The sequence below is a fragment of the Sinohyriopsis cumingii genome, chromosome 15, assembly GCF_028554795.1.
Source record: "Sinohyriopsis cumingii isolate HCF-2022 chromosome 15, ASM2855479v2, whole genome shotgun sequence".
In the NCBI taxonomy this organism is placed as follows: domain Eukaryota; kingdom Metazoa; phylum Mollusca; class Bivalvia; order Unionida; family Unionidae; genus Sinohyriopsis; species Sinohyriopsis cumingii.
The window spans coordinates 135,994,215-136,064,767 of record NC_142975.1 but is presented as its reverse complement, the minus strand read 5'-3'; the positions used below and the strand labels follow the sequence as shown (position 1 = coordinate 136,064,767).

Here is a 70,553-nt window from a genome sequence, read left to right as displayed (position 1 = left end):
TATGCTATCCACACTCGGGAGGAAAAAGAAAAAACAACCAAATATACGATCTACACAACGTACGCGAACAAACACACACACACACATAAACACACACACACACAGAGGGAACAGGAAAAAACAAATCCCAAATATACTATCAACACAGAAGGGAGATAATACAAACCCCAAATAAACTATCCACGCAAACGTACGCGAACGCATACAAACATCAAATATACTATCAACACAGAAGGGAGATAATACAAACCCCAAATAAACTATCCACACAAACGTACGCGAACGCATACAAACCCCAAATATACTATCAACACAGAAGGGAGATAATACAAACCCCAAATAAACTATCCACACAAACGTATGCGAACGCATACAAACCCCAAATATACTATCAACACAGAAGGGAGATAATACAAACCCCAAATAAACTATCCACACAAACGTACGCGAACGCATACAAACCACAAATATACTATCAACACAGAAGGGAGATAATACAACCCCCAAATAAACTATCCACACAAACGTACGCGAACGCATACAAACCCCAAATATGCTATCCACACTCGGGAGGAAGAGGAAAAAAACAACCAAATATACGATCTACACAACGTACGCGAACACACACACACACACACACACACACACACACACACACACACACACACACACACACAGAGGGAAGAGGAATAAACAAACCCCAAATATACTATCAACACAGAAGGGAGATAATACAAACCCCAAATAAACTATCAACACAAACGTACGCGAACGCATACAAACCCCAAATATACTATTCACACAACGTCGCTAACGCATACAAACCCCAAATATGCTATCCACACTCGGGAGGAAAAAGAAAAAACAACCAAATATACGATCTACACAACGTACGCGAACAAACACACACACATACACACACAGAGGGAAGAGTCAAAAACAAACCCCAAATATACTATCAACACAGAAGGGAGATAATACAAACCCCAAATAAACTATCCACACAAACGTACGCGAACGCATACAAACCCCAAATATGTTATCCACACTCGGGAGGAAGAAGAAAAAAACAACCAAATATACGATCTACACAACGTACGCGAACACACACACACACACACACACACACACACACATACACACAGAGGGAAGAGGAATAAACAAACCCCAAATATACTATCAACACAGAAGGGAGATAATACAAACCCCAAATAAACTATCAACACAAACGTACGCGAACGCATACAAACCCCAAATATACTATTCACACAACGTCGCTAACGCATACAAACCCCAAATATGCTATCCACACTCGGGAGGAAGAAGAAAAAATCAACCAAATATACGATCTACACAACGTACGCGAACAAACACACACACACACACGTACACACACACAGAGGGAAGAGTCAAAAACAAACCAAAATATATTATTCAACACAGAAGGGAGATAATACAAACCCCAAATAAACTATCCACACAAACGTACGCGAACGCATACAAACCCCAAATATGCTATCAACACAGAGTGAAGAAGAAAAAGTTTTTTGAAAGCACCTAAGCCCTCACCTGCAATGACCAACTCTGCCAAACACCTACACCCCACTCCCCACTCCCAACACTACAAAACCCATTTAACCCGTTATTTTATGGCATCAGTGTGTGATTTAGGAAACATCAAGACACAAAATGATGGATGAATAGACTGACTATTGTTTACCGACTTGCATGCCTAAAGAGCGTGCGTGAAGGAAAACATCCTTCCATTTCAATTCTAACTAAAACATGATCCAGAGGGATAGAGAGAGGTGAAAGAGCACAATTTCATAAAGTGTGAGTAAAAACAAAACACGCCATCCTTATTATACAATGTCAAGACCAAGAGACACCTACGTTTTCTTTCTGGTCTATTCTCTTTTAGAAGGTAGTATGAAATTTCACATCAGGGCCAACGCATCGGCTCACATTGTCCATTTTTCCATTTCCATGTCTTTACTGGCACAAGTTCTTCATCTTCTTCAATTTCTTCTTCTTCTGAATCCCTCTTCTCTGTTTCGTCTTGTTTTTGTTTCTTCTCTTTTCTCGTAGGGCACTCTGAATTCCAGTGTCCTTTCTCCTGACAACGATATTAGGTATCTTGACTTTTGTCTCTCTTTCTTAGACGAAGCAGGTATTCTGGAGACAAATACCCATTTATCTTTGCAGATATAGCAAACTTCATTAGCACTTACACACTTTCGTATGACTCTCATCAAATCAACGATCAAAAGAGTAAGTTTTGTTGCCACTTTCGCATGTGAATTATGCTTTCGTATGACTTTTAGCAAATATTTGACCAGCAGGTCGATCTGTGCTGACTCTTCCATCTTCTTGATCGTTTGAGAGCGGAATGAATACTCTGACGCTAAGACACTCTCCTTATATACAGGGACCTGGTGCGTATGAAACCTAGTCAAATGTAATTTTGCAATAAGATGAAACGATTTCATTGAGGAAGTAAAAAGCAATGATGTACATTATCGCCTCACACAAAACCTGAAGTGTTAGTTCAAATCCGTGTCAGCGATTTCGAAGACGACATAACTGAGCTTTAATCAATGCTCGCCAATTATGCCACAAAGCCACGAGTCCTGATTCACGCCAAAAGAAATTTCGTTCGGTCCATAAAAAATAGTATCATATCTGAGAAACGCAAAAAGGAACTTCCAGAAAACTGAGAAAGACGGCTTACACCTACAACGTAAATGTATGAGTTCAAGTAGTGCGTAAAACTTAGTCAAATTAAATTTTTATAGTCAAGACGAAACGATCTCTTTTCAAACAAGAAAGCAGACACCAAGCGACAATGGCGATCCGTGTCACACAACACTTTTCAAAATGTATATTATCAGAGGTTTGTTCTAGCGATCTGCACGGTTAAATTAAATGTTGATGTATTTTGCAATAAGACGGACACAATTTCCATGGGATCGCCCATGGTACGAATGTTCGTGCATTAGTTTAATTTTTAAAAATATTTTTTTATATAAATCGCCTATAGGATAGACCCAGTAAAGCATGGCCATTCTCGTCACTGTCTGAATAGCTACTCAGGTCAATTCGAAGCGAACGCGGTAAGAAAATAAGTATAGCCAATGAAATGGCTTACAACGGGTGATGCATTGTTTTGTTCTAGGACTGTGTGGCATAATAATCCCTATGTTCTTGCGTTGTTACCATTACAGTGCAGACAGACTGAAATGTGAACTTACAAGCCCGCTTTGTGTGTGTTGTACCATTTCCTCTTACCACATCAAAATACTGAGCGTCACAGTATTGGTTCGCGTTTTCAAACTGACCATTTTTTTATATCTCACTTAAACATTTCGACATAAACACTCACACTCACATCGGTAGAGTCAGAACAGACGTGTTACAGTATTGAGGGGCATGTTATCTTTTCGTTTTCAAACTAATACATTTGGGGCTTGTATGAAGTAAAGAACCGAAAGTACAGTGAAACTCAAGGATGATGACCCAATCTGTCTGTCTATTGATGCGTGTATTTACTTAAGAAGAAATATGACCTCTAAAACACAAAGAGATACGGCAAGCATGATTAGATCAAACACAACGATGTTTTCCTTCACGCCCGTGTAATTTAGAGTTTCAATCGTCTTTGAAGACAAACTTGGTCTCCTTTTGTAGGGCTTGAAATAATAAAAGAAACTAAAAAATCTTAAGCACTTTGCTATAGATAATTTCATCAACAGACTAAACAACATAAATACCGTTACAACAATAGAAAGCCTTAAATCTTCTATCAAAAAGAAATGCATGAAAAAAATTAAAGATTAACGATAACTAACCAATGAAACCGAATTTAACAAAGGCAATGACATGTGAAGAAATGCCTCTCACTTTGGAAAGGTAGGCGAATGTACTCTGTCATGCACCATCAACTTGAAAAAAATTATAAACAGCGAGAAACCTGAATTCAAAATTCAGTTGTTTCTTTTTCTTCAAAATTGTTTCGTTTCTTTTTTCTTTTTTTTGGAACAAATCTAAGCACTAATATAGAGTGGAAAAGGGAAAATGCACATACAAGCTTTGATATTTCTGAAAAAATGAGGGGATATTCCTAACGTTCATAACCACCTATATATGCTTGGACTTGTCTGTGACTTATCCACAAAACAAGATGTACATATTTCTGGTCAAGCTGCAAGTGTGTGCGTGTTTTTGAAAATGGTAAAAACTTGGATATACAATTTTCTCGTGACACTTATAAAGTGAAGAGTCTGTGCAAGTGTCAAAAGCCAAAGTCATATAAGTTTCGTATTTTGTACGGCTTGTAAAGATTTCCACTTTAGGAAATGTGAAGTATCACAAGTTATTATCACAAACAGAAGTGGAACATAGGGGCTTGCAAGAAAGAAAATAACCCAGACAGTTGGTGTCATCAAGAGTGCTAGAGACGGTACCCGAACTTGCTTGCTTGCTTACTTGAATTAAAGTGATTTTCGCTCTAATGGAGCATGTATCACTGGTTTAATAACGCACCGCGTGATTTTTAATTACTCCTGGGGAAGGAAAGAGAGCCTCATCCCCCCAGGCTTTTATGTACTCACAGACTACTTTTAAATTTAGCCAATCAGGTGTAGGACTAACTAGTCCTTAACAACCTGACTGAAAGGCTTTAAACATGAGTGGGAATTGTCTCACCACACACTCATTTTTCTGTCCGAGCGTGGTAAAGGAGGAAAAAGGTGCTCAGCAAGACAGCCATGGATGTTAAGTACTCACCAAAACCCTAGCCCGTACTTATTTCAAATCAAGTCGTGTCACCAAAAAAGACGACGTGTACGACATCAAAGGCATTGTCAAACGCAGAATGCCTCAGTGCTAACTGGCTAGGTCTGCATTTCTTGCTCCCGCTGCTGTTGCGTATATTTCTTCCCTCCACACCGAGTTCTGGGCCTAATTCTTTAAATTTCGTTGTACCCGAACTTACATTATCCATATTATCACCAACAAAAAAAAACAAAAAACGCACAGACCTAAAAGAAACACTCACTCACTTTTTACAGAACATTACTATTTTTACTATGGCGATCGCTTCAAGTTCCCCCAAAAAATTTCAGGGCTACCCCATACTCTCGGAAAGAAATAACATTCCATTGCCTATGATATGTTAGTCAGTTAGAAGAAAAAATACAGAAGTGAGTCTATCAGCACATGATTTCTTTATCTTGGTTAGAAAGTGTGACTCTAAGTTGTTCGTTTCCGTCGCTTATCAAAATTTTAAAAATAGTAATGTTCTGTAAAAAGTGAGTGAGTGTTTCTTTTAGGTCTGTGCGTTTTTTGTTTTTTTTGTTGGTGATAATATGGATAATTAGGCCCAGAACTCGGTGTGGAGGGAAGAAATATACGCAACAGCAGCAGGAGCAAGAAATGCAGACCTAGCCAGTTAGCACTGAGGCATTCTGCGTTTGACAATGCCTTTGATGTCGTACACGTCGTCTTTTTTGGTGACACGACTTGATTTGAAATAAGTACGGGCTAGCGTTTTGGTGAGTACTTGCATCCATGGCTGTCTTGCTGAGCACCTTTTTCCTCCTTTACCACGCTCGGACAGAAAAATGAGTGTGTGGTGAGACAATTCCCACTCATGTTTAAAGCCTTTCAGTCAGGTTGTTAAGGACTAGTTAGTCCTACACCTGATTGGCTAAATTTAAAAGTAGTCTGTGAGTACATAAAAGCCTGGGGGGATGAGGTTCTCTTTCCTTCCCCAGGAGTAATTAAAAATCACGCGGTGCGTTATTAAACCAGTGATACATGCTCCATTAGAGCGAAAATCACTTTAATTCAAGTAAGCAAGCAAGCAAGTTCGGGTACCGTCTCTAGCACTCTTGATGACACCAACTGTCTGGGTTATTTTCTTTCTTGCAAGCCCCTATGTTCCACTTCTGTTTGTGATAATAACTTGTGATACTTCACATTTCCTAAAGTGGAAATCTTTACAAGCCGTACAAAATACAAAACTTATATGACTTTGGCTTTTGACACTTGCACAGACTCTTCACTTTATAAGTGTCACGAGAAAATTGTATATCCAAGTTTTTACCATTTTCAAAAACACGCACACACTTGCAGCTTGACCAGAAATATGTACATCTTGTTTTGTGGATAAGTCACAGACAAGTCCAAGCATATATAGGTGGTTATGAACGTTAGGAATATCCCCTCATTTTTTCAGAAATATCAAAGCTTGTATGTGCATTTTCCCTTTTCCACTCTATATTAGTGCTTAGATTTGTTCCAAAAAAAAGAAAAAAGAAACGAAACAATTTTGAAGAAAAAGAAACAACTGAATTTTGAATTCAGGTTTCTCTCTGTTTATAATTTTTTTCAAGTTGATGGTGCATGACAGAGTACATTCGCCTACCTTTCCAAAGTGAGAGGCATTTCTTCACATGTCATTGCCTTTGTTAAATTCGGTTTCATTGGTTAGTTATCGTTAATCTTTAATTTTTTTCATGCATTTCTTTTTGATAGAAGATTTAAGGCTTTCTATTGTTGTAACGGTATTTATGTTGTTTAGTCTGTTGATGAAATTATCTATAGCAAAGTGCTTAAGATTTTTTAGTTTCTTTTATTATTTCAAGCCCTACAAAAGGAGACCAAGTTTGTCTTCAAAGACGATTGAAACTCTAAATTACACGGGCGTGAAGGAAAACATCGTTGTGTTTGATCTAATCATGCTTGCCGTATCTCTTTGTGTTTTAGAGGTCATATTTCTTCTTAAGTAAATACACGCATCAATAGACAGACAGATTGGGTCATCATCCTTGAGTTTCACTGTACTTTCGGTTCTTTACTTCATACAAGCCCCAAATGTATTAGTTTGAAAACGAAAAGATAACATGCCCCTCAATACTGTAACACGTCTGTTCTGACTCTACCGATGTGAGTGTGAGTGTTTATGTCGAAATGTTTAAGTGAGATATAAAAAAATGGTCAGTTTGAAAACGCGAACCAATACTGTGACGCTCAGTATTTTGATGTGGTAAGAGGAAATGGTACAACACACACAAAGCGGGCTTGTAAGTTCACATTTCAGTCTGTCTGCACTGTAATGGTAACAACGCAAGAACATAGGGATTATTATGCCACACAGTCCTAGAACAAAACAATGCATCACCCGTTGTAAGCCATTTCATTGGCTATACTTATTTTCTTACCGCGTTCGCTTCGAATTGACCTGAGTAGCTATTCAGACAGTGACGAGAATGGCCATGCTTTACTGGGTCTATCCTATAGGCGATTTATATAAAAAAATATTTTTAAAAATTAAACTAATGCACGAACATTCGTACCATGGGCGATCCCATGGAAATTGTGTCCGTCTTATTGCAAAATACATCAACATTTAATTTAACCGTGCAGATCGCTAGAACAAACCTCTGATAATATACATTTTGAAAAGTGTTGTGTGACACGGATCGCCATTGTCGCTTGGTGTCTGCTTTCTTGTTTGAAAAGAGATCGTTTCGTCTTGACTATAAAAATTTAATTTGACTAAGTTTTACGCACTACTTGAACTCATACATTTACGTTGCAGGTGTAAGCCGTCTTTCTCAGTTTTCTGGAAGTTCCTTTTTGCGTTTCTCAGATATGATACTATTTTTTATGGACCGAACGAAATTTCTTTTGGCGTGAATCAGGACTCATGGCTTTGTGGCATAATTGGCGAGCATTGATTAAAGCTCAGTTATGTCGTCTTCGAAATCGCTGACACGGATTTGAACTAACACTTCAGGTTTTGTGTGAGGCGATAATGTACATCATTGCTTTTTACTTCCTCAATGAAATCGTTTCATCTTATTGCAAAATTACATTTGACTAGGTTTCATACGCAGCAGGTCCCTGTATATAAGGAGAGTGTCTTAGCGTCAGAGTATTCATTCCGCTCTCAAACGATCAAGAAGATGGAAGAGTCAGCACAGATCGACCTGCTGGTCAAATATTTGCTAAAAGTCATACGAAAGCATAATTCACATGCGAAAGTGGCAACAAAACTTACTCTTTTGATCGTTGATTTGATGAGAGTCATACGAAAGTGTGTAAGTGCTAATGAAGTTTGCTATATCTGCAAAGATAAATGGGTATTTGTCTCCAGAATACCTGCTTCGTCTAAGAAAGAGAGACAAAAGTCAAGATACCTAATATCGTTGTCAGGAGAAAGGACACTGGAATTCAGAGTGCCCTAAGAGAAAAGAGAAGAAACAAAAACAAGACGAAACAGAGAAGAGGGATTCAGAAGAAGAAGAAATTGAAGAAGATGAAGAACTTGTGCCAGTAAAGACATGGAAATGGAAAAATGGACAATGTGAGCCGATGCGTTGGCCCTGATGTGAAATTTCATACTACCTTCTAAAAGAGAATAGACCAGAAAGAAAACGTAGGTGTCTCTTGGTCTTGACATTGTATAATAAGGATGGCGTGTTTTGTTTTTACTCACACTTTATGAAATTGTGCTCTTTCACCTCTCTCTATCCCTCTGGATCATGTTTTAGTTAGAATTGAAATGGAAGGATGTTTTCCTTCACGCACGCTCTTTAGGCATGCAAGTCGGTAAACAATAGTCAGTCTATTCATCCATCATTTTGTGTCTTGATGTTTCCTAAATCACACACTGATGCCATAAAATAACGGGTTAAATGGGTTTTGTAGTGTTGGGAGTGGGGAGTGGGGTGTAGGTGTTTGGCAGAGTTGGTCATTGCAGGTGAGGGCTTAGGTGCTTTCAAAAAACTTTTTCTTCTTCACTCTGTGTTGATAGCATATTTGGGGTTTGTATGCGTTCGCGTACGTTTGTGTGGATAGTTTATTTGGGGTTTGTATTATCTCCCTTCTGTGTTGAATAATATATTTTGGTTTGTTTTTGACTCTTCCCTCTGTGTGTGTGTACGTGTGTGTGTGTGTGTTTGTTCGCGTACGTTGTGTAGATCGTATATTTGGTTGATTTTTTCTTCTTCCTCCCGAGTGTGGATAGCATATTTGGGGTTTGTATGCGTTAGCGACGTTGTGTGAATAGTATATTTGGGGTTTGTATGCGTTCGCGTACGTTTGTGTGGATAGTTTATTTGGGGTTTGTATTATCTCCCTTCTGTGTTGATAGTATATTTGGGGTTTGTTTATTCCTCTTCCCTCTGTGTGTATATGTGTGTGTGTGTGTGTGTGTGTGTGTTCGCGTACGTTGTGTAGATCCTATATTTGGTTGTTTTTTTCTTCTTCCTCCCGAGTGTGGATAACATATTTGGGGTTTGTATGGGTTCGCGTACGTTTGTGTGGATAGTTTATTTGGGGTTTGTATTATCTCCCTTCTGTGTTGATAGTATATTTGGGGTTTGTTTATTCCTCTTCCCTCTGTGTGTATATGTGTGTGTGTGTGTGTGTGCGTGTGTGTGTGTGTGTTCGCGTACGTTGTGTAGATCGTATATTTGGTTGTTTTTTTCTTCTTCCTCCCGAGTGTGGATAACATATTTGGGGTTTGTATGCGTTCGCGTACGTTTGTGTGGATAGTTTATTTGGGGTTTGTATTATCTCCCTTCTGTGTTGATAGTATATTTGGGGTTTGTTTTTGACTCTTCCCTCTGTGTGTGTATGTGTGTGTGTGTGTGTGTGTGTTTGTTCGCGTACGTTGTGTAGATCGTATATTTGGTTGTTTTTTCTTTTTCCTCCCGAGTGTGGATAGCATATTTGGGGTTTGTATGCGTTAGCGACGTTGTGTGAATAGTATATTTGGGGTTTGTATGCGTTCGCGTATGTTTGTGTGGATAGTTTATTTGGGGGTTGTATTATCTCCCTTCTGTGTTGATAGTATATTTGGGGTTTGTTTTTGACTCTTCCCTGTGTGTGTGTGTGTGTGTGTGTGTGTGTGTATGTGTGTGTGTGTGTTTGTTCGCGTACGTTGTGTAGATCGTATATTTGGTTGTTTTTTTCTTCTTCCTCCCGAGTGTGGATAGCATATTTGGGGTTTGTATGTGTTCGCGTACGTTTGTGTGGATAGTTTATTTGGGGGTTGTATTATCTCCCTTCTGTGTTGATAGTATATTTGTGGCTTGTATGCGTTCGCGTACGTTTGTGTGGATAGTTTATTTGGGGTTTGTATTATCTCCCTTCTGTGTTGATAGTATATTTGTGGTTTGTATGCGTTCGCGTACGTTTGTGTGGATAGTTTATTTGGGTTTGTATTATCTCCCTTCTGTGTTGATAGTATATTTTGGGTTTGTATGCGTTCGCATACGTTTGTGTGGATAGTTTATTTGGGGTTTGTATTATCTCCCTTCTGTGTTGATAGTATATTTGGGGTTTGTATGCGTTCGCGTACGTTTGTGTGGATAGTTTATTTGGGGTTTGTATTATCTCCCTTCTGTGTTGATAGTATATTTGGGGTTTGTATGCTTTCGCGTACGTTTGCGTGGATAGTTTATTTGGGGTTTGTATTATCTCCCTTCTGTGTTGATAGTATATTTGGGATTTGTTTTTTCCTCTTCCCTCTGTGTGTGCGTGTGTGTGTGTTCGCGTACGTTGTGTAGATCGTATATTTGTTTTTTTTTTCTTCTTCCTCCCGAGTGTGGATAGTATATTTGGGGTTTGTATGCGTTAGCGACGTTGTGTGAATAGTATATTTGGGGTTTGTATGCGTTCGCGTACGTTTGTGTGGATAGTTTATTTGGGGTTTGTATTATCTCCCTTCTGTGTTGATAGTATATTTGGGGTTTGTTTTTTCCTCTTCCCTCTGTGTGTATATATGTGTGTATGTGTGTGTGTGTGTTCGCGTACGTTGTGTAGATCGTATATTTGGTTGTTTTTTTCTTCTTCCTCCCGAGTGTGGATAGCATATTTGGGGTTTGTATGCGTTCGCGTACGTTTGTGTGGATAGTTTATTTGGGGTTTGTATTATCTCCCTTCTGTGTTGATAGTATATTTGGGGTTTGTATGCGTTCGCGTACGTTTGCGTGGATAGTTTATTTGGGGTTTGTATTATCTCCCTTCTGTGTTGATAGTATATTTGGGATTTGTTTTTTCCTCTTCCCTCTGTGTGTGCGTGTGTGTGTGTGTGTGTGTGTGTGTGTGTGTGTGTTCGCGTACGTTGTGTAGATCGTATATTTGGTTGATTTTTTCTTCTTCCTCCCGAGTGTGGATAGCATATTTGGGGTTTGTATGCGTTAGCGACGTTGTGTGAATAGTATATTTGGGGTTTGTATGCGTTCGCGTACGTTTGTGTGGATAGTTTATTTGGGGTTTGTTTTATCTCCCTTCTGTGTTGATAGTATATTTGGGGTTTGTATGTGTTCGCGTACGTTTGTGTGGATAGTATATTTGGGGTTTGTTTTTTTCCTCTTCCCTCCGTGTGTGCGTGTGTGTGTGTTCGCGTACGTTGTGTAGATCGTATATTTGGTTGTTTTTGTCTTCTTCCTCCCATGTGTGGAAAACATATTTGGGGTTTGTATGCGTTAGCGACGTTGTGTAAATAGTATATTTGGGGTTTGTATGCGTTCGCGTACGTTTGTGTTGATAGTTTATTTGGGGTTTGTGTTATCTCCCTTCTGTATTGATAGTATATTTGGGGTTTGTTTTTTCCTCTTCCCTCTGTGTGTGTGTGTGTGTGAGTGTGTGTGCGTATGTCTGCGCGCGTACGTTGTGTGTGTGTGTGTGTTTGTGTGTGTATTGGTCTCTGTTTGTCCTTATAAAAGCGCACTTTATCCCTATCAGATACACTCTACCTACCTACCTGCAGTAGCGTGTATTCAGGTCAGCCACTTGCAACACTGTTGCCATTCATCCCCTAGTGTTCAGTACAGTGACGTCACTGACGCTGGAAATTTTGAAACTATAAATATCGACTTGGGGATTTCCACATTTTGTAGCTATACATATATACTAGAATTCATAAACAGGAACGTCACTCAAGCTGATGCTATAAAAGGATAGTGGGATTTTCCAAAGGAAAAACCCACAAGTTGGAGCTATAAATAGATAGTGGGATTTCATAGGAATTTCAGCTGATTATAGATACATAGGTATTTATCCACGATCGTCACAGAAGTTGATATTGTAAGTAGTTACTAATTTTATCCATTTTATAGTGTGTGTGTATGTGTGTGTGTGTGTTCGCGTACGTTGTGTAGATCGTATATTTGGTTGTTTTTTTTTCCTCCCGAGTGTGGATAGTATATTTGGGGTTTGTTTTTTCCTCTTCCCTCTGTGTGTGTGTGTGTGTGTGTGTGAGTGTGTCTGCGCGCGTATGTTGTGTGTGTGTGTGCGTGTGTGTGTATTGGTCTCTGTTTGTCCCTATAAAACTCACTTTATCCCTATCAGATACACTCTACCTACCTACCTACAATAGCGCGTATTCAGGTCAGCCACTTGCAACACTGTTGCCATTTATCCCCTAGTGTTCAGTACAGTGACGTCACTGACGCTGGAAATTTTGAGACTATAAATATCGACTTGGGGATTTCCACATTTTGTGGCTATACATATATACTGGAATTCATAAACAGGAACGTCACTCAAGCTGAGGCTATAAAAAGATAGTGGGATTTTCCAAAGGAAAAACCCACAAGTTGGAGCTATAAATAGATAGTGGGATTTCATAGGAATTTCAGCTGATTATAGATACATAGGTATTTATTCACGATCGTCACAGAAGTTGATATTGTAAGTAGTTACTAATTTTATCCATTTTAGTCTAAACCATTGTAACTTAATTTTCGGGGATATGTTTATTTTCCTTTAAATTCTGGGACAATTTCGTCATTTTAGCGTTACTTTTAGTCACATCCATTTTGTCGTTGAGCATTTCCTTGATTATAGCTATTTATAGCATCATTACAATTATGCAAATTTTTGAACACCCCAGCAAGATTTCAGGTCTTGGTAATGCTTTATATATAAATCTCACGCTTGTACTAGTGTATGTATGTTTCTGTCTCTGTTGTGTTTGACCGTCTACCATCATTGTCCCTAGACAATCCCACCATGTTCAATTCCCCTTGACGCTATACAGACCCACTATGTTCAATTTCCATATGTTAAATTCCCCTAGTCCCTAGATAGACCCACACTCTATTCCCATGTTTAATTTCCCTTGACGCTATAAAGTCCCACCCTGTTTAAATTCCTTTGACGCTAAACCGTCCCACGATTTTTCTCCATGTTAATTTCCCTTGACGCTAATCTGACCCACGATTTTTCTCCATGTTAAATTTCCCTTGACGCTAATCTGACCCAGGGGTCTCTGTAATGCTAATTCCCATTGACGCTAATGTACCCCACCTTACTACTAGCCTATTCATGTGTATTTTTAGGTGTTTTTTTGAGACCTAGCTCTTATTTTATCAGTGCTTTACTGCGAACAACTGTTATCACAATTCATTATGTCTATATTTTTAACAATCTTATAAATTTAAATCTAAATGACCACTCCTTCATAAATACTCTACAGTTGGTCATCTTGGCTTCAAAGGTCTTCCATTGTAATCAGTGTAAGATAGTTGTTCAAGATTTTTGATCATTCTTATCAAAGCACTCAATAGTTTCGATCAGAATAAAATCTTGTGTACACAAGTAAACAATAAAAATTATAGATGTGGTCCTACCAATAATTTATATACTGAATCTCTTTAACGAGATGTGTAAATGTTTGACTATAAATAATACCTGCAACCACTTTTTATGAAGTGTGCAATGTTATCTGTACATTTTCTTGATTTACCAAGGGTGAAACCCATATAATTATCTTGGTTCTTGTGTGTGTGTGATGTCTAGCATTGAGGCATGATGCCACAGACATGAAGTATATGTGTGTGTGTGTGAGTGTGATCTGATTTTTAATGTAGCTTTAAAAAAAAAGATCAGTCATATCACTTTGATGTCTGTAGTGTGGCAGTTTATAGTGATGTATACCGGTAGCACTGGGGCATTATGCCGTAGACATGTAGCATGATGCCCCACCCAGTCACATTATCTTGACACCAGGCCGACCAGTCCTAACACTAACCTCTTAATGCTGAGCACCAAGCGAGGCAACTGTAAGTACCATTTTTATAAATCTTTGGTATGACTCAGCCGGGGATGGAACTCAAGACCTCCCGCATTCATGGAGGACACTCTAACCACTAGGCCACCGGAATGGTGTCTTGGTTCTTGAGTATCACACCAACTATGATCTATATCCCATTGCATACAATGAATATCTACATTCTCCTCATCATTAGCTGTGGCATAAACCAGGAGCAAAGTTATTGGTTATATTTCGAACGGCATTTATAAAAATATGAAAAGTATAAGTCCTAAAGCACTGCTGCGTGATATACCAACCATAGGCATCAATATACTAATACAATTCCTTCATTTTTCTATACTGATGAAGAAATCCTATGCATTATTTATAACTTCAGATCCACTGATACAAGCTTATGCTATGCACAAACTTGGACTCAACATACTGCATCAACAAGGCAGTAAAGGTTGTATTTAATGGAAGTAGTTGCATTTGAACAAAATGACTGGAAATTTTAGGGCAAGTGACCCTTATAGAATAATACAAACCATACCTGTTTTCTGTCATTCTATGCAAAATTCAGAAACTGAATTTAATTTTTAAAAATATTATTTTCTGTTTAGGTTTTAATGCAGCTTTCTACTGAAAGCAGCTAACATTTGTCACTGGTAGGCAAATCTACAGAAAACATGTGCACAATTTCTTTGAGGCTATAATACGCAACAACAGCTGATTGACTCAATTAGTGCACTGATCGACCAGTCAGATGTAGTTCCTGGGACTGCTCTGCTTTACATCACTGGGTGACTTGTTTTAAAGTCCATATATGTTTTATTCTATAGTATCAAGCTCTGTAACTTTGATGTTAGCATTGTTCAGAACAATTTATGAAAATATTTGATAAGGACTTAGTAAGGACTTTATAATGAAAAATGTCTTGAATGTAAGCACCAAACATGAACACAACTCAGCAGATTCTGTAACTTCATACTGGAATAGTCCATGGATTCATTTTTGAGGTGTGCTGATTGATATATTGACTTCTGTTTCCTTTTTCAGATGGGTTTTTCATTTATCATTCAATAAACAAAAAAATCTGTTAGTAACTGTGATGATCAAGCTGATATTACCAATGGAAAAAATCAGAACAATAAAACATAAGGACTCTAAAACAAATTTTCTTTTTTTTAATATAAAAAAAGCACTTTTTCTGGGTAAGGACCAGTAAGAATCATGTGGTAGAGTAAATATATATTATACAATGTATCTAAGTTTGTGACTAACATAATGATTTCATTATTATACATATATTTTAGATTTTTTTTTTTTTTACTCACTTATCCAAGAATGTATTGATTACTTGATTTAGAATTAATAAATATTAGTTTTTGTGTTACACATATTCTCATGTTCCACCTCTTTGTCGCAGGCATATTTAAAATCTGTGCTCCTTGGGTCAAATCCAAGGTAAGTAAGAAGAGTCCTGGGGTCAGGTTGATGGGGAGTAAGAAGAGGCCTGGGGTCAGGTTGATGGGGAGTGAAAAGAGACCTAGGGTCATCTCCAAGGGGGAGTAAGAGAGACCGAGGACCAGGTTTAGCTGCATATTTTAATTCATCTAATCATGTTTAGTAAGTGTTTCAATGGTTAACAGGATTTTGGATCAATAGTTTTCTTTATGTCCCAAAGGGTGAGTTCTCAGAGATGTGATGGACCCCTGAGCCAGTATCAGATGCATATATAAATTTGACTTTACATGTTCAGTAAGTGCATAATTATACAGTTGAAAGGTGGAGATCTCAATAATTTCTGTTTTTACCTCCGGGTGTCATCTGAAAATACACCCACACATCCCATCTAACATTTGTTGACTCATGGGTCAGAGATCACACATATCCATTTTAAGACATGGTCTCATAATCAGAGTTATTTTGATTTATGAAAATGTCAACCCCACTCTGACACCACCACAAGGGGATGCATTACAATTTTTAACACTGGTGTACATCTGCAGACCACTCCCATCATATCCCAAGAAGTCGTCTCTATCTTGAGCAAATCAAGAGTTACACGACATTGCAAAAATACATGCTGGAATACACAGGGGGATCCCATTATCTCCTTCTTTTGAAGAAAAGCATGGTGATAAAAAATTACTGTGCCTCTAGCATTTTATAGAATACAGAATCTTTGTTATCTATATACCTCAATGTATAATTTACTTGCTAAATAAAAACTGGTAGCCCTTATTAAAAATACCTACACCCAATCTTGGTCTTGAATCCTCTTTTGTGTCACAGCAAGCTAGGTCCTGAATCCTCTTTTGTGTCACAGAGAGCTAGAGAGATTGAACCACATTAACCGACATATTATTTATAATAATGCAGCCAACTGTACTTGTCAAATTTAAACACAAAGTTGCAAACTTCTGCAGCCCACACTGCCCAGTAAGAATCTGACTTAAACACAAAACTTTACTAAGTCAATAAGTTATGAAACACTGGTCAGTTATCTCAACCAATGAAACATTCAAATAAATACAAATAAGTTCTCAATTTTATATTACCAATTTAATGACACACTAGAATTTCTGTAAACCCATCTTCTATATTTGAGCTAATTTGTTACTCTGGACTGACAAGACTATACAAGTGAAAGTGGTAAAAAAAATATTTTAGAAATGGGTAAGGAAAAGTGTTAAGACATGGCCAGGGAAAAATGTTAGAAATGGGTAATGAAAAGTGTTGACATGGCCAGGAAAAAACATTAGAAATGGGTAAGGAAAAGTGTTAAGACATGGCCAAGGGAAAATGTTAGAAATGGGCAAGAAAAAGTGTTAAGACATGGCCAGGGAAAAATGTTAAAAATGGGTAGGGAAAAGTGTTGACATGGCCAGGGAAAAATGTTAGAAATGGTAAGGAAATGTGTTGACATGGCTAGGCAAAAATGTTAGAAATGGGTAAGGAAAAGTGTTAAGACATGGCCAAGGGAAAATATTAGAAATGGGCAAGAAAAAGTGTTAAGACATGGCCAGGGAAAAATGTAAAAAATGGGTAGGGAAAAGTGTTGACATGGCCAGGGAAAAATGTTAGAAATGGGAAGGAAACGTGTTGACATGGCCAGGGAAAAATGTTAGAAATGGGTAAGGAAAAGTGTTGACACTGCCAGGGAAAAGTGTTAAAAATGGGTAAGGAAAAGTGTTAAAACATGGCCAGGGAAAATGTTAGATAAAGCCAAATCCTCCTGCTGATCATACTTTATGTTTGTAAATCAAGTCTGGTTAGTATATCAGCCAAAAATGTATGTGTAGTCATATTATCTCAATGGTGCTGAACTAACATGAATATAGAATATTTAGTGTTGAAAGTGTGATTTAAATTTTATACGGATGACAAGTATCCAAGCATCAAAAGTAGGTCATACTAACCTGTTGGTATTTTACAGGTTAGCTTGTTATGATGCATGAAATTTTCATGAGTGCAAAACTGACAATTTTAAAGCATCAATTATATTCCACTTCTGTGATGAGGTCAATAAAGCAACACAAATAGGCCACAGTGACCCATGTAATGAAACAGTACCAGGGCAGATGCATCCAAATGTGAGTCTGTAAGAGTTGGCAACAGCATTAGAGATAAAGGCTCAAATATCTTTGTTAGCGACAAAGTTGCTAAAATGTGGAAAGTGCACTGTGACCTATTTCTGCAGTGTTAATTGCTTGCAGATATGGGATGAAATGCCACTGGTATCAGAGCTGATTAAGTATTACAAATAGGTCACTGTGACCTATTTTAGGCATGGCTGAGTTATTCTTTCCAGCATGCTTTAACACAAATTTTAATGAATGTAGATGCATAAGGTGCAGGATAGGCATGGTCCACAGAACCAATATTTGGAAATAAAGAATTCACTCAAGCATGAAGAACAAGCTGCAGTGATTTACTTTGGAATCACTCAGTTACTTTCACTGAGATGCATTTATATACCAATTTTGATGAATGATGGTAAATATGATACTAATCAAGCAAACAATCTGGGAAGAAACATCAAACAGGAAAATATTATCCACTCCAACTGCATTTTCTATGAATCAAGTGGCCACAGATAATGAGCATTTTCTCTCCCTGTGTTTGACTTTATATCCTCCGATGGAGGTAAACTGAGAAAAGGGATCAATGATAGCAATATAAAAATATATTGTTGTTGTGATCTACAATATAAACAAATTAAAAAACCTGTTTTGTGTGTGTGTGTGTGTGAAACTTCTTTCTTCATGTAACGCTCTTGTTTTTATATAAACATAGTGACCAATTCTTTTTATTGTTTTATTGCAATATACAACAAAGGCTTTCTTTTGTATTCCATGCATCATTCAGATGCTTATAAAAAAACAAAAAGTTTGAATCTTCTACTTAAATGCAACTTTTCATCAAAGCTACTCTTCATAAAAGAATAATGTACATCCAATTTGTTCAATATAAGCTACATCATTCACTGCACAATATTTAGAAATGAAAAAGACAATGTATGTCATACAAAAATTGAGGACACATACTGCTTCACATACTGCAAGAAAGTTGTACAGATCATATACAACAAAAATGCCACAAATAGCACATGATGTGCCAATCTCATAACCTTTTCCCCACTAATGACCTTGACCTCTGAGCTTGGGACCTGACTATTGTCTGATAAGGTGTTGGTGTGGGCAAAGTTTCATTAAAAATATCTGTAGAGGTCACAAAGTCACAGTCTGGATAGGGAAACAGACCACAGCTTTACATTATCATTATTGTGACCTTGACCTAAGTGTAGGGGTTATGACCAAATATCTCATCAATATATGCATATCTCACTTATTACAGAACTGAATATTATATTAATATAGCCATTTATTTACTGATCTGTAGAAGTATCTGACTGAAATTCAGTCTCATCCACTCAGATATAAGATTATCTTATAAATATGCAAAGATCTTCCTTATAATTAAATCCATCCAATATCCTGAAGCTGGAAGACTGTTTAACAAGTCTGATCAAACACAGTTGCTACAGTATTGACAAGCAACCAATAAGAAGTAGACAACCTCTGACATTATTATCTATGGATCTAGCTCTTAATGACATACATCTGAGATTTTGATAATATAAGTCTGCTTATCAAGTGTGATCTGGAATCCAGTCCATTAATGGTTAAAAAGAACGCAGCCAATTAAATGCACAGATTTCACTCAACATCAATTCATCCAGCATCTACTATTCTTTCTGTGATGTTCTACCAAGCTTGATCAAAATCTAGTGAAAAATACATTCTTGAATATTAAGAGATTTTGCCATTTGTAAAATATCCTCATTAATATGTACTGATGTCTCTCATTACTGAACTTGACCAAGATTTTTGTGATATAATCATGTATCCGAACGTTGGATCAAAATTGCATCAGAAACATGGAGTCCAGAGGGGTCATTCTTTGTAATCCAGTCCAATCTCAGTCAGTCAGGTGCTCATTACTATCTATTAGATCTCAATAATTCTCAAACTTGTGAGAGCTTAAAGGTAAATAAGCACATATGCTAAGTTTAATCAAATTCAGATAATGTTTCCTGAGTGGTAACAAGTCAGCCAATCAGATGCAGGATCATCTCATTCATATCTTAACTTGTTCAAGATCTTTACAATACATATATGTATTCCAAGCTTCAAATCAAGGACAAGCCAATGTTGATAGACAACAAATGATAAATACAGGACCATATCATAAGCTTCCTTGACCTTATGGTCAGGCGGCTCATTAACTCATTCTGCCGTCAAAATCTGACCAAATGTTTGATAACAGCAGCTGACAATCTATGAAAAATCTAACATATATATATATATATATATATATATATATATATATATATATATATATATATATATTACTTTTAACATCTTGAAATAATATCATTTTCTCACAATACTTGACTGTCATTTGATATTTGAAAAACCTTGTCATTAGATTTGCAAATTAGACACATTCAGCATTTCTGGCAAAAACAATTTTAGCCAAATGCTTTAGTAACAAACTGAGCGCTTGATATAAGTGATGATGATGCTTTTAACATAAATTATTTCAAGGTTGTCTGAATAAAATAATGAAAACTAAATGCTTGTAAAAAAAAATATATGGTTTAAAGTACTGAACATCTGTCAAGATGAAGAATTTCACACAACTCTCTAAAACTGCTTATAATATGTTAAACATAATTGTAAAATAATCACTAACAGTAATACAGTTCTTAACAAAACATGGACTTCAATGTAGTACAAACTACACTGCTTTAGCAAAAAATAAATTCAAAGGACTGATATTTTGGCAAAACAGCTGGCATTTAGCAATAATTATCAATAAAAGATACTTATTTACACATCTATTTATGCAGTGTGCATATTAACATTTATTGCAACTAATTCTGTTAAAAGAAACAAAACGTTTGACAAAAAATGGCCTCTGTAGATCAGAATTATTTTGTCTTAGCCATTTAATGCACCCTTTTTTAAAAGCATGCTGTACAGAGAACTTACATAAATCTGCCAATCAGTAACCTAAACACAATTCATATTTCTGTATGTAATAGACAATCAAATGCTAGCTCATGTGCTTGGAAAATTAGTCTCCATTTGTAAAGTAAGGACTGCTGAACATAATGGACTAAAACCAATTACAAGTCACTTTTCAAGGCAAAAGTGCTCTTGCCAGAATGTATGTCTATCTGTATAGTGCTTAATGGCATGTTAAAAGTCCAGCCTATATGTACTACCAGTTAAGTACTCCCCTAAAATAATAATTAAGAAGTACTGAATTTTGATTAGTAGCAAAACCACTTAGTGTTACCAGGGTCAGATCAAGTGATAATGCTGAAGAATGCAATGCTTCACAAGAGGCCCAAACAGTACTGATGCCACTCACCTGGCCAACTTAACAGTTGAACATTTTGCTAAGCAGCTTTATGTAGTAATTGTAAGAACTCAACCTATTTTTCCAAACTTGAGTCATCTTACCAATTTTAATATCTCCTGACAAACTTTTGTTTTCTTCTAAAGGCATTAATTATATGCATAGGCTCTTGCTCATAATCAAAGTCATCCAAGATCTTGATGATAAAAACCCATTTACCAAGTTGGATTGAAACAAGATGAGAAATATAGTCTTGCAATCCAGAGAGGTAAGAAACCCCAGCCAATCAGATGAAAGGCATGTCATTAATATGTGCTAATCTCACTTATTATAGAATATATCTACAACAATGATAATGTAAGCCTAAGGTGGAGCAAAATTCAACTGAAATTCAGTCTTCGGAGCAGTTGTACAGCAACTGCTCAAGCAATCTGACAAACTCAGTCAATCAGATGCAAAGTCACATTATTAAAATGAGTTAATTTCACTCATAATCACACTTAACCATGATTTTGAATATATAGTCCTATCTACCAAGTCTGGAAGAAAAAACAATCAAAAATATTGTTTCCAGAGTGGTATAAAGCTTCAGCCAATCAGGTGAAAGATTACCTCATAAGTATGTAAAAGATTCACTCACAATGAAAACCATCCAACATCTTGACAATAATTTCTTAATTACCAAGTAAAATTAAAAAATTGGGTCAGAAAGTCTTTCAAGATGCTCAATAATATTCAAGATCAATTCATTAACATACAAGCTCATAATAACATTAATTCGGGACGATATATGTCTATTTATCAAAATTCACAAAATTATGATCAGAAGTTGAACCACTAAAGTGCTGAAAAGCTCAAACAATCAGTTGTAAAATCACCTCATTAATATGCATGGATCCTGCCCATAATTGTACTCAACCAAGACCCTAACAATTTAAGCCTATTTTATATCACATCTGAGAAAAACTAGACCAGAAATATAATCACTAAATTGTTGACAAGCTCAGTCAAGCAAGATCGTCTCAATAATATGTGTGAATTGAACAAATTTGAGATCCTACTCATTTAGACCTGTGTTTTGAAATTGGATCAAAATCAGATTGACACTATATCTTCCAGAGTGGTAACAATCTCAGCCAGTCTGGTGCAAGATCACTTCATAAATACAAATGTAGCTTGCTCACTAAAAAACTCATCCATGATCTGAAAGATATAATCCAAGTCTGATCAAAGCCTCTATGGTTTCTATGACAACAAGCTTAGCCAATCAGATGCAAAGAACACCTTATTAATATCCATGCATCCCATTATTAAATTTATCCAAAAAGTCTTGACGATATTGGGATATATTCCAAGACTGATCAAATTCAGATCTGAAACCTGACTTCCAGAATGGTAACAAGGTCAGCTTATTGGATGCAAGATTATCTCTTTAATACGTGCAGATCTTGTTCTTCATCAAATTCATCCAAGCAATTGTTGACAAGAAAGGACTGACAATGCAAGTCATACGCAGCAGGATTATACTATAAACTTAATTGGGCTTATGTATGGGTCACTTAACATGGATACAAATCTAAACACAATGCCTGAATATCCTACTCACATGATCTCTCATACAAAATGACACTGTGCATCAAATAACTGAATCTTGTCAGACCTCTGATTACATATAATATTTCCCTTTAAAACATTAAACACTCATAACAGTGTAATAAGGCAACAGGTGACTGAATATATAAATATAATAAAACAAGAAAATTTGGCTCAGTGCTAAGTCTCACTGGTTTCATGGACCAGAAACCTATTGTAGTCACTACAGGAATTATGAAGGGCAATGTGACCTTCTCTTTAAAGGCAGTAAATAATTAAAATTGGAAATGTGCTTCTTGTTTTGAATAACTAGGCAGGTTAAGAGTGTTTAGAAATCAACTCAACTGAAGAAACTTTCTGTATGTTGGGTCCATGTCATTTATTTTAGCAAAGGGTTAGAAGAATATTTAAAGGTACACGGACAAACCATTAATAGTTTTACAATAATAGTGCAAATTCAAAACTTCAAGCTGGTATCTGAAAGCAACAACACAAACTATTAATAACATGATGATCTATATTTAGATAATGCTTTCCTGGTGTGACAAAATAATGAAGTGTCACAACATCAGATATAATGATTGTCAACCTGCAGCTCAATACATTTATATTTAAGGTGAAAAGTTTCATTTTAAAATTTACACTTTTGATTTGTCAAGATGTAACACTTCAGAGGTACAAATGTAAATCCTATGAATTTATATTTATGAAAATGAGTTCCTTTCTCACAAACCAAGAACAACAACAAAGCAAAGGAACATGTTTACTTGTATGCTGTTCAGTGTCAATGTGATATAGTGTGCATAACAGAACATATAATAATAATAATAATAAAAATAATAATAATAATAATAATAATAATGTTGTTATGGGGTTTAACGCCATTTTTCAGTACATGATAGGCTATACATGGCAGCCAGTATAACTAGTGCAGGAAGGACCACTGGCCCACAAGAAACTACTGGCAAGCTTTTTCATGTACCAACACTGGCCACACCCAAGACTCAAACCCACACAGATAGAGGTGAGATGGCAGTGATCCATAACAGTGAGTACCTTAGACCACTCAGCCACTCGGGGCCGAAATAACAATAATAACAACAATGATAATAAGCAAACAGATTTTAACTTTGTTATAAACTGAAAATTGCTAAATTGACTGACTGGTATCTACTCGCACATCTACAGAAGAAACACTACAAGATCATTTACAACAGGCAATGGGAATAGAGTACCTATGAAAAGATATATGAAGACATAAAACTTCTTGAGTACAAATTTTTAAGCAACAAACTTGGTAATTTACAAATAATCAGCATGCAAAATTTGAGCTGAATTCTTACACTTAGCTCAGACATTCTATGAAAGTGTGTGATTTGCATTTTTAACGTAGCTTTAACAAGTTTTCAGTCATATCGCTTTGATGTCTGCTTACATTAGATGGCGACATGGCTCCAATGGTAAACATGTATTGTCTTATGGGAAATGCAGTGTTTTCAGATACTCTCCAACACATTACATTTGATTATCTGCACATGCGTGTGTGTTTGTGTGATTTGGATTTTTAACGTAGCTTTAACAATTTTTCAGTCATATCGCTACGATATCTGCAGTATGGCAGTTTATAGTGATGTCTAGCACTAGGACATCATGCCACAGACATTTAGCATGATGTTCCACCCAGTCACATTATCCTGACACTATGTCGACCAGTCCTAACACTAACCACTTAATGATGAGCATCAAGCGAGGTAGTTGTTTGTACCATTTTTGTAAGTCTTTGGTACGACTCAGCCGTGGTTCAAACCAGCAACTTCCTGCATCCGAGGTGGACCCTCTAACCATCAGAGTGGTCATTTTATGAAAGAAGGACCTGGGCAGGAACAAAACTGGAGTCACACTGCACCAGTGAAAATTGGGGATTATCACCAGCTTGCTTCTAATGGATTCTTGTGGTATAAGACAAGTCACTTACCTTTATGCCAATAAATATAATTTACCTACTCAAAGCTGGTATTGTACTAAACATACTGAGAGAAAATGCAGGAAATCTTAAATTTTTAGCTGACAACAGTCATGATATTAAAAATCCCCGTTTTATTTATTTTACATGAATATATAATTTTATATCAATTCATTGAAAATAATTTCGTTAAAATTATTTTAAACTTTAAAAAAAACCAATGTATCAGCTAGATACCGTATATTAAATACCTACTATGCAGAAGCAATCACTTGCTATACAGTGAAATAATTTATACAATTCTAAAACAGGGAATTAGAACTAGTAGTCATGGATGCATCACAAAAAAGCTATTCTCTCAGTTGAAACCACAATGGACATCAGATTGGCTCCATTTTTATTTAGGTTACACTCTTCAGTTAATGACGTACTTATGTGAGAGGAACTGGAAAGTTGTTTTCACTGGCACAATGGAGAGAATATTAGTCAGTTGGAATGCCTCTATGCTACTTTCATGTATTTAACGGAGATTTCTATAGATGTGATAATTATAGAAAATATGCTCTAACTAAAGCTGACAGCTAATAAAATAATAACTGCTCCCATGTGCTTGAAAAATTAACCTAAACTAGTCCAAAGTACGTTAACTTTATCAGTTATTAAAACAGGGAAAATGAATTTGCCAGATAAGACAATATCAGCTTGTGAAACTGTAATGAATAAATTACAGTAGATATAAAAATGGCAAAGGAAATTATGGGACTTTTTCACAATTTACCTCTTATGCCCAGAATACATACCCAATCTCATTACATTAGGAATATTAACCTGCTACCTCGTAATCCAACTCTACTAAAAGACAAAAATCTTCTTGTCCTATTTCAAATAGACAAAGGGCAGTAACTGTTGCTCATTACCTCCTTTTGGCACCACCAGGTCTCTAGTTTTAGATAAGCAAGATGCTAATGAACATGCTTGCATGGCGGGGTGGTTGAGAGGGTTTTTAAATAATGTGATTGGGTAAGATTCTCTCCACGATCAAACATTTAAACTGTTTGTCTCGCAAGGCTGTCCAAATAAGAGCCAAGCATTCAGAAGACAGTTCAGGCAGGGATGGAACACCATGGTTGTTTGTGGAGATTCAGGTTGGCAGGGATCTTCCTGGGCAGATCTATTGCTATATAGATCTGCGACCCAGGACTTGTCCCATTTGAGTGGGGTTATCAGAATCATCTTCTGACCCTGTAACTTCTTATATATTTTCAGTACCAGGACTGTGGGAGAGTAGGCAAAGGCTCACAAACCCTCCCAAATGACTGACAATACATCTACAGCCCAAGCTTCTGGATCTAGAACGGGAGAGACAAAGGTAGGTAACTTGTGATTCCACCTCATCACAAAAAGGTTGATCTTCAGACGTAGACAAAGTGTGCAGATCCAAGTGACAACTGATTGAGTGACCATTCTGTGTGAAAGACTTGACCTCTCCTGGATAGTGTCGGCCAAGGCATTGAGTCTCCACGGAATGTGTCTGATTTGGATGTTGATATGGAGGTTGTCACACCATTGTAGAAACTACCAAATCAAAACACAAAGGTCAGGTGATCTGGTACCCCCCCCCATCTGAGGCAATAAGACACCACAACCAAGTTGTCAAACATCTGTTTTCCCTGAGAGTCAATCTCTCCAGAAGTGAAAGGCTTTGATGATGGCTTTCAATTTGAGGATCTTGATGTGCAAAGGCCATTAGCCTGGCTTCAACATGATGCTGATGGTGGTGAAGTCCGGCAACAGGTGGTACCCTGAACGTATTCACTGGCATGAGTGCATACCATTATTTCTGCTTGGGGCTTCTCCAGCAGGATTCTGATGGTCAGCCAACCTGGGTTGCTCCACTCATGTGGGAATGATCGAATCTCATGCATGATTATGATTGCTTGCTTGTGGGGACTTGAAAATAGGTGCCACTGTACTAACAATGACATCTGTAAGCGCCACACAGAAAGATGGCTGAGCGGGATCAGGTCTTCTGCTGCATCAAATAAACTGAGGAGTTGCAAGAATTCTCTCTCTGAAATCCAAGTCTTGTTGGCAATGGACTCGACAAGTCAACGATTCTGGTAATGTGAACACAAGGAAGCTGCACAAAATTCTGGTTGGTTAAGAAGTCCATTCCCAGATGGACAAAGTTCTGGGATGGACAGAGGTCTGACTTTTCACAATTCACTAAAAAGCCTAGATGATCTAAAAGAATAAGGAGATAGTTCCTGTCTTGGAGAAGGATAGAACTTACCATGTATTTCTTAAGGATGTTGTCCAGGTATGCTGCTGTCATTGTAGATGTCAACTGGAACACGGACAGGATGCAATCCATAATCTGGGTAAAAGCCCAGTGACTGATGCTGATGCCAAAGGAAAGAATGGTGTTAATGTAAGCGAAATGGAGAAACTTGCAGGAAATGGTGTGGATAGCGACATGAAAGTATGTGTCGGTCAGGTCAAGACTGATTGCATACTCACCTTTTCTGATGGTGAGGCAGACTGACCTCACTGTTTCCATCTTGAATTGAGTGAGTGAGTTAGTGAGTGAGTGAGTGAATGAATGAATGAATGAATGAATGAATGAATGAATGAATGAATGAATGAATGGAATCGGTTGACAAGACTCAAGTTGGTGATGGGCCTTAGCTTACCATCTGCTTTCTGAATTAGAAACAGCCACGAATAAAACACCGGGGATTGTCGCTGTTGCACAATCTCCACTGCTTCCTTTGAGTTGACAGTATCTCCTGTGGAAGGAAGGCATCATTCTCATGATCTGCCAGGACTTTTGTGAAGAGAGATGAGGGGAGGTGTTTGGATGAATGAAATCTGAAGCCCCTCTGAAATGGTCCAATGGCAGGCTTGAAAGCTGAATTTAGTTCACTCTATAGTTGGATCTGAATAAGATGGCTTTGCCAGCATCTCATTACACTCACTGTGTGCCAGGCTGGCTTGTAGCTCTGCATGATTTCGATCTCCTTTCTCTCCCCACTGCTGCTTTTTGCAGCACAGCTGTCCAGATGACCATGTGCTGCAAACTTCACAAGGTCACATCGATATACATTTCAGACATACAATGCAGGCGTCTTGAGTATCCTCCCTTGCCTTAAATTTCTTGCACTTGACATTATAGAATTTCACTTATAAGAGCTCTGTAATGGACAGAGTAAGCAAAACCAAGTCAGTTATGCTAACTAATAATAATCTTGTACAGGTCAAAGCATGGTGGGAACAGGTCTTAAATTATGATGGGCCAATAGGAATACAAAAACAGCTGGATTGTCAGAGGATGAACTGTACAATGTGTGCTCTGTACAGCAGCAAAGCTAAAAACTGGCAAAACCCGATGATGCCAAGGGGAGGTAATGGATAAGAGTTACTGCCCTTTGTCTATTTGACATGGACAAGAATTTTGCTGTCTTTTAGTAGGGCTGGATTCGCATGGTAGTGGGCTAATATTCCTAACACAGTATGATTGGGGAATGTATTCGAAGAAAAACAGACCAAGTTGAGCTAGCAGTATTTTAAAAAGAGCACTTCTGAAATTAGGCCAATCTGTATACTCCATAACCAAATTACACCCATTATTCACAGATCAAAATAAAGGGAACAATACCCAAGATATACTGTATTTGCCTGCCTAAGTTGATGCAGAGTGGAGGTCTAATTGTTCAGTTTTGTAAATTTTCCATCCTTCATCCATATACAAGTAGGAGTATAGGATAATTCCAGATCAATACCTTGGCTTTGTCTTTGTCACAAGTAACTTCTGGTTTAATGAAATTAATGGTATGACTGTATGCTATTCCAGAATACTAGCAATCAGGAAACAGCATCACTGATGCTAGCATGCTTTGTCCAGTTTTGTTTTGAAGAAAGAGAGAGGGAGAGAGTTAGGCATAGGTATTCCAATGGATTTTTCTTCTTGCACCTCATGATCAAATAATATATGCCTTGATATGAGAGATTTCAGCCCGTCATGCTATGTTGTACTTACTGCCCCTGTTTAGCTGAAGCTCTTGCCTAAGAGAAAGATAATAAAATAGTAAATGGAAACGATAAAAATACATAACATGCTACTTTAGTTCAAAGATATATAATGTATATTTATAATCACAATATTTATATCTAAACCAAATTAGGTTAAATCCCAAGAATAACCATTTTGCATCACACTCACACACACCATTTAGCATGCTGTGTATTTTTCTTTGATATCACAAAGACCTTTCCATTCCCACCAAATAAAATTAACCTTAATCAGTAAATGTTTGTATGCTTCCTGTACTTACTAGCATCTGGTTGAGTTTTGCTCATGCTAGATGTTACTTTGAATTGCTTTTACATTTCTGTCAGTGAGGACATAAGCAAGATTACAATCGTCACATAAATGAACAATATTGATTACAATCATTCTGAAACCTCTCAAATCGGGGCATATTTTATTTAGATCATGAAGTGCAGGAAGAAAAATATGATGGAATATCTATACCTTTGTCAATGTAACTCAATTTCAAACTTGTCTATTCTAATATGTAATCAATTTTAAACAATATATATTACAAGTGCATGCTGCTCTATCACAATTACATCTGATGCATGTGAATTTAATACTGATAAATTGTATATTTTAATATCCTTATCAATGTCAGGTGTCAGATTAATTTCATACACAATCTCTTCCCCAAAATGATAAATGTTTTTTACACAACATAGATAAAGCAACCTGAATGCCATAATCCATATACAAGTCAATTCAGAGTATAAGATGAAGCCCAGAATTTCTGGCAAGAAAGTATTGACTTACAGACTGGAAAATATGGACAAGGTCTTTGTTGAAATAACCAGGATAACCAATGAGGAAAACCTGGGAAATTCCTTTTCTTTATAAATCAAACCCTATGCAAAGTAAGTAACTGTACATCAGAACATTAGGAACAACCAGACATGATAAGTTATTTAACGAAAATCCCATGCTGATTTGATCAGACAGGACCCTAACAACACTAAGAATCACAGTGGTGCTTAATAATTGCTTACACATTAAGTCATACATTTAAACTTTTCACAATATTTCTGGCTACTCATAAGAAGGGTCACTGAAACAAATTCTAAATTTCAAATGAGTTAACAAGTCATACATATACAGTAAAAAAAGTAAATAAAATACATTTTATACAGATTATATAAAATTCAATTGCACTTATTTTTATTGGTGAAATAATGCCTATTTTATGCACATAACAATTAATATTTAGTTAACTGCTGTGATGCTTAAAGAAGACAAAACAAAAATTGGGCCACAAAATAAAATTAAGATAGTATCTTTTGTAGACTTTCATTATACAGAATTGTCTTATATTTTTCACAATGTTTTTCATTTTTCATAGCCTCCAATATGCGGTACACCAATGTACTGTATTGTTTTCAATTTTCATAGCCTCCAATATGTGGTACACCAAACTACTGTATTGTTTTTCATTTTTCTTTGCCTCCAATATGTGGTACAACGTTATACTGTATCGTTTTCCATTTTTCACAGCTTCCATTATGTGGCACATCATTAATTAACAAAATCATTATGCTTTGTTCTCTAATTTTATTTGCGAAGAAATGGTTTCTCACTAAAAAAAGTGTCCACATTTAAAGTATTTTAAAAAATTACAGTAAATATTTGACCTATATCTATCAATACACCTGAAGCAATAATTAGTAAAAGGTGCATGAAAATTCAAGACAATACAGTGGACAGTTATTACAGTTTCATAATTTCATTCAAAGCAGTGTTACCTTTGGTGCATCTAAGTCTGATCTCTACTGATCTGCATACTATTTGAAATTCTTACCCTTTTTAATCCAAATCCCCTAGATTTCATCATGTTTATTAATTTCCAGAGCATTTCTAATACATGTCAGTTATTACAGACACAAATGCGACTTTTCAAAGTGGCCACTCACTATTATCCAGTGTAATACAATCATACAATCATAAATGTAAACCATCACAATTGTAGTATCACTGTGGCTTAATCTTCCAATCACTTGACATTAATTAAAAATCTTAATACATTGAGTAATTCAATGGTTTCATAATTAATCACTTGCAATGAAACTGAGCCAAATGATAGTCTGCACTTTCAATTCAAATTTGTCATCTCTGGCACCCAATGGCCCATATTGGAAATTCATAAAGCATTTATGGGTTCAAAAAGACAAAATTATATCTTTTTGTTTATTCTAATATGCTTTGTTTTACTTTACAGTGATTGAATTCTCAGGCTGATATCTGTAGTCATAAGGGCTCAGAACAAAAGCCCCTTAAAGGTATTAAATGCATACTTGCCAACCATCAATAAAAGATCTTTCAAATGGTATATACCGATTGTGTTGAAATGATGGCTTGAGTTGCCACCATTCATTCATATTTACAGTAGCCAATCAATTTTCGATCAATCAAGTGCATGTCATTAGCAGTCACAAATTTGTAAAAACAAGTGTTTGTGCACATATACTTCTCTGTTTATGAGTGTGCATTAGAGAGAGGGAGTGTGTGATTTTGGAAAATGCCAGCCACAAACTCAATAAAATAAGCACAAATGAACTCACTATAAGAAAGGAAAAGCAAATCCAGACATATACATGTGAGTTGAAAGTTACAAAAAGCAACCATTGTTGTACTGAGTTGCACTGTACCAGATTAGCTAACTGTGATCAAGCAACAAATTAATACATTTTATCAAGTGTTTGGTGAACAATGTAGAATCCCTCTCTCTCTGCTACTTCCTGAGAATCAATAGGATTTTTCTGCATTCATCATTTTGTGAAAACTGGTTACTGTATGCTTCATGTATATTTAGAGATTAAATAATTCTGTTTTAATATAACAATAATAAATAGACTGGTTGGATGGGTATTATTGCTGATTACATCTACCCACTGTAGCCGATGTTAGGAACAATGGTATAAGGTTTTCTTCAAATTTATTTTACCCATAATGCTGCTTTGCAAATTAAAAAAAAAGCACACGAGTTTACATACAAATGTGAATGCATTCTGGCCAAGAGAGAATGTCTAGAAAAATGGGGATGAACGTGAGCAATGAAAATATAAATGCTTTGTTCCCTAGAACCTCTATATATGTTAAGGTGGGATTTAATGCTGGTGATTATGATATGTACAAAATTGACATTAAAATCAAGATATGTTTACAAGACATTGATTTTGGATTTGAGTTTCCAAAATCATTCCTGTTCAAATATGTTCTGGCTCCTTACCTTTGACAAATATCAAATCAGGCAGATATATTTTCATAACAGTTATAAACTATTATATGTTTGTATGTCATATTTATGAAACTGTTACACATTCAATGATGATAGGTTATACAACATTTGCATTCATATTCCAGTTTAAGTCATGGCTAGGAAAGGTTTACTGGAGCACTTTTATCTGTTTCTTGAAGTCTTCTCTCAGACTTTTTGGGCAAATTTAAGCTGAACTGTCTAGAGAAATTAAACTTCCATGGGCAGTTTTTTTTATTAAATTCACATGCTCTTTTATTGGGAGTAATTGCAGTTTGAGGAGTCTGTGTCAGATCTGACCCAATTTGATTAAGCGATAAACTTCGTCGTATCAGCTTGGATGGGCAAGGCTTCTTGAGTTTGTTAAGGATGGAATCATCACTCACTGCCAGAAGGTGTAATGCTATGTCATAAGTGGGTGGTGGTGTCCGTGGTTCCTCTGTTGATGACATTCGATTCTGAAAATAAAATTCAAACTTACTTGCATGAAAGGAAGAAGAATGGCAATGTTAGTTTTTAACCTCATTTGATATATATGTGGTGGTATGTATGTGGTGGGTGATGTTTGAGAATGTTGAGGCTATAGATAGATTTTATATGTCAAAGGCTTACCTAATTACCTGTCTTGAAATAACTGTCATATTGTGGATAATCCTACTGTTAAACAAGAATGCTTGGGCTTGCATGTCCAGCCTAGATTTGATCAAAATATTGCAGTAATATGGATGACCTTGACCCCTACATCAAAAGGATGGGCAATTATGTTGCAGCATGAATTGTCGTAATGTCAAAGTGTCCAGTTAATAAATGAAGAAACTTCACAAAGTGTTTGCAAAATTTAAGAAAGTAAAAGCACTATAAACAAACCATAATGCAAATTTCTGATTGTAACATAATCCTAAGTTCAAAAGGCTAGTGAAAGTATTGCAAAATGATTGATTTGATTCATAATTATTCAATCAAGGTATGAAGAAAATCCATTTATTGGTTTGGGAAATAAAAGCAAATGAAAAAAACTTTAACCAAAACCATAATACAAAGTTTCAATGATGATGATCTTAACCCCGAGGTCAAATGGGCAAGTGAGCATGTCAAACACTGATCTGTCTAATCTTCATAATGAACAGCAAGGTCAAATGGGCAAGTGAGCATGTCAAACACTGATCTGTCTAATCTTCATAATGAACAGCAAGGTCAAATGGGCAAGTGAGCATGTCAAACACTGATCTGTCTAATCTTCATAATGAACAGCAAGGTCAAATGGGCAAGTGAGCATGTCAATCACTGATCTGTCTAATCTTCACAATGATCCCCAAGGTCAAATGGGCAGGTGAGCATGTCAATCACTGATCTGTCTAGTCTTCAAAATGATCCCCAAGGTCAAATGGGCAAGTGAGCATGTCAATCACTGATCTGTCTAATCTTCACAATGAACCCCAAGGTCAAATGGGCAAGTGAGCATGTCAATCACTGATCTGTCTAATCTTCATAATGATTCAATCGATGTAACAAGAAGACCCATCAACTGGTTTTGGAAATACATATATAAGTAAACAAAGAAACTCTAACCAACACTTGAATGCACTTTGACCTTGACTCAAATAGCATAGGGTTAAGCAAGCATGTCATTGCTTTAACTTTACAATACTTCCTGCCAACTATAAGGATCTATGACATGGCTTAGCAAATATTTCAACCAAAATCTTAATGCAAACTGTTTACAACTGTGACCTGGTCTTTACAGGGTCAAACAATTATGTCACAGAACGAATTGCCTTCATGCCAAATTCAATGAGAATCTATCAAGGGGTATATTAAAAAAAATGCAAACAAATTCAATCAAAACTTTATGACAATGTTGATAATGACAATGATGCCACCAGCACCTGTGGAAAAGTGACTGCTATTTCTCTCATCCCACTATCATGCCTTGACAAAACTGTGGGAGAAATGAACTCACTGAACAAGAATTTTGCAGAGCATCATGTCTTGCCCACTCCACAAAAGCATATTCAAAATACCAAGCAAAGTTAACAGAGTTGCAAAATAGGTCGCTGCGGCATCCTTTTGCCTGTGATGATCATTAACCTCCATGATTAGAACTGCAATGTTCACAATACTTTGCAAACAATTACAAAGAATACAATAATTAAAATTAAGCTGTTTAATAGAACTGATAGGAGACAATCAAACAGCATGTTAGGCTAACAGATGACAGTTATTTATATATAAGCCACTGATAATGTGAATACTGTACTTTGTTCAACATTATAATTTGGTGTACATCTTTTACCTCTTTCTATGATGGATGAAACTGAGCCCTAAATAAAAGAGGTATGTCTTTAGTAAATAATCTCTTAAATAGATTGAGCACCCATCTATAAATTGAATCTGCCTGGTATTAAAACCAAATTGTGCATGCCAAAATAAAGGCCATTAAACGATACAAATTTGACCATTTTGATGACATCAATAAAAGAATCCAGAAGTGAAATAATTTTACTTAGTGATTCTGGATATAATTGGAAGTATAAACCTTTGTGCCAAACAATGTGGACAAGTTTTATTCTGGCCTATGTATATCCTAAGTCAGTATAATTGGTTTTAATAGAAAGACAAAGCCTATAATGGGTAAGAAATTTCACATGATCTTGCAGTTTAATTCAGACTTATGCTATACTTGTCCCTGATCTTCAAAAGAACAAGTACAAAATATTCATGTTGGTCATACATTGGTCATATGTATATATGTGTATGCATGTGTGTATGTGCATATATGTAACTATGTGTAAATATCTAAGTATGTATGTATGTTGTTGTTGTTGTTGTTATAGGGTTTAACACCATTTTTCAGCACAAGATAGGCTATACATGGCGGCCAGTATTAATGGTGGAGGAAGAACCTGGGAAAACCCCGGAAAGAACCACCGACCCACGAGAAGCTACTGGCAAGCTATCTCACATATCCACACTGTCCGAAACCGAAGACTTAAACCCACGCAGACAGAGGTGAGATGGCAGTGATCTGTGATGGAGAGTGCTTTAGACCACGTGGGGACCCTATGTATGTATGTATGTATGTATGTATGTATGTATGTACTGTATGTATATATGTATGTATGCATGTATGTACATACATTTGTGTATGTATGTATAGGTATATACATGTATATAAATATATATCTGTCCTATGTTTCACTAACCTTTATAGATACACAGATGTGTCCAACAAACAGATGGAAAATTCACATATAATGGCTTCTAATCTTTTGGTAATGAATGAGCAAAAATGTTTTTTTTTTTGGTGATGTATATATATATATATATATATATATATATATACACTCTGTGTTAATGTTACAAGTTTATAACGATACCAACACCTTAGTGCAGAGCATACATACCCCATGTGCCTTTATTTTGGGCAACATCATGTATGTACCCAGTAATGTATGACATTGTACTACATGAACCATTTGTTAAACATGTTGTGGTTGTGCGTACAAGAGTGTATCCCAAGGTGTATGCGAATTCATTTTATGATATTTTGTTGTGTAATGCAGTTATATAACCTCAACGAAATTTCAACTCAAAAACCGAACTAGTAATGGATACCCAGATTAAAATTGTATCAATGAATGTTAGGGGTCTACATAGTTCCAATATAAAAAGAAGAGATATTTTCTGTTGGGTAAAACAAAGGAATGCATCTTATAAGAAGGAGACACGCTGTAGAGCTGAGACTGAAAAATACAGGGAGGCTGAATGGGGTTTTAAGTAGGGTTTTTTACCGATAAATCTGCCAATAGTGCAGGTGTTGCTATCTGCTTAGAAATAATTTTCAATTATGCATTAATAAAAAATATATGTGATCATGGTACATTATTCTAGATATATCAGTTAATGGACTGAGATTTACACAAGTGAATATATATGGGCATAATGATGATAATGCAGAGTTTCTTAGGAATTTAAAAGAGGATATTATAAATTTTGACAATTCCTCTTTCATTATTTGTTGTGACTGGAATGTTGTTCAGGACATGGAAATTGATTCTTATAATATCCTGCATGATAAATAACACTCCATGGCCCAAGCAGCCTGCATGATAAACACCACACCATGGGCCAAGCAGCCTGCATGCATGATAAACAACAATCCACGGGCCAAGCAGTCTGCATGATAAACAACATTCAATGGGCCAAGTAGTCTGCATGATAAGCAACACTCCATGGCCCAAGCAGCCTGCATGATAAACAACACTCCATGGCCCAAGCAGCCTGCATGATAAACAACACTCCATGGCCCAAGCAGGCTGCATAATAAACACCACTCCATGGGTCAAGCAGCCTGCATGCATGATAAACAACACTCCACGGGCCAAGCAGCAGTCCAGGACTGAGATTTATTCTTATAATATCATGCATGATAAACAACACTCCATGACCCAAGCAGCATGCATGATAAGCATCACTCCATGGCCCAAGCATAAGTCCAGGACATCAAGAATCAACTTGACTTAGTGGATCCATGGACAGCGGTCAATCCTAAGAGTAGAATATTTACCTGGCAAAGTAGACTGCACTGACACATCTATTATTTCATGTCTACAAAACAGATCATTCAGCAATAACACTAACATTATTGATATATCTGCAGTACTCAGAGGTCCTAGGTATCGGAAATTCATTTCAAAAGCTATTAAAGCAAGATGAATATATTCAGTAGGTTAACAGATGTATATCTAACACAGTATAAGATTACTATGGTAAAGGCAATCAGTAAAACCCACTTCAGGTGAAATTAACTTGCATTGATCAATTGTTTTCTTAAATCCTTACAATGATTAAAAGATCATAATCAATTAGTTATTCTCAAGCTATGGCATAACTTGAGAAACAAAATTTACACAAAATTTAAGCTGAAAAAATGACCTCACATACTTTAGTAAATCAAAATAGCAAACCCACTATTATGAAAGAACTAAACAAAAAAAAACAATCAGATTTAGAAGAACTGAGAAAAATAGGTGGAAGATGTAATGTTAACATCAAAAGCAAAGGGGTATGAGTCTGGTTGTTGTTGTTGTTGTTGTTGTAGGGTTTAACGCCATTTTTCAGCACAAGATAGGCTATACATGGCAGCCAGTATAACTGGTGGAGGAAAAACCATGGAAAACCCAGGGAAGAACCACCGACCCATGAGAAGCTACTAGCAGGCTTTCCCATGTACCCACGCTAGCCGAGCCTTGGACTCGAACCCACGCAGACAGGTGAGATGGCAGTGATCCGGAACGGTGAAAAAAAGAAATCCTAAATACTTCCTTAACTGTGAAAAGAGATTAAACAAAAGAATAAGAGTTAATTATGGAAGATGGAACAAGGGTAACAGGTCAAAAAGAGATAAAAGCTAAAACAAGAATAATTTACAAATTCTTATTCACTTTTTAAATCATGATTTTAAAAAAATTCAGATTCTGAAAGGTGCTCATGTGAAGGTAAGCTAATTTAAATTAAATTAAATGTGGTTAAACACTGAAAAATATGAAAAATGAAATCAGCCCTGGTTCCCGTGGATTTACTGTTGAATTCTGAAAGTTCTTTTCGACAGATCTAGGTGGCTTTCTCTTTAGGTCTCTAAATGCTGGATATGATATATAACATATTTTAGAATTTCAGTCTCAGGGAATTATTACTCACATTTCAAAAGAATACAAAGACAGAAAATTCATTAAAAATTGCAGATCAATTTCACTAAATGTAGATTACAAGATTCCTTAGGCATCATGTGCTTCTAGGAAGTTCTCCCATTTGTTATTAGTGACAGTCAAAAGGGTTTTAAGGGTCTAATATGGAAGGATATAAATTTGTAAATGGTCTGTCATGACAGAGTACTTGTCCCTTATTTGAAAAATTACGCTGATAAAAACCTTGACTTTGCCAAAATGTATTCATCTTTTTGCTGCTCAACCAAGTCCTCCACCTCATATAGAAATGAACGAACACATTATTTTTCAGGTGGCAAAACCGAGAGGGTATAAAGAGATACTCTTGTAGCTCCCTTTAAGGAAAGGGGATAAAATATGATTCACTTGCACTCATTTATGTGCTATATAAAACTTTCCTGGATTAGGTGCTTTATACTGAATGAAGATGGTTTATGGCAAAACTGGTTTCCGAACAAATATTTTAAAAATTATGAGGTATACTCTTATAAAAATTAGGAAAGACTAAACTGATTTGTGTGTTTATGTTTGTGTGTGTGTGTGTGTTTTGGATTTTTAATGTAGCTTTAACAATTTTGCAGTCATATTGATATGATGTCTGCAGTTACGGCAGTTTATAGTGATGTCTAGCACTGGGGCATCATGCCGCAGACATGTGGTATGATGTCCCACCCAGTCACATATCTTGACACCAGGCCTTACCAGTACTAACACTAACCTCTTAATGATGAGCGTCTAGTGAGGCAGCTGTTAGTACCATTTTTATAAGTCTTTGATATGACTCAAACCCATGGCCTTCCGCATTTAAGGTGGACGCTCTTAACCACTAGGCCAGTGAAGCAGTGAAAAACTAAATTGAAATCTCTAAAACAACTGCAAATATCTTTTGGTGTGATGTTATTTATATTTTTATCTAAATGGAAAAATGAACCATTGACAGTTCAGGACTGTTCATTAATACTTGTCGCCAGATATTCTTAATTCAGTAACAATAGACAATTTTAAATCATACACAGGGTGGAAGAAAACAAACGGTGTTGCATTTATTAAACACCTTTCTGATGTACAAAGATCTCTGTGAAGTTTTGATGGCATAAAACAAACAACACAAACTAATAATTTTATACAGTACTTTGCTTTTATCTCAAAGATATCAGTGAAGTGGAAATTGAAAATTAAAAGTTTTTTTGAAAGTGGAAATACTTTCCATTTAATGCTTGAATAAACTTCGCCCCTTAGGGTAACAGCAAAGAATAAATTTCTTTATAAACATTTAATTAAAGCAAGATACAAAAGCCAAATGGTAAATATGAAACTTGGTCCAGCAGGAAAAGTGATTTTGGAAAAATGACTTGCCCAGAATCTTAAAAGGGTAAGTTTTGTTATTATTTGGTATGACTCTGTACTCTTAATTGTTATGCATTGGTTTATGTACTACAATGTAATATTTTTGGTTTTCCATGTATGTGTGATCCATTGCTAGTTATACATGGCATGCAATTTCTGTTGTTATAATGACTAAGACTGTTCATTAAAAAAGTTATTTTTCCTGTTTGTATGAAAAAATAAGGTGCAAGGTTATTATTATCCAATATAAAATACAGTTTCTAATGTGTATTGTCTAAAGCCAGTCCTTTCAAAAATGGCACAGGGCACCTGAACATTTCCAAAACACTTAATTGTGCAGCAATATACATATCCAACTATAAAAGCAATGTCCATTTTATCTGTATATAGTGATACCTTAACATATCTAAAGTGAATCAATTATCCAAAAGTAGATCAATATGACCCAGTGTTTACCAAACCACTATGACCAGATCGTACAGGTTAAATACAGGTCAAATAACACTTCAATGTAGTTCCACTATTTATCATACGAAGAGGTCTTGCTAGAATTTTAAAACTAGGAATCCAGGACTACTATTTTGGTAAAATTAGTTCCAACAGCAAAAGTTGCAGTTCCCTCCCAGAAAATTTGGAACTTTACAGATTAGAAGAACCAGTGGTTGCCATGGAGTTTAATTTTCCACATTCTTTACACCAGTGACATATAGCTCTTGTTTGTCCATCAGAGTAAGACTGAATTTTGCCAATCCAAGGAAAAGTCTTATTCCAAACACTAAGCCAGGCATCATACACTTTCTTACACTTAGCTACTGTCTTATTTATTCTTCTAAATCTCCTTACAATCTTCATCAATTTGCCATTTAATCCCAAAATACATATCCAAATTTGCAAACTGCATTTTGTCAAAGTCTCAGTGTGTCTTGATATTGTGGTCATATGCATTATATATTCAGCAACACCTGGAAATGAACACAATAAAGAAAGCTAAAGTTGTTCATTTCATGTACTCTTATAATGACCACATGTACATATCTGGGTCTTTCTGCCTCTGAATTCAGTCATTGTAAATATCAGCACATTTTCCCACCAAGCAGCAAGTCGAAGTCTTTGAACTTACTGCCTTGCTACTGCATAATGTTCTTAGGATGTACTCTCATAATGACAACATAAACATCTGGGGGTCTTTCAGCCACTGAATTCTGGCAATGTAAATATCAGCACTGCTAAAATGATTAACGAAATTTCTCACATAGCAGGTGGTTGAAGCAGGACTGGCAAGTCTTTGAATTTTCTGCCAAGCTATTGCGTGTGTATGGAGGACTCCAATGTAAGTGATTTTCTGCTTTCCAGGTAAAAAAATTCATTCCAATAAGCATGATTGAGTATTTCCAAGACCTCAGATAAGATAGTGTTAATAGTCACATGAAACCGCTTCAGTAAGAATCTCTAGCATTTATTTTATTATTCTATTCTGAACCAATAGGAAAAAAACTATCATATATATTCACTCATAAATCGAGTTCAACTGAAAACTGCACAAATCCAAATCTGCCAATGCATTATGCACAAGAAAATCTGGGTCTATTCAGTTTGCTATGAGTAATCAATAGAACAAACAACAAAGACATTATTCAATGGAAAATCAGGGTTTATGCTGACTGCAGTTGGTCTCAGTCTATATTGAGTATATATGATTCTAAATTTAGTTTAATGCAATTCATCATGACTCACTGCTACAATTACCCAAAAAAATTTAATTCCACATAATGAACACAAAGAGTCTAAAACATTTAAATTTTCATCCAAAGCAAGTACATATGTGATTGAAAGTAATCCACATTCTCTGCCAATTACAGCACTCAAGTCAAACATTACAGTCTCCCGACACCTTTAGTAGGAATGAACTAACAGTGACTGTCGACAAAATAAGACACTTTTCAGTATATTTTTATATCATAATTTCTAGCCATTTCCATAGTTCTCAATATTTTAATCTACTCTAAGTTCCATCTTTATACATGTGCCCCAAAATTTCATTTACATTCATGAAACAAATTAGAAAGTAAATTTACTCTTACCCTCTTAGGCTGTTGCTGTGGTGTGGGTGGATAAAGATCTGTGCTGATAACTTCATGATATGTTGGGGGTGGAGCATATAGAGAGGCGTGGTCACTATCCTCAGCATCACCTTCCTCATCTATCATAGCTGAAAAAAAGAATTTACATAAAAAGTAAAATTGTCATAGCATACTTAATTTTAGCAGAGTACCAATTTTTGTGGTTTTTTTTATTGTTGCCTCGTTTCAAATTTAAAGAACCAATGAAAACTTTGCCACACATGATAACCCACCCCAATTTCCTTACTGTGTTTCATTCCTCAAGATCAGTAAAGCTATTTTATAAATCGATGTCATTTCTTTAATCAGATAATAAAATATTACTTATTTTAACCCTTTAAGAAAGAAATATAATGCCAATGAATCAACACCATGTCAATTAAGTATATTGTTCAAAGCACACACATCTAAACAGTATCCAGTACTTGTAATTTCCACTCAATACCTTATATTGATATGCTGTGACAAAATGATAAAGAGAACTGAGAAAATCATAAAGGGTTCAACACTAGCATTAATGAAAATGAAAAAAAGACTAATGAATAACACAGGCATATGAAACTTACATTTAATACTTATTTAAATTTAATACTTATTTAAATTGATTTTTCATTCAAGTGAAACTGTTGTCAAAAAACTGTAATCATTCTGAAAGTATGTCTCATGGTCTCTATGCATGCTTAATCCCAATAAACAACATGACTATAAAATACCACAACTACTGCTAGAAGCACAATTACTAATGAAACATTAGGTATATACATTAATTACAATGGAGTATTGAAGCTCACACTTCACTGATGTTTGTACAAAACCAATTAATAAACATGGTGTCAATTCGGTCTGCAGGTACATAAATTATCATGAAATAAATGAATTAAACAAATCCCGCATTCTTAAAGTCATGCTTAATTAGGCATGATCTTTCACAAATTTCTGCATAAGCTGAAAATTATCCATTCAGCTAAAATCAGCTTGGTCCCTGAAATTTCAAGCAAAGTCTCTGATGTTTGCAAGAGGCAGGACAAACAAAAAGAGCAAATCCATTGTTTTTAAATTTTGATAGCATCTTTGCACTTTGATGGACTCTGAAGACAGGGACCCCGAGTGGCCGAGTGGTCTAAAGCGATATCCGTTACAGATCAATGCCATCTCACCTCTGTCTGCGTGGGTTCAAGTCTCGGATTCAACCGATGTGGGTATGTGAGAAAGCTTGCCAGTAGCTTCTCGTGGGTTGGTGGTCGGTGGTTCTTTCCGGGGTTTTACCGGGTTCTTCCTCCACCATTAATACTGGCCACCATGTATAGCCTATCATGTGCTGAAATATGGCGTTAAACCCCACAACAAAAACCAAAACCAACTAGGTCCTTCTAGTGCCTAAAGGAGGACTATTAAATATGAGGTTGGCTTTGTAATGTACCAGTCATGGTGTATTTGTTACGTTAATTGTACAGGTTCTCTGAAGTATTCTTTCTGATCCCATTATTGGTGAATTGATGCTGGCTTTAAAGTTTTGGAACTGAAGAACCCAGAGAAAGTTACAATCAAACGTTTTTTTAGCACCCAACTCCAGAAAGTTTAAAAGGGGCTTTAGAAGACAGGTGGCTGTCTAAGAAAGGTTTTTCGATAAAAATATGTTGTAAGTGACTTCAATAAGTATCTTTTTAAACAGGATATGGTTTATTAAAGGTAACCTTTAAGGCAGGATGAACAATCAATTTTAGATTTACAGCCACTTATCCATACATGGTTAGTATGCTAGACTCACAACCAGGAAGGTCAGGGTTTGAATCCTACCATCTGAACAACCCAAGTCAGCTGTTCCTGGACAGGACACTTTATTCTTGCCTTATCACAATAATAACCGTAATGTGTTGATTTGCCATAATTTACTTGGACCATACAACTCTGGAAATTGAAACTGGCCAGTTAGAGTTGCACAGCAAGTGTGTAAATACACCATGATCTAGTACCATGAATGTGGCTTTTAGGTTATGTTGTTGGATTCTCCTTGATGTAATGTAATGTTTAACAGCAAATATATCTGATTGAATTCACTCTTATTATAATTATGTTGAAATCTGAATTTAGTATAGTTGTATAAAGTTGTATACAATATTTCAGCCCATCATTGTTTTAACACAGCTTGATCATACACTGTATTGTCATTTCTTTTCATGGGCTGAAATTTTCATGATTTTGTGTATATAAAAAAGGACATTTTCATCGGTACTTTTGTTCATGGTTTTGCCTATCAAAATTTGCATATTTATAGCAATGTAATTTTATGGATAAATCACTACAGATACCCAAGAAATTTGAATACAAAGGAACACAATTTTGCTGACAACAAATGGCAGTAAGTTCAGTTATTAAAACAATACTAAGACCTGTATGAGCACAAGTCAAGATCAGTCACTTACAATCAACATCAAAGGGAATAAATTCAGTCAAAAATTCAAAGCTAATTGGTTCTGAAAGCAACTGAATATGGTCTCTTCATTAAAACACTATTTGTAAAATTGCACTGTCAGCTACTTTCTGATGACCATTACATTAACACAGCACCTTAAGAATGGTAAAATTCAGCTTAGATACCCAGCAGTTCAGATAATGTTTTCATTCCACATGTGTACCAAACACGTGATTAGCTGTCCTTTGCTCAATGAAAAGAGGTGTCAGCATTTGATGTCTTCAGTGTTGTTGTTGTTGTTGTAATGATTGTAATCTGTCAAGCCTAGGATGAATGAGGTCTTTTGTGGTTCATGTGAATAATCTTGCTGACATTAAAATCTGACCCAGGCAGCACCAGTTTTGAGCAGTTCTGGCAGGCAATTGGCAATTTATCTACTCATAGGCAGGAAACAATTTTAAAATTCTTGTTGGACTCAGTAGAGTTGTACTAACAATGGCATATTACAATACTAAGAGTGAGGAAAATTCAGGCTGACTCCAGAGGAAACATGGATCCAGTAAATGTACATCATCTCCTAAGTGTTAAGATCAACAATGAGGCATGCTACCAATATTATCCAGGCAATAATCTCCTGAAAAATGCTAATAATGCTTGTAGTACATACAAGGAGAGTAGTATTACTGATGTGATGTAATAATGTGCATATTTTAATATTAAAAAAATGTAAAAATTTTCAATAGTTGGAAATTTTGTCCTGACCTGACCCGTCTTTTCTGACATATATACATGTATGTGTAAACATAGTATAAACAAGCAATACTTCTTTTGCAAACTGTCTTAGTACAATGACTTGTCAATATGCACATCTTGATATGATGCGCATATAATGTATTAAGTTTACAGCTCACCACTAAAACTGCAGGAGTTATTGCCACTTTGTCATATAACTTTTACAGCATTAAGTTACAAAATTCTATTATTAATGCATCCAGCTCCAATTCAAAATGAGCAATAACGCTTACAAAAGTCATGGAAGCATAAATACTTATTAATACATGTATCTTCAGATGATAAAAACAGATAATGTGCCAAATTTTGCAGTGACCCTTAAAAACTGCAACAGAAACAGCAGGAATTAACTGCACTAATAAAATTTGTTATACACAGCATGAGGCTACAAAACAAAAACAGCAATAACAAAAATTACTGGTGCAAAGTGATTTGTAGAAATAAATATCTTCTGCTGATGACCACAATATTTACCAAGTTTCATGACAATCAATCAAAAATGTAGTGGGGGGCTACTAATTTTAATTATGTAAACTTACCTGTCACTATTGTAAAGCTTACACTTTCTGCAATGGAAAAACAATTATACCAGATGCACCATCCTCCTTGTTTTAGAAATTCTTGGAACACATGCACTGACCCAGTCTGATTTGCCACATAGGCCCATTGCATTATCATTCTTTTCTAGGACCTTGACTAATGAAGAATATCAGAAGAGCGGGACTGGAGGAGGTTATCTAATAGTGACAGGAAAGTATTACATAATTAAACAGTTTTAACCCCTGCAAATAAACAAACTACACTTTGATATCAGTGACACATTACCTGTTACTGCTATGCTGAATTTGTCAAAAAGGATGGTGGATGAACAACAATCAGTGAAAAAATTACTCATCTTGTAACTCAGCCACTCAACTGTTGTTCTAAGCAGCAATCTGGGTCACTATGCTGCAACAACTTGACCCAGCAAAAAATACCTTGCCTATGGTTTGATAAGCAATAGTAAAATAGTATGGCCATGTGTGATTGCCAAAACCCAGCCTTCATAAGATACCTCTCCAGATGAGTGATTGAGTTGAGCCTAAAGAGCAGCAACAGCCATAACTTCATGGCATTTTATCCTCATTAATGAGAGGTCTCTCTCTCTCTCTCAGTGAGAGACCAAAAAGCTGTCTTGACTGTTTGAGCAAATTCCATCTTCATATGGTGGATGCTCAAATATCATCTGAACCACTTATGGAGAAAAAGATTTTCCTACATTTCCTTTTTGTTTAGCAACTGTTAAATAAAACTTCAGCACCTCAAATGAGTCTACCATAAGTTGATCATTCCAAGCACAGATGTGACAAACTGTGGATCTCTGTCAAGGATGGAAGTAATGATGCTGGGTATTTTTGTAAAAAACCTGGCTGATATAATGAATAAAACAAAACTGTAATTCTGATTGAACTTACAGGAACCTGACCCAGCAAAGTAAGGAAATTCATTCCTATGTAAACAAAATCCTGAGGAGGAATGAGATCTGATTTCTCTACATTGGTAATAAGTCCTAACTGAGTCTCTATGGATCAACAGCAGGTCACATGATGTAGTAAGGACTGTATGCAGCTATTGTACAGCAGCCAGTCATTGAAGTACTGGATGAGTTGAATCTCCAGATACCTGAAAAGTGTAGCTACTGTAACTTCTATAACTCTTGTGAAGATCCTAGCAACTGAGGTTAGGCCAATTGGCATGGCATTAAGTCAACACCTCCCGTCTACTATCGAAAACTGGAAACATTTCTAGTGCAGAGGAAAGATCAAGATGTGGAATAGACATCCTGATAAATGGAAACTGCTCTTTCTAAGGATCTAATATCATTCTGTACTGTTGCAGCAGTTTCCATGTTGAAGGTTTCCTACCGCAGAAATTAATTTAGGAGGAAAGACCTATGATCAAACTCAGTTTCCCAACATTTCAGAGGCCAAAAATGACTATGAGTAAAATGATGGCCACTGGATATTTAAACCCTCTCAAATGCATGCTTCTGAAAAAAAGATGTGCACCTCTTTACATAACCTGACATATCAAAATGATGGAAGAGGATGAGTGTCCAAGAGAGAGGAGGGAGTTCTGTAAATCACATGTAAACCTCCTTCATTAATGAAAAAGACCCATCAATCTTCAATGATGCTTGACCCGGTCTCTTAAGATGAAAAATCAAGTGCACCTTTCTGTATTAAAGAGTGGTGCACTGTAGGAGATATGAAGTGTCTCTAGGGGTGATTGCCCCCTTTCTTGGGAAAGAGGGAGGAGACAGATATCTTCATTGCCTTTCCAGCTTCTGCCTTCAGTACAACTGATGTTGGCTAATGGCTACTTTGCTCTTTTGGCTGCATACATTTCTGTGGAAATTTGGCTGCCCCACCATTCAATCAGGCTGTGATAATTTATATTTTGAACTTGATGAGCCAGTAAGTGGACTGAATTTGACCATTTTGACAATGTTACTTGCTTTCAACATGTATTGTGCTCAGACTGCTGTCTGGGTTTTAAACATTGAGGTAGAGAAAGTTGTAGGTTGGGCACAAATCATAAAATAATGACACTGGGCAGTGAAAGCACATACCTATTGTATACAAAATATGTAAATTCCTCAAGATGAAAATAGATACGAAGAGAAATAAATTTTTAAAACTTGGCAAATACTTACATATCATTCTTCCCGCTCGCCTCTTACGTTGCTGAAAGCAGTAAAGTATGATGAGGAATATGATCACAGCAAGGCCAACCACAATCATAATCAGAATTGTGTTCTGGTTCATCAATTCTTCCTCCGCTGTGGACAAACAAGGTGCCATAAATTCTTCTTGAATTATGAATTAATTACAAAATGCACAACATGCTGTATATTTATCTGCATTTATGTTGTTTTGATTTTAATTCTAAGTACCATATATACACACTTATAAGTCGAGTAAAACTGCAAACAACATAGACTCTAATCTGCTATCACATAATGTGCCAGCAGATTAGGGTCTTTGTTGCTTGTTCTACTGATTCTTCCTAATCAACTGCATGGATCCACATCTGCATGTGCATTATGCACCAGAAGATCTGGGTCTGTGCAGTTTGCAGTTAGACTCGACTTAGAAGCAAGTACTGATTTCATACAAGTGTGAATTGAAACTACAAAAGTCTCCTCACATACCCAAATTGGGTGTTTGCCATACATGCTTTAGTCTTGAAAACTCTCCTTGTTACGAGTCAGCAAGTCAGGAAATGGTAAGAAAATCCAAGAATAAAATATGACATGGTGTTTGGTTAGTGAAATTAGCAAGAAAATTCAGACAGACTGGGCCTTCCACTATAATACAGTCTTTTGAAAATTCTATGAAATAATATATAGGATTCTGTATCATTAACAGTTTCTGTTTGACTGTCACTTCAAAGAATTCACAAGACCCAACTTGTTATCTAGATGGACATTACTAAATATTACATTAGACTAGATAAACATCAAAAGATTGCATCATAAAATGTATATAACAAAGCAAAACAATATTATTGATACCTAGTCATCAAACTATAATAAATATTGTTCCATCATTAAAAATCTCACTAGGTAAGAACTCTTCATAAATGGCATTGTATTATGATATGTATACATATAGATCTCAATAGATTTCAAAACTGAAGAGTCAGCTGACATTTGACCCCAAATCTCAGGAGTCAAAATGAAAATCTCAAGAGTCAAAACTAAATTCCTGCAAGTCGATTTTTTGGGACAGTCATGAGCCTGTAGCCATGATTCTTCATTATTGGTGGATGCAAATGATGTTTAAGATTTCTTGTCTCATGCTGAACAATGAGAAATTCTTGTAAGAAATATACAATCTCATTTTTGTAAAAGTGTTTCTCTTTCTAACTACATGTATATGTTACTGTGTGTATATTATGTATATGATACAGACAGGATTATTTTATACTTTATTATATTTTCAACCTTAGAACATATTCTATTATCAACTGCTCCAATAATTTTTTATGCAAAAATATACCCATACAACTATGAAGGTTATATATTATTCAAATATCGAAGATGTACATCACAGAATTGTCATTTCACTTTTCCACTGTCCAAAATTTTCTAACATAATTCAGAGACTGACTCTTCTTCTTCTCTTCAGAGCTGACACTATCTTTCTGTTTCTTTGGAGTCTCAGGGTCAGAAAATTCATCACTAGCAGGTCGTTTCCAAGACAGAGCCAGAAAAGAAAATATACTTTGCACCATTGTGATTTTAAAGTTTAGATGTATGCACTGAGTGTTATGTCCATTTAATTTTATTCTGAATGATCCATTAATTAAATTGTTTGAGGTTTTAAATGTTTTGCTGATTCAAGCATTTAATTAATCACCAATAAAACTAATCATACACTGAAAACTGTCTTAGCGAGAAGCCATATAATCCCACTTTGTCTAACTGATTATAATTTAAAGCACAATCAAACAAATGCCAATATTTTATCAGAAATGAATCCAGTGAAGTCATAAATGATTCAGAAATTTTAAACATCCTCTTAAATGAAGCAAATTGCTAATAAAACAATAAAAGTGGGTCCACTTCTGTTGAAACCGGCTTCCTGAGCTGCCATAATGATGTGCTCCAGTTCTGACCAGTTAATTATAATTTGATGTCCAAACATACCAATGCTGATATTTTATCAAGTCATAGTTGTTTCCTTTTCCTCTATCATAAACTTCAAATATAATCTCAAAACAATCCAACCTAAGTCAGATGTACCTAAGCCTGACTTCACTGAACTGTTAGCTCCACGCAGTTCATATATATCTTCCATTGGTGCAATATTAATGGCTGTCAAGGTCTAATCTATTATCAAGCAGATGTCAGTCAGTGCCTCCTACAGTACATTTGTTATGGACAGTGTCCTCACGGTAAGAAGCTAAGCTGGAAGTGAATCAAGGGTAATTAAAATTGATGTTCCAGTCCAAATCTATGTGCATAAAAAAGACACACAAGTCAAAATTTCTTCATGTTAAAAATGTGTTATTTTTTAATTCCATGCATCAAAATCCAAGGGTACATGTCTATTGAAAACCCTGCATATTTTCCCCATTTGCTATTCTTTGTAAGCATTAGTAAATGAATATATTTTATGAATATAGGATAATGGAAAATTCTCTACATCCCTTCAACAACAAATTGACATGTAACATGTATATTTTCTTCCTTTTGAAAAAGCACTACTGAATTAATTTTCTAAACCTGTACTTCACTTTCATTTTTTTTTCCTGTTCAATTCATAATGTCTAAAAAAACGTTAAATTTAGCCTGTGATCAATCTAATAAGGCTGAAATATCACATTTGAAGGCAGTCAAGCTTGCATGTATGTAAAGCTTCCCTCATCTAAAAATAGAACTTTATGTAATATGGTCATGTCAAAAACCAAATTGGAATGGAAATCTAGTCTGGACTGCAAATGGTATGAGAGTAATTTTATGTTTTCACATTAATTTATGTGATAATACAAGACTATCTAAGCTACTGCCAATGGGATTATATAATTTTAATAGTCAGTAATGTATTCTTCTAGAAATAAAACACTTTTTATACATCATTTTAGAGCAGTGGAGAAAGTAATTTTGTTGTGTAATGGGATCGTGGGGTTCATCTCAAAGTGTTACTGATTGAGGGTTAATGTTATAACATTCTCTCTCTTGTGAAATAAATAATAAAAGGAACAGCCCTCTTTTTGTTTATCTATATGGACAACACATACTAATCCAATGTTCACCCTATGTGAACTTTTAATGTTAATAAGTGAAGTTGTATTGGGGTTTAAGCATGGGTATGAAAGACAGATGGATGCACACACATAGATGGACTATGTAAATTCCATATACTGCTTGACTTTACGATCAAAGCTCTTGACTCCTTTTCAAAAACTGAAGTGAATTCTATTCAGGTTAATGAAACATACTTAAAAAGAATTATGTACATTGAAATAAAAGTATATATAAAAAATAATGGTAATCTGCAAGTTTAGAGATTTTATCCTGGTTGCATTAAACTCATTGTCTGCACATTTAATTTTCATAATGAAGTGGGGGTGAGAGCTTGAATATATTACCCCTGAAACTACCAATTTCCAGCCCAAAAATAGCTTGAAAAAAAATCTTGCTCTAATTTGTGGACAAAAATAAGTATACCAATATATTAGTTGAAATTAATTATCTTGAAGTAATAGAAAAAGTTTCTGGTTTAAAGAAAATCAAAGGTTCCCCCTGACCTGCTTCCAAAATAAATGGTGGATCCCTTATCAGACAGTTTCTAGTTGTCCTCAGATACAACTATTGCAGTAAATGTGAAACTTTTGTACAGTTTCTGTATGACACTGCATGTGTCATGTCTGAGTTTCTATGAAGCTCCTAGCAGTTGAAAGAATCCTCATAATCTTGTTAACAATACTGAACAATCTCTCACAGTCAGCATTATAATGGTAAAGGACCAGTATTCCTTTCATAACCTGACAAAGAAGAGGAAATTTATATCTTCCAGTTATTGGGTCTTTTAGCTGGGAAATAAGATGAGAAAAAAATCAACTCTGTCTGCATGAAGTACATTGTCAGGTAGAGTGCCAACTTGATACGTCAGGAGTTCTCCTAATTTATCAGCAGCCTTTCCTGCAGCATGGTGCATCTTATGACAGAGACAACCTAATATGTACAATGATGGAGACATTTTTCAAAATACAGAATGCAACTCCTTTATGAAATCCAGTCATCACTGATGCAGTATCAGCTGAAAACCCCATACAGTTCTGCCAACTTATGTTTATTCTAAGCACTATTAAGCAAATAAAAAAAATGTTTTATCCAGTGGAATCTACTACTGTTAATTCTTGTAATGAAAGAAGAGCACTCTGACTTTGCCCTTTTCATTGTCAAAGTCTCTTACACAGACTGGGTACAACTTTTTGTCATCATAATCACTACTCCTGTTTGTTGCAATACTAAACGGCCCAATTTTCATGGCTTCTGCAATTTTAAGTGAAGTATCTTCTGCTAAATACCTAACAATATTAGATGATTTTGTTCTTACACATGCAAATTTTCTGCAATTTTGGAATCGGGAAACATTCGTTTGAACAAAGGACCAATGTAGTCTTCTACCACTCAGGGTAATCCATGTTCTATTAAGGACCCAGTAGATAACGCCTCTGCATTTATGTAAAAAAAAAGAAGTTACCTTAGTACTGGAGTTAGTAAAATGAGCTAATTTAAGGTTTCTTTGTTTTACCACCATGACCAATATTAAAATCCTTTCCACATTACCTGCAAGGGGCATGAAGCTGCCCTTGAATGGAACACTGTATTGTGTAATTCATGTATTCATCTCTGAATCAGTTTTTTGTCTTTTCCTAATCCATCTGTGAAATTATTTGAAAAATATTTTTGCTCTAACAAACACATCGACTAGAATAAATCTGACTTGACTTTTAGTGCCAAATACCTACAGACTGGTTCTGTACCAGATATGAATTAGAACAAAGAATCTACGAGCAAAGACCACAAGTTAGAAAACCAGCCTGTACTCTCCTAACTAAGCTATACAGCTGCTATAAATATAAACTGAGGTCATGTTTCTTGGAAATAGGGTAACTGCTATAAATAGAAAATAACTGCTAGGAAAGTGCATGCAAGTCTTCGGACAAGCGTACTCTTATGTTGTAGTTACATAGAAACCGTCTTTTCTAGAATATGGTCTGTGGGATTAATGAGATGTTAATAAAAATAAGAAAAGAAATTATACATTTCTTTTGGAGGAGGATATACCGAAAATGCGTAATCCGAATACAGTTACGCGTAAGGCATAATTTAGTGATAAAAAAGCCTAATGATTGTGCCAAAAGCATAATGGTTGGCATGTTTGCATACAGTTTCATCTAAATATCGGTTTTAGCTCAAGATCTGGCATATTCGCATGTGACCATGACTTTGTGGATAAGATTATGAAAACCACAAAAAGTCAACTGTACAATGCTTCTTCTAATGGTCATGACATCAGGAATAAGTAACCATGAGATGACTGACCTTACCTTTGCAGACAGGATCTTAATAGTGTTACAAGTTACACCAGCTTCTGAACTACAACTGAACAAAGAAAAATGACACTGACCCTTGAAATTGGATCATACACCCTCAAGCTCAGAATTTACTGGGGGATCATTGTGATCTTTAACAAGATTCTGAGAGACAGTTTTGTCCTGAGACCTGAGACATGGTCATACAGACTTACATAGTTGCCAACCTTCCAGGCTCACAATTAGTGAAAATAGGGATAAAAAGTCGTGAATTTGGACATGAATTTGTGAAAAATACCATGACAATGACTTCATCCACTTTGACCACTCCGACCGTCAATACTACACTATATCAAGTTTGCAAAATAAAAATAAAACACTACATATATGCAGAAATATTTATTTATCAAGACATGATACTGTGGCAGACATGAACTTCCTCAACTGCTTGATTGTAAATTTGTTTTCTAAACAGTTCCGACTTCTTGCCTGCTGGTTGATCTTGGGGACTAAAATTGCTGACAAATTTTCTGCAGATAAGGAAGCCCTAAAGTCTGTCTTATTTTTCCTCACTAAAGAAAATACTCTTTCACTGTTACTGTTGCTGTGAGGAATGCACAGGAGCTGCAGCATTTTTGCTTCTTCCACAGATAAATTTGGAAGCCATTTTCGAGTCCGGGAACATTTGTCAGAACAAATGTTTAGCATGGTCTCCAGCTGATAAAGGTAGATTGTGTTCGACAAGAAAACTCACAAATAATGCTTCAGCGTTGGTAGCCTGCAGGTCTTCGGCCAATGGTTTAAAATATTCCAGAGCTGAAATCTGTGAATTCTTAATTTTCCCAACTTCTACGTGTTTTTTGCATCCGACATTCTTCATCACATTGTCTCTGCGATGGCACACTGAGTGCAAAAAGAATGAATGAATATCAATGTTTAATGGCAGAATGCACGGCCAATTTTTGATATATTCCAAATTAAACTTCACTTTTTGAGTAATACATTTCTTTTTCCTTGGTGGTGAAGACATTTTCAAGATCTTACATGCGATGCTGAACGGTAACTCAAATCAGTGTTTTGATGCATGTGCGGAGCAAATTTCTGGTTAGGCCCCAGTTTCTCTCAAAAGCATTTGTAAAACTACTCTTATACATATAGATTAACATAGGCTAAAATGTTTGCTACCAGGCCAACTGTACTAATCGGCTGTAGATCTACTAATATCGTGACCAGCAGTACCGGACCATTTCGGCAAATGCGAATATCACAACTAGCGCTTAACGGGAAATCGGTTATTTTATTAAAGATTTAAAATAATTGAGGACTGGAAAATTCGCGAATTTTTGGCTTACGGCATGAATCCATGAATCGCTGAAGAAGTCGTGAAATTCACACCAAATTCGTAAGGGTTGGCAGCTATGGACTTCTGAACGAAAATGTCAAACTGACAAAATCAAGGCATGATGTACTGCTATACCAAGTTGTATGCCTATTAGTGCATTTAAAAGTTTGCAAGTTAACAGTTAAACAAATATAGTAATGTCCACCTTTGACCTTCAAATTAGAATCAACAAAGTGGCAAATCTGATGTGACATGGGACCCAACCAGCCCTTTACTACTACTAGGTAGAAAAATTATTTATATTGGAAATGACCTTGGCTAAACATCTGCCATGATAATGGAATGCTCTCATTTTCTAAAAGGATGATATGGTTTACGGAAACCAACCCTGCTCAGAAAACTCAGATACATTTTGAAACAATGAGTCAAAATCTGACAACATTTGTAGTTTGATTGTGGAGTAAAGCAGTTATGTAACAAATATTTGTTTTATCAAACAATTGTGCTGACAATAACTCAGTAACCTACTCAAAGAACTGCATGTATTGCCTCATTAGGGGGTTCACCTCATACCTAGTACATTAATATAATGATAAAATAAATATTAATGTATTTACATGCAACTTTTACATGTCAGTACTGAACATAAAAAAGAACCTGTATATTCCTAGCTGACTGTCATATCTCCAATAAAGACGTATGACAACAACCAGAACTGTGACAATTACACCGTCTGAAATACCTCTATAGCCATGCAGTTCTTTTTAAACATTTTGTCATCACTGTTTAAAAAGAACATGAGGATTATATTAATCTGCCTATCTGTCCAATTATATGCTAATTTACAAATACAAGCACAATAAAAAAAACACATCGTCAGCATGAAAACCAAGAGAATAAAATAATCTTACGGCACAGATCCACCCGTAGAATGCAAGAACCATCATCACACTGCCTCTCCCCGATTTCTGAACAATGTTGTACCTCAGTTGAGGGTTTGGATGTTGTAAAGCCAGGTTTACTTTCCATCTTTTTGTAACTTGCAACTAAACTTTCTGACAAGGTGTTGATTTTAGACATCAAACTGTCATTCATCCTCCTGGAAGAAAAGAGAATAATCATCATACTGACAGAGAATATCATTATGATGAATCCCCAACTACAACAGCTGCCCTACTCCCCAGTTTTATTACAAGGGCATGAGATCCCTAACTACAACAGGTGCCCTACTCCCCAGTTTTATTACAAGGGCATGAGAACCACAATGACAACAGTTGCCCTACGCCCCAGGTTTGTTACAGGGACATTAGATGGATCTTTATATACAAGAAATTGATCATGCAGTTCAAGAGATCCACATCAGATTTCTGAAATGTCTGATATGCAAATATTTATACTTAAACAAAGCACATAATGACTGTCATAGAGAATGCATACAAATATTTGTACCTATGGTGATTACATTAATTATGCCTGCATTTCATGAGATATGACAAAAAGAAATCCTCAATGTCTGTGAAAAATAATTGAATTTATGGAGAAAGAAACTCAACCAAGGCACATAAAACATTTTTCTTGTTGCCACAGCCCTAAATAAAGTAATATCACCACATGCAATTAACAGTTTCCTGCTATCGGGCATGTTGTAAGGTCAGGTTTTTTTTGTCATTTCAAAGAAAAAAATATTACTGATTCTGAGCTTGTGTTCAAATCTGCTGTAAAAATTTGTAAAAGTGCTACATATAATAGGACATTTGAGGGAATGCTGGAATAAAAAAAACACCTATGAAGCTCGTCATCACCACTAGTTTCTTGGGAAATGAGTCACAATGCATGGCAACTGACAATAAGATTAAAAGGTTAAATTTGTGCTACTTACTACATGTATTAATAATATGAGTTATATTTATTCAATGCAAAGTGTTGCTAAAATTCTCACATAAACCACACTTCTGATAAACATGTTTGCTTTGATTCATTGCTGCTTCAAATAATCAAGTTAGGTGGCCATATTTTGTGAAATCATTAAGTACTCAACTGCATCTCTGTGATAAATCTAGGTTACAGATTTAGTTCTACAACATTCATGATTTGCTCATGTAATAAGGAACCTATTATTAAACTACAGATAAAACCACACCATTTCTCCCATACAGACTCAAGAGGATGCACTAAGGTCCACTATGTATTTTAAGTTGAGGGTGGACTTATTATTAGAAAAGCTTTTACTCCATGTTTTCCCACTTTGTTATCTACAGTATATTAAGAATGCATTATTTTATGTTACACGCATAACAGGGTGATTCTAGTGCTGAAGCATATTTCTGGGAGTTGGGGTGATAAAGCTCAAAAATCCACTTGCCCTGTCAGACAAGAACCAAACATTTTTTAATTGCCCTGAGAAAACTCATACTCATTCAGCTATGGTAAAAATATAAAAGCTGTCATTATTAAGAACCTAAAATATGTTGTGTGACAGTTGTTTTCTGGATTTCATTCTGTTATTCTGTGATCCTGCTACATGTAAAACCAGTCAAAGTGGATGACTAAGTCACTTAAAAATGTAAACTTTGCTTTCTTCAATTAAGAAAGCGAACATGACTTTGCCCTCATATTTTTTTAAGAGGTACATTGAGTGATGTTAGTTTCTGAGATGCTCCCTCACCCGACCTGGTTAGTTCCAAGGTTGCATTTCAGCTCAAGGCGAAATGTAGGCATGATGCCATCAGATAGCTGGTATTGTAATCAATTTTTCAAATTCTTGCACAATGACAGTCAGGTGTTTTGACAGCTGATTGACCATTAAACCCTTTCCCAAGTAAGTAACTATCACTGAATGATTTCTGAAAGTCATCCTATGATGATAAAAACATACAAATGTTTCGAAACTTAAACAACAGTATGTAAATAGCAATTTGTATTTTAAGAATAAGAATTGGTAATCTAGATATTTTTAACTGCTGCGTGTACATTATTTCTCAATAAAATAAGTTTGAAACCATAAGTTAACCTGTAATGGGGAAATAATGGCAGATAAAATTTTGTTGTGAAAGTTCCCTGTTTGCAACCAAAGTTCAAGCATCTGATTGCTACCAATGGCAGTGTAAAACCTAAATTACAGTTCTAATATTTTTAACAATAGATATCTGTCCGTCAAGTTAAATGAATGTGGGTCATCTTGCAAGAATGTTTGTTAAACCTTTTAATTTTGTTCTCGTTTTAATTTCCCAATGAATAGCCTCATCCTCTTGGTAGCCTCGGCATTATAGTAGCTGTCTCTATCTGACAAAAGTAAAGGCCAATTAAAGTCCATGTACATGTTGCATAAAAACAGCTATACAGCTACATATTACTATGATAATGAATATCAGAGTGAATTGTTTCCTGAATCATGTTTGTTGACAATGGGACAGAGATCAAACGTGAGCACCCTTTTTTTATATATACACATGTTAGTTGTATTTTCTAATGGGATTTGACTACCGGTAATATATGAATTTTCTAACATATGATCTAATACGCAAATTCATGGATTTTTCACATACATGTACATTATTTAACACAAATGGAAGATGTCAAGTGTATTCATACTAGTTGTCTTGATTTAATGAAAATTTCCATTTTTTTTCTCTCTGTGTAACTCCTAGTCACTAACAAAAGGTCAACTCCAATATTTCACTTGTATGTGACATTTCAATTTATTTTAGCAACCCCCCCCCTTACTTATCTAAACATCCACTTATGTCGACAATATTACCTTGGTCCTGAGGGTGTTGAGATAAACGGATAGTACTGTATTATGAAAATGGCTAAATTATTTTGGCAACAACCTTTTTAAAGCCAGTGCCAACCCTGCTAATCACAGAAAAATAAGCTTTGTCATTATAATCTTTATATGCACTCAGTTTCTCCTTTTGATGATGAATATGAAATTATTCAAGGTTACGTAGGTTTATTATTGTTGGATGTTATGAAACATCCTAATCCAGTCAATTAACACCAAATCACATCTCATCTCTAAACAGCAACACTACCCCCATTCCCCAATTTTTTCTTTCTTTAAAATACAGTGTTCTTGTGTTGGGTTGATCAATAATAAATACAAATGCAATTTACTAGTCCTATATCTTTCAACTTTAATCTCCATTCAATTAAACAATAAATAGACACCGATGAGTAAACTTTTCATTTATTTTAAATGAACAATTACGGCATGACAATTCCAAAGACGTGTATCATGATTTACCCAATACACCCCAATAGTACCAAATACTGTCCAGATACAAGCATATGATACATTTACAACTAAAGAGATTTTTACATTCATTGCAAAGTTAGATTCTGAGTTTAAATGAAATATGTTAAACCACAAAATTAGAAATTTGCTATACATGGCGGCCAGTATAACTGGTGGAGGAAGAACCCTGAAAAACCTTGGGAAGAACCACCAACCTAATCTAATGGCAAGTTTTCTCAAGTACCCATGTTAGCTGAGCCCGAGACTCGAACCCATTCAGAGGGAGGTGGGGTGTATGGGGGGGGTTGATTTGGATTTTTAACGTAACATTAATAATTTTTCAGTCATATCGCTATGATGCCTGCAGTGTGACAGTTTATAGTGATCTTTAGCACTGTGACATCATGCCACAGACATGTAGCATGATGTCCCACCCAGTCACATTATCCTGACACCAGGCCAACCAGTCCTAACACTAGCCTCTTAATGCTGAGTGCCAATCGAGGCAGCTGTTAGTACCATTTTTATAAGTCTTTGGCATGACTCGGTCGAGGATCAAACCCACGACCTCCCGCACTTGAGGCAGATGCTCAAACCACTAGGCCACTGGAGCGGTCCGGGTGTATTGGGTAAATCATGCCACATGTCTTAGGAATTGGGTGCGGATTTGGGTGTTTCATATTCCTACATGTAAGACCCTGATGCTGATATTTATGTTTTGGGCGTCAAGGTCTTACTGCCTAACTAACATCGCTGTCTAGTGTGTTTGGATATTGACGAACATTATAATGAAAGACAAATTTTCAGGAATATCTCACACAACTGGCAACTAAAATAATGACGCTTTTCTACAAAGTAAAGTCATAATGTTTTAGTCAGTCTTTTCTTACTCTGATGTCTTTTCTCTAATAAATTCAAATTCTCACAAAAGAAATGGACCTGTTTTCAAGTTTCGTTGGCCTACATTTTAGTTGACTGGAAAGAGATAAAAGCCTGGAATGCTGAAATAGGGTTAAGTTGAAATATTATTCTTTAGCGAAATGAATACAAATATATTATGCCTATTGGAACTGTAAAGCAATGTTTTGTTTCATTCAAGAAACATATCCGCCACATGAACCTACTTAAACATACTTCAGCACACCTCAACTACCATCGCATTGCAACAAATTCAAATATATGTCAACAGAACATGAACATGCGTCCATTTGCTAGTGTCATATTTTCATTCCACCAGGATAAAGACAGCACAGTAAGTATATTAATTACACATTAATTTGTGTAAGAGTGTCGCTATATGATGCCAAAGGTGTGAGATATTCCTGAAACTGTAACTACTCGTTCCGAAGTCAACGACATCAGAACACGCTGTACAAACAAAGCCGTTATTTGGATAGTAAGACATAGCACTAAAACAAAACCGACATGTGCTATGTCTTACATTGTAGGACAGGTGTTTCGTAACACAGATTATTGTTAGCAGCTTCCAGCTTCCTCGTCCCAGACCATGAGCATAAACTATTTTGCGCCACTTTAATATCTGTGTGCCTGGTTATATGGCGTTCATAAGTTCCCTTCCTAAATACTATAGGCACTTGATTTTGTCTATAGTATTGGGGAAAACAAATATCACCTACTATCAGTTAACTGGAAATTATAGCGTTATCATTTGTTTCCACTTTCTACCGACATAATTAAGTGACTGTTGCCCGAAAGCTACGTTCAAATTCTACGTCATCCTCAAAATCGAGACCTACCCAATTTTGTCAACGACGACTCTATGCAAGTCGTGCAATTTGTAACAAAGATCGCACTGACTGATACATTTAAACAAAAAAAAAACACTAAAGATAGCAGTAAGTACTTTCACTGGTCCACACGATCTTCGACACTCTGGTTATTACGCATTTTAAGTAAACAGTCAACAATATTACGAAAGTTCAGCAACCCATCTTTCGACCTAACAATTTAGGGGTGGGGTAAATAACTTATTCGGAGTATCCTGGTCTCTTTCTTATGCCAATTGGCAAACTCCCGGTACCAAGTTTTACCGGAATAAACCAAAACCAAAAGAAAATTACCGGAACAAAAAAGAAAATGAAATTACGGGAAGAAATCAATATGTTTGTTCTTTCTTTTCTTTCTTTTTTTACATATAAATGACAGTTTCCTTAAACATAACATTAAAATTGAAAGAGTACAATGTATGCTCTTGTAATGTGCACTTAATCGATGCATACAATTACAGAAAAGGACTCCGAAACCGAAAATGTATTATTCTTCATTCAAAAGAAATTAAGAAAATAATATAAACACACACACACACACACACACATATATATATATATATATATATATATATATATATATATATATATATATATATATATATATATATATATATATATATATATATATATATATATATATATATATATATATGTATGTATGTATGTATGTATGTATATATGTATGTATATATATATATATATATATATATATATATATATATATATATATATATATATATATATATATATATATGTATGTATGTATGTATGTATGTATGTATGTATGTATGTATGTATATATATATATATATATATATATATATATATATATATATATATATATATATATATATATATATATATGTATGTATGTATGTATGTATGTATGTATGTATGTATGTATGTATGTATACCGTTACATTTGTTCTATTGAAAATATTAATACAAATACATAAATTTCATTGAAATGACATTGGGATCATACCTGTGTAGCGCTTGGTTTTGTGTAATTGATCCATTGTCTGAATAACATCATTGTGACAAACATCAAAATTAAATTGATGAACACATGTACAAGGGTTGCTACAAATGAACATAAACATCCCAATAATAATATGCAGTAATATTGCTGCATAAATAGAAAGAGCATTTGAATGCAGATTACCGTCATTATACTCTCTGATCATTTACTCAATATTAAAAATGAGCGTTATGTTTTAACAGATGCTCAAATATTTTAGAAGGATTAATTTTTATCTTGGCCGCATGTGTAAGTGCCACAGGCGACCCCACCACACCATTTTGCTCTCTGGAGTACATTTTTGTTCTTAAATGTAAATGCAAATTGTGTAACCTCTGTTTGGCTCTTCCCATAGTTTGAGACAGAGCGTGATTTCCACAGGATTTGCATGAACATGCGCAGGGGTTGCACATGTCGACTACCCCGTGTGTGAGTTGCAGAAAAACATGTATATTCAAGTTCAAAGTAGTTATAGCTGATATTGTCAAGTTCATAATACCTTCTTCAAAACTCAACAGCACTTTTCAGGGTCACTCTTCTCTCTTCGAAAAGAGATACTACTCAATGATTGCCATGTCAAATAAAATAAATCCTTCCATTATAAAGTGTGTGTGTGTGTGTGTGTGTGATTATCTTACCAACATACTTACCTTTATGACATAATATACAAAAAGGATTAACATACAATTTCAAAATACATCAGAAAAGTCCGTTTTCTTCTTTTTGGTGTCGTATATTATTTTTAAATTTCTTCACTGGAGTGTATTTTGTTGATGTTTCTTCCGCTTGTTATGCTTTCGGTTTCTTTGCTGTAATGGGTTTTTCATCCGGATGATTTACTTCTGAATGGTCCTCTTTCTTAGTTGTTTTTCAATTATCTTGGAAGACCAATGCATTGTTTCTTGATACAGACAACGGGTGCCTGTGCTTTTGTCTCTAGATCTGATTTATTCTGTCATAGAGGTTATTATTCTTAGAATTTCTGGATATTCAGTAGCCCGGTGTCCTATATCTTGACAGACGAAACAGGTATCTTGACTTTTATCTCCATAAGAGTTGTCAAGCCATCGTGTCCAATCCACATTAAGTTGTTCAAATTTTAACACTGTTCCTACATAATCGAGACAAAGGGAGCACACAACCTGAATGGACTGATATATATGCAATTTTCCACTGCCTGTCCATGTTTGTACAAATACATTTCACTCAAATACATCTGTAATGGCTTCCCTCTGGTACGTAGTTATACTTTCGATGTTAAACTTACAAAAATTCTTTTTAAGTAAATTGCCTCCACCATTTTCGACCGATGTACAATGCACTACTGTTACAATATATTGGTTAGTTGGCATTACATATTATGGGAGGCACCTCGTGAAATTCAATAGATGGCGCTAGGACAGAACTAAAATATATGTTCGATCCGCCAAGGTGTAGATAGGGTTATCATATCGGAACCTTGGCTAACGAAGATGCAAGACCGGCTAAGAAAGAAATTCATTCTGAATTCCTTGAAGATTATTTCACAATTGTGCTACCCACAACATGACTTCGAAAAACTCTAGAACGACTTTTACGTAAGGGATTTCTTCACCAGCTTTTACGTGAAGATTTGCTTCGTAAACTCTAAGTCAATCCGTTCTCAATTCCGAGAGAGAGAGAGAGAAAAGAAAGGAAGTTCAAGTCATTTGATGTAAGTGTCACTCGATGATGACTACATTCTTGGGGAATTGAAGGTACTCGGGATCGAGCTGCAAAGACAAAGCCTGTTTGAGCTTCTGGCCAGCAAAACTTTATTGAAATACTCAACATATAAACTTACATTTCAATATCAAACTACAACAAGCTCAATTTTCGGATATAAGAAATACATATAAAACTACGATATTCTTTCACTTACCAACATTATACTTGTATAATAACTGCCGTTTAGAATGTAATACAGATAATTAAATATCGAATAAATTCACGATAGCAAAATAATCTAAAATTCAATATTTCGGACTAATACCGTAATTGAAATATATTTTACTGAATTAATTCTAAAAAGTCAGCATATTAAACTCTATTATTTAAAGAGTATTTTATTTCTAAATTAACTATTACTGAGTATGAAGTTGGTAGCGAACGTTGCTTTTACTATAATCAATAATATAACTAGAAGCAAATACAAGTTCTTCAAACAGTTAAACTTTCTAATACATTAGGTTAAATAATAGTAAAGAAATATTAAAATGATCTAATGTTTAAACATACTGATGTTAGGTTAACATCTTAACACTAAAAATTCTTATAACACTAAAAAGTCTTATACTATGAAAAATTGTACATAGACGGTTATCTTACCTGCAAAGACAAAGCCTGTTTGAGCTTCTGGCCAGCAAAACTGATGTCAGCCCGTGGCTGGGGCTTAATATACCCGCTTTCTTAAGACAACGCCAAATATGGCGCGTTCCTAGCTCCTTGCGTTGGCCAGAATCTCAAAGCGAGGCTTCGTAGTCTCTTACAGACTATTGTCTAGGTCTATGTACATTATTACGTAAGTACTTCTGCAAGATCAGCCCATTTGCCATCCACAGGAATCTTTGGAATCTGTCTAGTTCGCTATTTTTATAACCTGATGAATGTACTCTTTTTCTGCTGAGTCTGAGATACAAGTAATGTTTTGTATAAGACGGTTCGTACTTGATCATAATAGCGTAATCATTGTTGAATAGTAGTATATAATTGTAACACGAATAAATGGATTAAATCTCAATATATTTTAGTAGAAGATTACTTCCAATATGATTTATCAATTTACTTCTAATACAATTTAATCAAAACTTACTCTTAATACAATTTAGAGAAAATTTGAATCTTGTTACTTGTACTAAAAAATTCTGTCCTAATACGATTACCAAATTTGAAGAGTGTAAACAAAGAAATCGGATATACCGGAATAAAAATGAGTATAGGCAAACATTGGAAAATCGGACAGTCCCAAACAGCGAAGAGAAGATGAAATCCTTTTAGAACAAGCAGGAATTTCCGAAGGAAGTTCCTGAAATGACGAAAATTCAAGACCCCCCCCCCCCAGTTATACGTTAAAAAGTTTATCCTCAAGTCATCCGATGACGAGGAGATCTCTGTTTAGAGGAACGATTTTTCCAGACGGAAAATACAGTCACATCTATCATCACCAAAATCATTCAAATGCTATTAATAGTGCAACATAATATTGTGTAAAGAAAAAATACCAAGGATTTACCAATAGGGAACAACATGTTTATTGTGGAGAAATGTCATGGCAATTTAGCGTCCAGACCTTGTTTCCATGAAGGAAAAGACATGGTGCGTTGTAGATGCGGACGAATATTGGAGTGAATTACATGAAACAGTTCCAACAATAGAAAAGTACCGATACTTACGAAGTACTTAAAATATACCCAACGTATGGAGAGCATTTTTTTTTTTTTTTGCCAATTCCAAAAGACACGCATCTGTAGATAGGTCGTCAAGTTAGATCATTATTGTCATATTCAGAAATATGAACGAAAATGATGAATTTTTAAAAATAACCAGATGAAGAAAGAGAAACCAGATCATCGTATAGATTATAGTTTATTTTACTTTGAAGTTTCTCAAGAGACAGAATTCACGGTCCTTACTTGTGTGTCGCTCATCGCGCTTACCTCGATTTTGTTCAGGAATCTTTATGTCATCACTGTCAGAATTTAAAGCGTGATTAGTGCTGTCTAGTTAGTTCGCTAAAATGTTGACTGAGAAAACTGATTCCAATACACAAGCACTTTTCAATCACTGCTCATAAAATGCCCCGACTTATCCTGGAACAGAACACTATTGGTACACTTCTGAATCTGTAAAGCACTATCAGTTGACCCATTTAATATCAGACAAATGTCGCAATTCAGAATGTGACAAGCCATATACAACACACTGTTTCAGAGGAAAATGTATTTAAGCAATGAGTGATTTGAACTCTTCGTCAATAATGTGCACGAGCGGTCACCACAATGGAAGTTCATTAAGAAGCTACAAGGGGGACTCTTCTTCAGCTCAGAAACGGCAAATTCGTGACAGTCTTTCATCCCTTACAACTTAAGAGTTAATTTCTCCAGACCGAGAAATGGTGTCATCAGCCGCTATAACTCAGATGATAGCCTCGGAGACAGCGTATTGTTGTCTCTTTTGAATCCTGGGGGAAAACACAAATGTCCGTCCCTCCATTCCATTGGGTACCCAATTAGGCTCATACTGAGTTGATTTTAAAAATAGAAGGAGTCAGTCCTTATATAATTATAAATGCTTCACATATTTGGTTTACAACTACAACTCCTCTAGAAGAAACGTATCTTAATGAATATAATGAAATATTAAACAAGCATTAAACATAGATGATTTATTGTTGTTGTTGTTGTTGTATGGTTCAATGCAATTTTTCAGCACAAGATAGGCTATACATGGCGACCAGTATTAATGGCGGAGGAAGAAGCCGGGAAAATTCTGGAAATAACCACCGACCCACGAGAAGCTACTGGCAAGCTTTCTCACATACCCACATTGGCCGAATCTGAGACTCGAACCATCGCAGACAGAGGTGAGATGGCAGTGATCCGTAACGCTTTAGACCACTCGGCCACTCGGGGCCCTAAACATAAATGAAGTTTAATATAAGCTAATTAAAACTCGTTTATACATCTAATATTGTATTATTTTGAAAGAAACAAAGAAAGGATACAAAGTTCATGAATGGATAAATGGAAAGGATAAATAAATACGAAAACCTTAGCAGTGACTAAACACACTGCAAGAAGAAAGTGAATTAGTAGATGATGTAGATGTTGATGAATTAGTCAATTCGAAATGGTAGCAAAGTTTATACGTGTAGATAGGTTAGTATATTGCTTCTAAATGTTTACGAAATCAGAAAATATGTACATGAACTTGCATATGGCTGCTACTGACGCAGGAACTACCTTTTTCAATTAAATTATATATTTCCACATCTCTGCTTTAGAGGATTGGTTATTAAGATGTTTTTGTTAATTCTTTTCTTCAAGAATGTATCACTGATTTTACAAAGAGCATTACACATAAGCTAGATTTACTAATAATTATACCAATTTCATTAGGCTTTAGTAGTTGCCTTCAAAACATGTTTGTTAACATAAGCATTGATTAGTAACATTTTATTTCAAAGAAATACCGTTTCAAGTTTGTAACCGACTGCCATGTTTCGTACTCATTTTAGATAGTACGTAAGGATCACATGCATATTTTCAGCTGTTTTCATCACATACAAAGATATAACATTGGGTAACAATATCAGTAATCTTATTAAGGTTTTTAATCCAAACCACTATTTTGTACTAGGACATCCAGACAATCTTAACAGCGTCGATTTCTTAGTCAATTACACAACTCGAGGCCCTATCAAGGATATCATCATAGTTATCATTGAAGGGTAGTGTAACGTCGCCCTCTTAGAAAGGGGTGTGGTTAATTGGGTTTGGCTGGCGTTATCCAGAGGATGACCTCCCCCGATATTATAGCCCGGCGGGAGTGAAAGAAGAATGGAATTTCAACAGAGAACTGAGCGAGAATGCTGGTAAGAAATAAAACAATACGAGCCCCCTTTGACAAGAAAATAAATAATTTAATCAGAACAAATTGATACCGGCAATTCAAATTAAAGTTAGATTATATAAGTAGAATGTGACAGGTGTGTCCAATTTTTATTTATTAGATCATCATAACGAGAGGTGAAAAGAACGCAATTTCCACGATCGATTGCATCACCTTCATTCACTCAGACCGTATATCAACGTCTCCTAGTTCATCCTTCCTAAACTCTAGGTTCTGCCCCTTATGGACTTCCTGGTCCTTTTATTTTGACCTCGTCCTTCTTTCTCTCTTTTCCCGTCCCGGCCGAGTCATACCAAAGACTTACAAAAATGGTACTAACAGCTGCCTCGCTTGGCACTCAGCATCAATTGGTTAGTGTTAGGACTGGTCGACCTGGTGTCTGGATAATGTGACTGGGTGGAACATCATGCTACATATCTGCGACATGATACCCGAGTGCTAGACATCACTATAAACTGCCACATTGCAGACATCGTAGCGATATGACTGAAAAATTGTTAAAGCTACGTTAAAAATCCAAATCACACCCCATCACATCACTCTTTTCCCGTACTCCTGTCTTCGGACTGTCTCGTCTTCCTCTCCGAAAGCTGTTCCTTGTCGCTGTATTTTTCCCCTTCCTTCAGGACTTGTGCTTGTAGCACTCCTAGCACTAAACATGCCTTTCTTTTTACACGACTACCAACTGGTCCCCCTTCTTGTTGCACGAGGAAAGCACTAATATTTAGGCTTCACCAGAGTCGACTAAGTTTCCTCTTCTAGGAAATTTTCAGACTAAAGAATTTCGACTAGGGTCGTCACTTTAAGGTCGGATTGCTAGTAGTTAACTGGGGTACATTAGCGACAATGGGAATTAGCATTACAGAGACCCCTGGGTCAGATTAGCGACAAGGGAAATTTAACATGGTGAAAAATCGTGGGTCAGATTAGCGACAAGGGAAATTAACATGGAGAAAAATCGTGGGTCACTCTAGCGACAAAGGGAATTTAACATGGAACTATAGTGTGGGTCTGTCTAGCGACAAGGGGAAATTAACATGGGGAATAGAGTTTGGGCTTTTGGGATTTTTTAAAATTTTTTTTAAATTTAAATTTAAATTTAAATTTAAATTTTAAAAAAGGGTAGGCAATGGAAAGGCTATCTCTTTTCGAGAAATATGGCTGGCCCTGAAAAGGGCCTTTGGGTTTTCTTCTTCTTCTGCTTCTAATTTCTTCTTTTTCTCCACCAAGTTCTTATTTTATCTCCAACACTCTTTCTCTTCTTCTCTTTCTTTTTCTCCTGCTCTTCTTTCTTCTTCTTCTCTTCCTCCTCTTCTTTCTTCCTCTTCTCATTTTCTTCTTCTTTTTCAATCTTTTCGTTCCATTTGCTTATTCTTATTCTTTCCTCTTCATCCTCCTTCTCCTCCTTTATCTCTTTCATGACACCACTAATCTTGTCCTTTACCTTTTTTAAGTTATTAATTTCCATCTTTACACGATGGGGACTATAGGAATAATGGTCTTCAACCAGTCTTATTAACATCTGCTCCATCATTCCTAAGTTGTCTAAAACGTCTTGTAATGTTTGTATTTTGTCCATTTGGTTAGAAGCCATCTTCTTTTTTTATTCTTTGCAGAATGGTTTGAACGACGAATACTGTGGGTTCTTATACTTAAAGCGCGTACGTGAAGGAAAACATCCCCCTAAAACGTAAAATTGATCTTACCTAGATCATGACCAAACAACGCGCGAACGTGAAGGAAAACATCCCCCTACTTTTTCATTTCATATAATAAAACCCAAACTATACTTTCTCATTTCATATAATAAAAACCCAAACTATACTCTCCACATACGCTAAGAAACAATAAACAAAATCCATAATCTACTATCCACACAATCTTACGTGAGCGCTTACAAAACCCAAACTATACTCTTCACATACGCTAAGAACAATAAACAAATCCATAATCTACTATTCACACAATCGTACGTGAGTGGGTACAAACACAAACACACAAACACAAACACACAAACACAAACACACAAACACATACGCTAAGAAACAATAAACAAATCCATAATCTACTATTCACACAATCGTACGTGAGCGGGTACAAACACAAACACACAAACACAAACACACAAACACAAACACACAAACACAAACACACAAACACAAACACATACGCTAAGAAACAATAAACAAATCCATAATCTACTATCCACACAATCGTACGTGAGCGGGTACAAACACAAACACACAAACACAAACACACAAACACATACCCTCACACTATCTTAAAAAAGAGTTAGTGTTTATATTCACACTACTCTACCTACACATTGGCAAATTGATGGTTATTTCTTTTCTAGAGTATTGGGTAGCCCTGAAAAGGGCTGTTTTTTTGGAACTTCATGGACACCTGGTTAATGGTGGCACCTTCCAGGCCTGGCGCCACATACACATCTTATCCCCCACTTACTTTCTACTTTTTTGGGGGAGAGAGCAGAGGCAGGATATGTCGCTTCAGAATCCCAATTTTCGCTCTCTGGGATTCTGAAATTTATTCTTCTTCTCTTCTTTTCCTTCTCCTCCTCCTCTTCTTTGTTTCTTCTCTCCTCCTCTTTGTATCTTCTTTCCTCTTCTTCTTTATATCTTCTCTCCTCCTCTTCTTTTTTTCTTCTTTCCTCCTCCTCTCTTATCCTTCCCTCCTCCACAATGGCTTCCGCGGCCAGTTCATTCAACAGGCGCCTGGCATATTCCAGATGCACATGAAGTTCCAACAGTTTAGACAGTCTCGTGTTCATTTTTGGTGTTGATCAATCAACAAGGGTAGCTAGACTGCCCAGCGAGTTTCAATTTATAGTGAAAGCGCGGACGTGAAGGAAAACATCCCCCTAAAAAAACATAAAATTGATGTTACCTACATCATGACCAAAAACAACAACGCGCGGACCTAAAAGAAACACTCACTCACTTTTTTATGCTACCCATCACTATTTTAAATTTTTTTATAAATCACTTCATTAGACTATCCACATACGCAAAGCAATCCAATCTAACTCCAAATATACACCTCAAACACCAAAAAAACATGATTTTAATCTACTATTCATACCAACTTACTTAAGCACTTACTAACACACAAACACATACCCTCACATTTTTTAAAAAAGAGTTAGTGTTTATTTTCACACTACTCTACCTACACACATTGGCAAATCGATCGTTATTTCTTTTCTAGAGTACTGGGGTAGCCCTGAAAAGGGCTGTTTTTTTTTTGTTTGCTATGGCATTCTTTTTTTAGTTTCTAAGAATGCGATGTCCTCTGAGGATAGACTTTCTGGCGATAGGTCTGCTTCTTCGGAAAGAAAAGAAGAACTCTTTGGTGTCGATACGGCAATCGACAAAGCCTCTGTCAGGTTCAGGTTGCTGCTGCTGCTGCTCTTGTTGTTGTTGTTGCTGCTGTCTCTGAAGTCTGTACTTCTCTGTCCATTCTTCTTTTTCCCTGTTCATTTCTTCTCTGAAGAGCTCTTCTATCAGGTCTTCAGTGATTTTTAACATTCTCACATTCTCTATTTCTTCTGGCTTCGGTATCAGACTGTGTCTGACCCTATGCAAATTCACGTAGGCTTCGTTGAGTTTAGCTAGTTTGGAGCACATCTTCTTAGGAGGATGAGTCGACAATGGATGGTTAGACTGGAAACAACCCGGTTCTTAAAGTTAAAGCGCGGACGTGAAGGAAAACATCCCCCACACGGTTTTTGAGTCGCAACGTTTAGTGAGTGTCATGAGAGGGATAGTAAGAAATGAAAAAGCATCAATCCAACATTCTTATAGCTAAACAAAAGACAAAGGCATTTTTTTCAAAACACAACATTTTTTATTCAAAAATCACTTAACACTAAACAACAACTCTAACATTTTTAACAATAATCCAACAATATAACATCAAACAATTTTTTCCAAAACACAACATTTTTTAATTCAAAAATCACTTAACACTAAACAACAAGAACTCTAACATTTTTTAACAATAATCCAACACTAAAAGTTTCTCCACTAGGTAAAGAGGGATAACAGTCTTCCATGGTTTCTAGTAATCTAGGATGACTTCTCTCAAACTGTTGATTTCTATGGTATTATCGAATTC

General features: G+C 35.8%; 1 protein-coding gene across 3 annotated transcripts; it reads right to left on the bottom strand.

Moving 5' to 3' along the window:
• Positions 1-18,362: 18,362 nt before the first annotated feature.
• On the bottom strand, positions 18,363-59,943 carry LOC149782848 (uncharacterized). Of its 3 annotated transcripts, XM_089934380.1 has the most exons (6): positions 59,714-59,927; positions 54,631-54,818; positions 46,982-47,107; positions 41,043-41,170; positions 36,456-36,496; positions 32,221-32,346 (listed from the first exon to the last, which is right to left on the bottom strand). In XM_089934380.1, the coding sequence occupies exons 2-5, from the start codon at positions 54,812-54,814 to the stop codon at positions 36,491-36,493; spliced, it is 444 nt and encodes a 147-aa protein (XP_089790506.1). In that variant the 5' UTR covers positions 54,815-54,818; positions 59,714-59,927; the 3' UTR covers positions 32,221-32,346; positions 36,456-36,490. The 3 variants fall into 3 exon arrangements, with proteins under 3 accessions (XP_089790505.1, XP_089790504.1, XP_089790506.1); XM_089934379.1 differs by lacking the exon at positions 36,456-36,496 and having other exon boundaries at positions 18,363-32,346; positions 59,821-59,943; XM_089934378.1 differs by lacking the exon at positions 36,456-36,496 and having other exon boundaries at positions 18,363-32,346.
• Positions 59,944-70,553: the final 10,610 nt, after the last annotated feature.

Bases quoted from the DNA above. Each gene is read 5' to 3' on its own strand.
- LOC149782848 (XM_089934379.1), bottom strand. From the start codon at position 54,814: ATGAATGACAGTTTGATGTCTAAAATCAACACCTTGTCAGAAAGTTTA. The intron at 41,171-46,981 runs GTAAGTATTTGC...TCTTTTTTTCAG, and splicing joins GCGAGCGGGAAGAATGATAT to CTATGATAGATGAGGAAGGT. The intron at 32,347-41,042 runs GTAAGAGTAAAT...TTTTATTTTCAG, and splicing joins CACAGCAACAGCCTAAGAGG to AATCGAATGTCATCAACAGA.